Source organism: Epinephelus lanceolatus, chromosome 20 (genome assembly GCF_041903045.1).
Source record: "Epinephelus lanceolatus isolate andai-2023 chromosome 20, ASM4190304v1, whole genome shotgun sequence".
Classification (NCBI taxonomy): domain Eukaryota; kingdom Metazoa; phylum Chordata; class Actinopteri; order Perciformes; family Serranidae; genus Epinephelus; species Epinephelus lanceolatus.
This window is the reverse complement of record NC_135753.1, coordinates 37,827,285-37,899,373: the sequence shown is the minus strand read 5'-3', so window position 1 is coordinate 37,899,373 and position 72,089 is coordinate 37,827,285. Positions and strand designations below refer to the sequence as shown.

The 72,089-nt window shown below is 43.2% G+C and overlaps 1 pseudogene; it reads left to right on the top strand.

The window, feature by feature from the left end:
• The first annotated feature begins 27,378 nt into the window (after positions 1–27,378).
• LOC144458873 (uncharacterized) lies at positions 27,379–44,215 on the top strand (annotated as a pseudogene).
• Positions 44,216–72,089: the final 27,874 nt, after the last annotated feature.

Here is a 72,089-nt window from a genome sequence, read left to right as displayed (position 1 = left end):
CAAAGTAAAGCTGGACAAGACCTGTCAACGGAGAGAAAATCAATGGGATTGTATGCCAGTGTGAGTGAATTTTAATGAAGCAAAGAATACATTTTTGCTTAAACTAGGATCTGGAGACACACATGAGCTCACATCAAGGCCACGGCCAATCATTAACATATTAAATAGGCACAGTATTTGAATTTTGTTCACATCTTTTATTATAAGCTTTAAATGCATGCAGAATGCAGCCAGAAAATAAGCCTTCCTTCCAGTCCTGCTGAGTGTATTTGCTACTGTATATGGTTTCATAACATGATTAGTGTGCATGCTGTTTTCAATAGCACAGTAACATTCATAGGCAGAGCACTTTAGTCTCTTTCACTGTAGAAGACATTTAGAAGTCAATGTCATCTTGTCTTTTCATCTAAGGATGAAAAAAAGAAAACAAATGCAAAAAATTTGAATCTTACATCATAATCCTCGCCTCGGTTACTTTTGAAATATGACTCCAATCTCAAGGTCTTTTCTCCGAGTCGCTTGTGTCCTCCACCTTGTGTGGGCGTCCATTTTTCCTTTGACATCTCCCTTTGGAGTTAAGATAGAACTTTATTTATCCCGAGTTGTCTGTCTGTCTCTCTCTGACAGGGTTAATGAGATGGCAGCGCAGAGGCCATGCGCCGCTCTGCTGTTCCTTATTTATGCTAAATCTTAATGTACTCAGTGTGCCTGGGCATTATTTAACTCCGTGCCCTTGGGCTGCTGCTGCGTCTTTATTCAATTCACTGAGGTGGCAGGAGGTCAGGGACTGCTCTGAGCTTCTGAGTCACACAGCGAGCAGAGAGAAACACTCCTCCGTCACCTCCTCCTCCGTTCATTCCCGTCTTCAGTCCTCCTCCCTCCCCTCTCACTCCATTCTCAGCTCCTCTTCGTTCAGATAGCGGCTGATAAGGTGTGATTAATGAGGGCAGGCTCCTCGCCAAGAACGAGAACATCTGTCTATGATTTATTCTTTTGTGTTCTTTCATCCAGCTAGCTTGGTGTGTGTGTGTGTGTGTATGCCCGGTGTACTTGTGAGAGAAAGACCACCTGTACGCTTTCCCTGTAGACGTCGCTGGGGAGATCTCACAACGGGGCTCAGTCAGATGCAACATGTGAGAAATGGTGCCAACAGAGGAGAAGAAAGACGACGTGGTGTGGCTGCTACAAGGCTCAGGGCCTTTCCTAAACCAACCTCTCCCTGCCTACCTCCACTGTGTTCACGTGGAGCATCTACCACATGCCATCCCAAACTTTTGAGCAGGGAGTGGAAGTGGGTTATAAAACCCTTCAACAGTGAGTCGACATCGATGCTGACTTACAGACCTGGAACCTGGTCAATTCAAAGGGACACAGTCCGTTACTATCACGTGATACATTCATTCATTCATTTTCTGTAACTGATTATCCTGTTGAGGGTTGCGGGGGGGGCTGGAGCCTATCCCAGCTGACATTGACATTTTGACATTGACAAATATCTCTTTTATAATGGTGCCCACTGGGGAAGAAGCTTTTAAGGCCCTGACACACCAAGCCAACGGTCAGCTGTCGACCAAAGTCGGGCCGTCAGTGAGCGTCTGTCGCCCTAGTTTTTGCGGTGTGTCCCGCACCGTCGGCACTTTGGCGTCGGCAGCTTTTCGGCCGATTGAGCATGTTGAATCGGCGGCGGAGCTTGTTGGTGAGAGAGATCACTCTCACCGTTTTATTTCCTCGCCCCTGTAGCGAGTGAATCTGCCTGTAGTGAAACCGGGGCTAACCGGTGCTTCCTCCCACTTTAACCTGAATAACAAACCGGAGCTAGCTGGGAGCAGCTAGCGGAGCATTAGCCGCAGCATGACCGGAGGGAAGCACAGCCAGTTAGCCTCCGCTAGTCTCTGAGCTAGCCCCGGCTCTCCGTTTGGATCCAACCGGAGCACCGAGCCCTGGTTTGTTATTCAGGTTAAAGTGGGAAGAAGCAGCGGGTTTATCAGGCAGCTGAGTGAAGTGGAGCCTGAGGAGGAAACACCGGGACCGTCTGGATGTAATAGTCCGTGGAGGTGCTGCGGTGCTCGGCTGCACAGATAGGAAACCCCTCGGCTGACAGGATGTACCACTCTCTCACTCCGCTCTCTCTCACGCAGGCGCAGAACGTACGTGCTACTTGGCCGTCGGATGTAGTCCGTGTAGTGTGTTCAAATGCAACTGACACAGGGCGACGTGAGGCGACGTAGACGACGCAACAGTTGGCTTTCGTTGCCGCTAGTTCTTTGATGTCGGTTTGGTGCGTTCGCACCTTAAGGGCCACAGGGGATTTTTTCACTGCAATACTGCGAGTGGCCACTAGGAAAAATTAGCTGCAAGGCTGAGCAGTGTTCCTGGGGTCATGGCGCAGACTCTGGCTCTTAATGATGCACCAGCACAAGATTGCAGCGACTGTATCCAGGATATTTTGGCCTCATTTTTCTCATAGTAGAAAGAAGCAGAGACATGTTGTCTGTAGATAGAGTCTATGGTAGTAAAGTAAAGAATAAGACAAATTATAATTTGGACCTGATAATGATGCTAGAAGAAAAGTCAGAGGATGACAGCGTGGGTGTCTGTGTGGGCGCAAACTGGGACCTGAATGTCTATTAAATCTAAACCTGTCTGAGACTGATGTATACTGCCAAATCAGAGTTTCACATTTCAGTTATTACTTCTGAAGAAAATAAAGAAAAAGGGGGGCTGCTTTAACATACATGACATTTTTTTGTGTGGATTCATGAGGTATATGTGGAGATGGATGAAAAGTTAAGTCATCACCAAGTCAGTAGGATTCGTCTTCTGGGCACAAAGAATGCCTAGAAAACGCCATAATAATCCATCCTACAGTTGTCGAGATGTTTAAGACTGAACAGAGTGGTTGAGTGAAAGACTGAAACACACTGCCGTCCCTAAAGCCACACTGCGAGAGTGGCTAAAAGCTCGCTGTCATCATGGCTTGCTAAAGGTGATGAATGTGTGTTCCTTCCTCTCTCTGAGCTGATGTTGCGACGTCTTATTGGAGATAATAGACAACAGTTTGCTGTATCGCACTAACAACAAATTCCCTTCAGCTTCACACCCTTTATTGCTTTGTATATTCAGCCTATTCAGATGGTGATAACATAAATTCTCTTTTGTGTTTGCTGTTTTGTTTGTGTGGCAGTCAGCCTTGGATCATAGTCAGCGCGTGCCAATAGGTAATTTGTGAGCATGTTCTTGACAGATGCTGCATTCAGGCGCCTGTGCCGAGAATCTCTTCAAGTATACAACTGTTGTACTTTTTCCTCTGCAGTGCCTTGCTGTAAAATTGGCAAATTCCCTGTGCTTTCACTTAAAATGTCCCCTACTGGAAATGAGAGGCATAAATCACCGTGCATGTCTGGCACCAACGTGCCCGCTGTGTCACATCAGCTTGAATTTTTTACAACATGGAAGGAAAGCGGCAGGCCTGTTGACACTTTCCAGCCTGGGAGCTACTGTTAGTCAACCACTCATATCCATTTTTAATGAGCTCTCAGCCATGATATAGTGTAATTTCACCTCCAGGACCCAGTGACGCTATTTACTGTTAACGAGAAACAGCACAGCACCGGCCAAATTCTTCCCGATTGGAGCGTTTATGAAATTCACAGGTTTATGACTTGGACAGAGTGTATATGTGTGTGTGTGTGTGTGTGTGTGTATGTCTTACTATAGCATTGTGATCCTGGTATACCTCTAAAGCTAGTTTTTGTTTAAGCACACATAGATTTGTTTGAGCACAGATGAAAGTCCAGCAGGCCATAGCATGTCACTGAGAACAGTAGTGAGGAGAGAGGAAGTACGGAGTCTGCTTCAGTGAAGAATCCTTTTCAAACAACTTGAATATTGCTTTATGAGCTTAGCTGTGCACTGAAAAGGCACTTTTTTGCACCTTTTCTAACCTGATCTGATACAGAGAGCAACAAAAAGACAAAACTGAATCAAATAGATCATTTCCACTGCACACTTTTAAGGTTTTCAGGGGCAAATGTTCATATGTGCTTATGGACGGTAGGAAAATGCGAAACGCTGATTTATTTTAAAAAGTTTCTGAACAAGAGCCGGAACTAGTTTAATACGCACTATATTAAAAGGACACAGACGTACTTGGTTAGAAATTTGATTTTCCCTTCTGCATGTAAACTCAGACAAGACGAGAGGTCCGACTTGACTGATTAGCCGAGCTATGAGCTTAGCTCGACTACTGTGTGCATGTAAATGTGCTGAGTGTATTACACACAGTAGATGTCAATCTGCACAACCCCAGTTTGGAGAAGCAGGCTGGAGTACGACACTGAAGCTAAGCAACGTACTGTTGTGGAGGGGGCCGCAACAAAATGTATTCAAGCTGCCTAAAAAAAGTCCCACCTAAAACAATCAATGGTATTGTATTAGTAGTGTATTTGCACTGCTTTACCTTTCCATCAGACAGCTGCTTCTCCCCACAGGGAAGCTGTTAACGGCTTTAAATCCCTATTTATGACCTCAAAGCCAGACTACATAGACAAAAACATTAATTTTAGGTTGCTGAACACTGGAGCTGCCGGTGTACCACTGCTGTGATCACTTAGTCAATTTGTGTTCTTGTGTGACTTTGGTAAAACCAAACTAACTCTTTTAAATGCTAATGTCATACAATAACACAAAGAAGACAGCTGATCCAGGCAGTGACTGACCAGCAGCTCCATGGTGAAGCAGTGTTTAATCACTGTTTTTGTCAATAGAGTCTGGCTGTGAAGCTTCACTGGGAAATCTGGAAAAAGGGAACCCTATAATTTTGGCAGAGGTAGAGTTTAGGGTAAGGCTGTTATACTGGGTTGCATTAGAATGTATAGATGTGCCGATGTCCATTTTATTTGTAGCCTATTTTTATTTCACTGCTCCACTCTCTCTGCCTGGATTTCATTTATTTCCCATTTGACATCTCCTGCTTGAGGGGGGTGGCCACTGCACCTACCTTACAGTATAGGTCGGCTTTAAAAAAGTGGGGGCCATGTAACCTCTAACCAGATGGGCTGTATCAAAGTCAAGTGAGCTGCAGCGAGTAGGTCTCTCTTGCAACATTGCACAATGTAGGCCAGCCCATCTTGCATTCAAACAGCTGAGACAATGTCACAACGGCTGGTATTGTTTTCACCAGTGCTGGGCTCGTTACTCTTGATATCTCGTTACTTCCTGCAGCTTTATGTTGTGCTGTTGGTTGCAGTAGGTGTTTCAGACCGGAGGTTTGAGGATGTGTTTTTCACAGTGGAAAGAATTTCAGTTCCACCTCCTGCAGAAACAGAGTTCTTGTCATCTTTTCACGTGACAAAGTCAAAGTAAGCGTTAAGCGTTTCCTTTTTCCAAATTAGCTCGCTGCTTTGTGGGGTACCTGCACAGCGTGATGATTATGAAAATGAGTCTGCTGGGATGATTGTTGTATTTCAGGTCAGTAACATGATAACAAAAGTAACGCTGTGACGAAATTTTATTAGTAATTAGTTACACTACTCTTAACTGGAAAAAAATAATATTATTACTGTGACACGTTACTGCCCAACACTGGTTTTCACCTTGTGAGCCTCTGTGTGTGTGTCATCATGGTAAAATGTGGTCCAGGTGACATCTACTGTCGCAGGAAGTGCCACAAAACACTTTTGGAAGACTCTGCCAGGTCTTTATTTGTGTGTCTGTGCATGGACAGATTTTTCAGACGTGATAGCATCACAACTTTGCAAGACGCACTCACAAACCTAACAGGTGTGTCGCTGACATCAAAATGAAAGTTGAATTTGAAGATGGGTGTGGTCAAAGCAAGAGGGCCGAAAATAGGGGGGCAGGAAGTAGAGGAGGGTCCATTGGCCCCTGTACTTTACTATGGGGTGCCGTTTGTAAAGTGGCTCACGCTGAAAATAACATCAACATTTTGCCACATTTAGGTTCAAACAATGTTTAAAAAAGTGTTGTGTATTTTTTAACGTCACCTTTTACCACATTTACAGCAATATTTGTTAACTGAGAAATATATTAAATAGTTAAATCTAAATATTAAATGTGGCACCTAAATGTTAAATGTTCAGTCTAAATGTTAAATCTAAATGGTCAGACTGTGATTCTATAAACACAGTCTGACCATCTCAAGGTTTTATTTTGGTACTTCCGGTGACCGGCAGTGTGAATTTGCATCTTAGCTAAATATTTAATTTCACCCAGAACATATAAATTTAACATTTAGATTTAGCATTTAGATTTAACATTTAGATTTAGATTTAGCATTTAGATTTAGATTTAGCATTTAGATTTAGATTTAATATTTAGATTTAACATCAGTCACTGGTGTCACTGGAGTGTTCCCACAGCTAGTATTAAGACAGACTTGGAAACATCTGAACCTATGCTGTAACAGAATTGTTCCCTTTGAGTAAGTAAGTGATGGAACAGAAGACAGTCCAGGTTTGAACGTGAGCTTTGGAAGACAGACGCCTGTAAATGATGAACAGTCCTGTCAAACTGTGCGGTAACAGCGCTGTAGGTCAGGACTCTTTCTCATTACCTCTGTAACTTTAAACACAAGCTATTGGTGACTCTTTGGGAGCCTGATCCTCCCATGTAGCGGCAACATTGTTGTCTATTCAAAATCCACAGCAAGGAAAAACATGTTGTGTCTTTTTTAGTTTTTGCTGTTTGCGTTCATGCATGTTATAGGTGGCATTTTGTCACTGACACTAATAGCTCTACCTAAAAAAAAAAGAAGCACAAATCTCAAAAGAGCTAACAATGGAGCAGGGCTTTCATAGCTCCAAGGATTTCCTCTTTCTGGGAGCCAAGGCCAGCAGGTAAAACTCCTGTCAGGAAAGATGAGATGGACTGTGGAGCGGAGGGTGGAGGATGGACTGGGTGGAGGGGGGGTTATGTAAAGCTGAGGTTTGCATTCAACCTTTCAAAAGGATTAAAACTCGACACAAAGCATTCCTGAGCAACAACTTGCTGGCATTTACAAAGTAACTCTCTCTGTGGCTTTGTGTCAGCTGCTGAATAACCTTGTGCCACATGGATAGCTCAACCAAAGCAAACACATTTAGAGAGTGTGCAGGGGCGTGGGGTGAGCACTTAAAACACGGAGGGAGGAAAACTTTCAACTTTTTCTTTTTTGTTAGCATCTACATCACTGCTGTGATTTGGTAAGGGAAGACAAGTAAAGCTCTTATTTGCTTTCTAGAGGAAGACAGACTGACCTATTGGAGGAGTGGATGGAGGTGGGTGGAGTGTACGAGTTAATGTACATAATTGATTCTGAGTAATTTGCCAGTGTGTTCAGTACTGGGGAGATCTGAACAGACAGCAATGGTCAGCTTCAACCAAGACTACGAATCCGCAGCCATGCTGGCAACTCTGTGAGGTTGCACCAAAGCATAGCGGTGCTTCAAGCGAAATGTTAACATTAGCATGCTAAAATGCTAGCAACTACGGTGCTAATATCCAGATGCTAGGTAGCCTATTGTGTACCACAATCACTATCATAGTTTAGGGTGTTAGCGTGCTAAAATTAGCTAGCCTATTTGGCACTAAACCAGACATATTGGGGCATGATTTAAAGAATTAAAATTGAAATTTTGACCTAAATGAAAAGTCAGAGGATCACCATATTACATCTGACATATGTACAACAACAGAGAAACAGTTGTTGAGATATTTCAGTCCTCCAAGGTGGTGGAACAACAGACACCATCGTCCCTGGAGCCACACTGCTTGCTTAGCAAAAATTCTTCTCTGTGGAAGCACCCTAACCCTCTGGGGACTGAGGAGTAACCAGGGTACTGCAATGATTTTAGTGCACTTTGATGTTGACTTTGTTGTACATATTTATCCAAATCTTGTTTAGCTCCATTGAAGGAGTTCGTGACCCATAGGATTAAACTTCTTGCTAACAACCAGCATGGGGAGACTCCACTGGTTGCAAAAAGAGGTGAGATTGTTAGAAGAAATGATCCTAATTCCCACCTGATTTATTACCTCAGTGAACATATACTGAATGGGTTAATGGTCTCGCTAGCTTCAAGTCTCTTTTGATACAGTATGACATTCATTTTGTGAATTAGAGTCCCATTTAGCGTAAAACACACAATAAAGCCGGGTGTGCTTTAGGGCGTGGCTACCTTAAGATTGAAGAATTGCTTCCACTGCATCTTGTCAATCACAGGGTGTCCGCGGGGTCTTAAAAAGAATTAAAAGTTGATAAATCAAATGTCGGAAAATTAAGGCCATTAAAAAGTATTAATTGCGATTTTATGAAGTATTACATTTTCTTGGCATTCAAGCTTTGACAGAAAGTATCCATGAATGTATAATTTATTTTCCTCCTCGCGACTATTACAAACAACGATGTGTAGGTAGACACACTCGGACTGGTGTGGGGGGGCCTGAGCGAAAAAACAAGTCCGAAAAAGTAACTTAAAAATAACTAAAAAATTATGGCGAAAAGGTAGTTTCTTGCAACTCTAGAATTAAGATAAAAATATTCACAAACAAAAAAACACTTCTGGTTGCTGATAAGTAGTGTTTAACTTTTGATTTAACACTAAAAAAAACCCTAAAAAGCAGACAGATGCGCGACTCAGAGCAGCATGTGTCACTGACACCAGACTCAGAGTGTAGTGGACCGGTGGAAAATGTCACCATCAGCATATTATTTTACATCAGTAAAATCTATTTTGAGTTTACATATGGCTAAAGGGGAAAAAAACAACCGTAAACGGACGGCATGATTAGTGTTGCGTTCAAGGTCCCCCAAAAAATGGGAGAAAAAAAGGCAGAATATTCGATTTTTTTTTTTCACAATCGAATCCCGTGCCATCGAACGAAGCTTCGAAGCTTCGAAGCTTCGAATGTTTTGGGTCAGCCCTAAATACCACATGCAAGGGGCGAGCCATAAGGTTGTTGTTTTCAGCAAGTTGGCCTTGAATAGCTGATGTTGAGCTGTAGAGCTGTGTTACTTGTTATGACCTAAGGTGTATTTTAATAAACCTGCCTTTGGTTTAATTTATTCTTTCAAGCTTTATTCCTTCTCATCTTATCTGAGTTCTGTTGTATGTTTGTGCTCCATAGATTTAATTGCAAACTACAACTGTTAAGTAAGTGAAAGATGCGTTGCTGGTAACGACAGCTTGAAGTGGCGATGAGGTCTTAAGGTTTTTTTGAAAGGTCTTAAAAAAGTCTTAAAAAGGTATTGAAATTAACCTCAGGATTCCTGCATATACCCTGAATCAGGAAAACAAAATTTTGGTGTCACAAACCAACAAGTGGCATCACACTGACTATGTCCACTTTTGCATATGCACTACTGTCTTTTGTATCTGGTCCTCACCGTGTCCAATATGTACGTAGCTCTGCTCGTAAAAAAGTGGCAAACACAGCACCTCAATTTGGAATTATACGGTTTGATTTCGATCTGCAGTCTGAGCAGTTTGGAGATATTAAGCTTCAAAGTTTTCACATCCTTGACAGCAAAACTGACAAGCAGCAAGAAACTTCTCTTTTACTTGTCGAAATAACATCTGAGAGCCACTCTACATGTGTATCAACATCCTATCACATTTTTAAAGGGGGTTTATTAAAACGTGTCTTTTGCTGGTAGAATCCACAAATACTGAACTTAAATTTTTTGCCAGGACATGTAATATCTCCTCAGGAGGACCATTTAGACTTGTTGTTTAAATACACAAAATGAATGTATTAACTACTGAATGATTTGGGAACCGAACTTCTAGCAACATGCTTCAATTTAAATGCAAAAATATTGTGAAAAAAAATAAATAAATTTTTACCCGCACACTTGAAATGTCAATTAATTTTAAATTAATTATAACAAGTATTACAAACAACATAATTCAAAACAAAATAATTAATTAAAATATTTATTAAATAAATGAATGAATAAATAACAAATAAAATATAATTTGATATAATAATTTAATTTCTCTTTATTTTGGTTTACTTTCTATGGGATGCACAATAATATTGGTTTATGTTTCTATGTTTTGAAAAAAAAAAGGATCAATATGTTTTGCGTTTTTATTTTGTAAAATCTGGTAGAGAAAAAAACAATTTTTGTATTTTTTTAATGAAAAGTTTTGTATTTTTATTATTTATTATGGCTATTGACTACATTTTTTTTGTCTGGCATGCACAGCATTTTCTCTCCCTCTGTTGATATATATATAGCTCATTAACTCATTCAGCTCATTCTATAAGACAAAAATACACATTTTCACAAGTGATTAAGTTCACAGTGCTTACTTTAAATCTGGTATGTGTTTCTATGCTGTACACTAACGTTGTCATGATTACAGCACGTTGCTACGAGGATGCAGGAGAGTGAGGAAAAATCAGATATGAAAAGAATGGCTTGGAGCTTGAAGGGGAGATGGAAGCGGGGGGTTGACGGTGAAGGACAGAAGTGGAAGTGAAGAGACAGAGAGGCGAAGATCTAAATCAAAGGCAGCTGACAAAGGGGGGGGAGGGGGGGCTGACGGACGGGTGGAGAGAGACGGAGATGGACAAAGGGAGAGGGATGGTGGGGAGAGGAGGGAGCTGAGGGCTTTATTAAGATGTCTGCGAGTGTCCTTTCTCTGGCCTCACTGACTCCTCTGCTAAGCCTCCTTCCTTTCTCCTGTTTATTACAAAGACTGGGATAACGGTCGTACCCCCCTCCTTCTTTGTGTGGATGCTGTGTGTATGTGTGTGTGTGTGTGTGTGTGTGTGTGTGTGTGAGAGAGAGACAGCTTTCACCCTGTGCCTTTGGTGGGCAGAAAGAGAGAGCAGTAAGGCTGATGTGGACTATTTTCACTCCTTTCAAAGTTGACTCTGAGGGGAGGTTTTCACCGAGTGAACCTGCTCCTGCTGATACTCATCACATCTGATGCTGCTGTGAAGTTTCTCTTCCACTGCTCAGCCCTGTCATGTTTCTGACAACCTGCTTACAGACGACAGCGAATGCAGACAGGTTTGAGAGTATTGATGACAAATTATTGATGAAATCAACTGCAAAAAGTACTAAAATGACCAACACTGAGAGCTGTAGTCTGTAACTTTTCTAACAATTACTTTTTGTCACGGCATGGTGGTGCAGTGGTTAGCACTGTCGCCTTACAGCAAGTGGGTTCCTGGTTCAAACCTGGGGTGGAGAGTGTGAACCCCATTGTGGGAGAGTCCCCTCTGTGTGGAGTTTGCATGTTCTCCCTGTGTCAGCGTGGGTTTCCTCCAGGTGCTCTGACATGTTCTCCCTGTGTCAGCGTGGGTTTCCTCCAGGTACTCTGACATGTTCTCCCCGTGTCAGCGTGGGTTTCCTCCAGGTGCTCTGACATGTTCTCCCTGTGTCAGCGTGGGTTTCCTCCAGGTGCTCTGACATGTTCTCCCTGTGTCAGCGTGGGTTTCCTCCAGGTGCTCTGACATGTTCTCCCTGTGTCAGCGTGGGTTTCCTCCAGGTACTCTGACATGTTCTCCCTGTGTCAGCGTGGGTTTCCTCCTGGTGCTCTGACATGTTCTCCCTGTGTCAGCGTGGGTTTCCTCCAGGTGCTCTGACATGTTCTCCCTGTGTCAGCGTGGGTTTCCTCCAGGTGCTCTAAAATGTTCTCCCTGTGTCAGCGTGGGTTTCCTCCAGGTGCTCTGACATGTTCTCCCTGTGTCAGCGTGGGTTTCCTCCAGGTACTCTGACATGTTCTCCCTGTGTCAGCGTGGGTTTCCTCCTGGTGCTCTGACATGTTCTCCCTGTGTCAGCGTGGGTTTCCTCCAGGTACTCTGACATGTTCTCCCCGTGTCAGCGTGGGTTTCCTCCAGGTGCTCTGACATGTTCTCCCTGTGTCAGCGTGGGTTTCCTCCAGGTACTCTGACATGTTCTCCCTGTGTCAGCGTGGGTTTCCTCCAGGTGCTCTGACATGTTCTCCCTGTGTCAGCGTGGGTTTCCTCCAGGTGCTCTGACATGTTCTCCCTGTGTCAGCGTGGGTTTCCTCCAGGTGCTCCCACATGTTCTCCCTGTGTCAGCGTGGGTTTCCTCCAGGTGCTCTGACATGTTCTCCCTGTGTCAGCGTGGGTTTCCTCCAGGTGCTCCCACATGTTCTCCCTGATTCAGCGTGGGTTTCCTGCAGGTGCTCCAGCTTCCTCCCACAGTCCAAAGAAAAATTACACCATATATCATTGTCAGAAACTGCAAAAACAAAAATTATCATTGGATTGTCAAATTTTTGATGAACACATCATGTGCCACAAACACTTTCGTCAAAAAAAATAAAAATAAAAAATAAAAAAATCTTAAAATAGTGATATTTCTTCAAAACCACTTTATTCTTAATCTCATTTAAAAGTTGGCCAAAAGGAAACATTTTGCAGAAACTAACCAGCATGCACCACAAGACTGAAAAACTACATGACTCAGCCACTACACCTACACGTTGGTCCACGATCAGCCCCCTTCGCCACCTTGACTAGAAGTCAAAGCCCCAATGAAACTACTGACTGATCGATTTGCTAGCTATACAGTATTACGGCGGTTAAGGTTAAGGTAAGGGTAATGGGAATGCTACATCTTGTTAGTTATGCTAATGTTAAGTTAGTGATTAGCAAACATTGGCTATGAAGTATTACATTAAGACAGGGGGTTAAGGTTAAGATAAGGGAGATGGGAAGGGTTACATCATGTTACTGACACTGATCAGCCACAACTTTAAAACCACTGACAGTGCTCATCTTATACAATACAATGTTCTGCTGGCAAACCTTCGGTTCTTGCATTCATTTAAATACCACTCGACATACTCCACCCCCCAAAACTGCTGTTGAAGTGCACACTCTCAACAGTACTCCCCGATGGCAGTGGCCCCCCAGCAGCATAAAGCACCATGCTGCACTGCAAACATCGCTCAGGAATGGCCTGAGGAATGCAACCTCAAAGTGTCAACCTGACTTCCAAATTCCCCAGATCCCAATCTGATTGAGCATCTGTGGCACGTGCCATTACCCCACCTTACAACCCACTGGACTAAATGGATGTGCCGCCAACGCACTGGTGCCAGACACCACAGGACACCCCCAGAGATCCGGAGTCCATGCCTCGACAGGTCATAGCCAAGTCCGATCCAAGGAGGCCCCACCTTGGATTAGGGTACATCTGGGGTACCGGCACATCCCACGAATCCTTGAGCAAATTGGGACCTGGAAAATTTGGAAGCCAGGTTGACACCTTGATCTCTTTGTCATGCTCCACAGGCCATTTTGGAGCAATTTTTGTGGAGTGGCATGGTGCGTTTTTTTGCAGGGGGGCCACTGCCAATGGGGAGTGCTGTTGCCATGAGGGGGGGTACTTGGTCTGCAACAGTGTTTGAGTGGGTGGAGCATGTCAGGTGGTTTCCCATTGAATACTAGAGCCAAAGGTTTCCCAGCTGAACAATGCATTGTAACAAGATGATCGTTGTACTTCCCTTCACCTGTCAGTGGTTTTAATGTTTTGGCTGATCATTGTTCACTGATGCTCAATGAGTAAGTAAGTAATGAAGTATTACATCAAGAGAGGTGGCTATGATCAGGATAAGGGTCACTGAAAGTGTAACATCTCATCACCTGTAAAGCAAATCACGTCTACATTTTCTGCCAGTCACTCAGGAAGGCTCAGGGAAAGATATCTGGAGGTTGGAGGGAAGTCACCTCAGCTGCCCACCTCCTCTGACAAGTAAAGAACAGTCCCTTAGTTTTTGCTTAAAGGGTTGAATCCAAGATATATTGGAAGTCCGTTTCCATAAACTAAGACACTAAACTGCTGAACAAAGCCACAATGGATATTATAAGCAGAAGAGCTCTCCAGATAGGGTGGAATAGAAACAGTGGATTACAAAAGTACTAAAAATATTCAATTAAAAAGGGAACTGAAGAAACGCGCCGAAGTCAAATGGCTTCTCTCTCACACATCATAATTATTGTCATTACTGCTTATGATCCTCTCGAGATCCACTTAATGCTGCATTATGTCTGTATCATGTGGTTTCTCATTTATTCAAAAGTGTTGAATAATTTTTCCCAGCTATTAAATTTATAAATGCTGTAAAAGTTATTGGTTTAGGAATGCTTTCAGTTTTTATTTATGTAAATTACAAACATAAACTAAGTTGCTTATTAAAACCTGAATGTGTCCCGCTCTGTGATGAATATCTGGGGTTAACCCTCGTCATATGTTCAAACACCTGATCCAGAACACGAGCTGTATTGTCCCCGAACGTCTCCTTCTGCTGCTGTTGTTTCCCTCATGTCACAGCATTACAGCTCATAATAACAAAGTACAAAAAGAAAGCTACACAAGTCTGGACAAGTTTCTCTGCTACTTTTAATGACGATCTTGTGCTGAAGTTTAAATAGCATCAATTACCCATGCACACTGTCTCTGCTGCCGTGGTTAAGGGGTTGGCAGGCACTCCGCACATCGTCCATCAGCAACTTTTGTCACGCACCGTGTCATCCGCTTGCAACTGGCCGCCATGGCAACACTGAAAATAACTCCCTGTTAACCGGTCTGAAATGTAAGGTGATTATCAGCAGCTGTTTGCCTGCCGACTCCCGCACCCCCACCCCTCGGTGCATCTCACAGTTAAGCCCTGCGAACATCACTTCCCACTAATTAAGTTTGTTTATAAGGGATATTAAGTTTAGGAGGTGCGTAGGTGTAAGTAACCTTCACAAAGTACAGACGAGAGAAGGAGACAGAGGCATCCTGCTCACTATTGTGTGAAGCATGAACACCGATGTGGAATGAGACGATCTGTGTAAATATCTGAGAGCTATTTAAACACATATACACCTACCAACGACGCCTACAGCACGCATCATGAATCCACTGATTGAGAAAGCTGCTGTCATATAAATACACCTGCGTGATGAGAGGAACGAACATTTAATGAAGAAAGGCAGGCCAACTTTTTTCTCAGTTATCTCCCTTCTTCTATTGTTCCTGTAGAGCAGCAGTTTAACTCTTGTACTGCTAGCAAAAACGCCTAAAATGACATACCCAAATTAAAATGACTGTAGCTTCTGAACCGCTCTGACTACATGCATGCATGAGGTCTTGCCAGAAAGAAAACTCCCTGAAGTTTCTTGTGAAAGTGTCAGAAACACTCTAGGTGATACAGAGACAGAGTAATGGGCCTCTGAAGTCAGTAAAAAATTGAGGATTTTGCCTAAAATAAAATAAAAATGTATTTCAGGATGAATAACTGTCTGTGGCTTCATCTGAGCAGGTAAATGACACTGTGGGGCTGTAGGCACACTATCAATGAACACTTGTTTCAAATTTGAAGAAGACTGCTCAAAGTATGACCATTCTACAGTGTTTTTACCATGAAAAGATCCAGGTGGAGCTCCAAATGACAAGTCGGTCACTCGGCTTCAAAACAGTACTATCAGTGATCAAACAACACTCAGCCAGCTTCAAACATTGTACCTTATTGAAATCAGGTGTGATTATGATAGCTGATGTTGTTTATGACACAGAAACACCATAAAATATCACCAAATAAAGCCATATGAAACGTGAAAGTTATGATCCCACTTTCTAGACGGTGTATCTCAGCCAAAAATAGTGGTAGGAGTGAGACTCTTACCTTTTATAAAACAGATTGCTTATAAGTCTTTGCTAACGGCTCCACATAAGTGTAACTTCTCCCGTCGAAAAACTGCACAACATGACTTGTCACCACCACATCATGATTTTGGACTTTGTGTGTTTAGGCTGCTCTGGTGCGAAATACAGAATAAATAAATAAAAACAATGTTATTTTTGAAAAGTCGAGAGCTTCCTGAATCCAGCAACACCAAACATCACATGGTTTGATGACGCAGGGCGCCTGGGAGATACCATTTAACAGAGGAGGGGGGGAGCAAGGACGTCGGCGTCCTGGCGGCGTTAGAGAGGTTAACAAAGAGATGTCACGTTAAAAGGTTTCTTTTCACATTCACAGTTTTCTACTAATGACATCCTTAATGTGAAGTCAAGTCTCCTTGTTGATTCATCAAGATAGACAGACAGATGGATGGACAGTTGTGACTGGGGCTGAGATGGGGACCTGCCCAGGGCTCGCTGGGCTCCCCTGGGTGCTTGGGAATGGGCCTGGGGCAGCCTCCAGGTGTGGAGCCCGATAGAGGGCTTCTCAGGGTCAGTTTGACTCCCTGGGGCGCTATGGTTGAGCTTGGAGGCTTGACTATAGGACATGAGCTGAGCTGGGAGGTAGCAGTGGACTTTCAGCTGCTTCTGGAGCCCCTACTTCCATATGAGCGATGTCGGGGATGGATGGTGTTGGACTGGAGGAGGGGAAGCAGGCGGGGGGAGGTCGTGTCCATCCAAGACTTGAAGAACTCCAACTGTCAGTCACCTAAACATTGTTGCTGCACGACGAAATGAAACTTTAATTTCTAAGAAACCCAAACAATGAACATATCTCTTTTTGCTTTGCAACTCTTTAGACTTTGGCCGAGGTCGACATTATATATTTGACATTTTAAACTCATAAAAACATATTTCCCCAAAGCCCAACACCCAGTGCTTCACATGAAAAACTGCAATTCAAGTTCTTCAGTTAACTTTTGATTTGCAATTGATTTTATGATTCTTCAGCTATTCTGCATGTCCGAACTTTGTTGGTATTTACTCTTTCATTGTTAGCAGGCGACGTGGCTGAGGGGAGCACGGAGCTGGAGTCACAGCACTAAACAACAACACCTGCATCTTAAATGTTTCCAGAGGCCTCCCATCATGGCGGGGGAAGACAGCAGCATTCCCTTTAGTACCACGATCACGCCACTTGCTCACTCATCATCATTTAGACCACTTAGAGACTCACTTAGTCATCTTGCCCTCCCATCATCTCTGCATTAGAGAGAGCTCAAGACTGAGGGAAGTTATGTTCTCAGGCTGGATTGTAAATGAGTGTCACTGATGAGAAGTTGATGTACTGGTGCTGAGGTCTCTGCTGCAATTGCGTGTGTGTGTGTGTGTGTGTTCCTGTACGTGTTTCCAATGCTGCTGATTACGAGGGCCTTGAAATGATAGAAAAAATGTTTTGGTGCTTCTCTTTTTAGTACAGGCTTAAGTTGAACTGGGTTTAAAGCTAAAACTAGAATTATAATTGCAGCTTGTAACATCAAGCGTTTATGGGGTGAGAGGGGTGAAATGGAAGAAACAAAAACTTAATAAATGCCATGTTAGCTGCGAAACTGCAGCTCTGTGATGTGACTTCCAGGTGTGCTGGCAGACTGTGAGTGTGTGGGAATGAAAAAGATCATTATTAACTTCACGAAATAAGGTCTAATTGTTGTGTTCATATTTATATTATATTCTGCATTCTCTTCAGCAACAGGGACAGTGATTATAATTAATGAGTTTGAAGTGTACATTACACTAAAATAATCAAGACCGGTAAATGCGTAGACAGTGTTGAGTCGAGTGAGCGCGGTCTCACTCTTGAGCTGTCGAAATCCAGCGCTTGGGCAGTGACTCGTGGCGTCAGAAACCAACGAAAAACGTCTGCATGACATGCGAGCGGTTGCTGTTATAGTTTAACGGCACCTGGCGGCATCAGGGGGAGATGTGGCGGGACAATGTTAAGGTCGGGAAAGTCTGAGTTATGATGCGGGAGTGGTGGTCCATCAAACACCGACTTTCACCTGACATGGTGGTGTTCGCATCTACCTCCCAACACTTATTTTTATATGCTACAAAACGGTTAAATAAGAGTGAATGAGAGGAAATGTAATCACTGCCTGGCTTGTGGTTGGTGCCATGTCATTGCTCTGATGGCTCATAATGTCAAAGCCTCACTCGTCCATTAGAACAAAAGGTCATTTGTGCGACAGCCTTGTACTCCAAAACCCAACCTGCTTTGCTCCGGTGGGCTATTTCTCCAAAAATATAGACTACATGCAGATTGATGCTGCTATGACGAAAGCATGACCTGCCCTACTGTGACCTGAACCTGAACAACCTAACCAATGAGGGCAACGAGAGGTAGCCAGTCAGAGGCAGAGTAGAAAAATCCATTGACATCTTTCTGCAGAATAATTAGCCATGTGTTTTCAAGAAATGGGCCTTTGGAGCAATGCTTGATTCCTCTTGTGATACCATAAATTAGCTTTCCGTCCAGTCTAACTATATAATGAGGAAAACTCTGTGTGTGTGTGTGTGTTCCATGTTTTTCTCCTCACTGACTTGGTCAATCCATGTGAAATTTGGCACAGTGGTAGAGGGTCATGGGAGGATGCCAATGAAGCAATATTACATCAATCGGCCAAAGGGGGGCGCTATAGCAACCCATTGAAATGTCAAACTTTGAATGGGCATATCTCATGCCCCGTATGTCGTAGAGACATGAAACTTTGCACAGAGATGCCTCTCCTCATGAGGAACACATTTGCCTCAAGAACCCATAACTTCCGCTTATATAGATTTTCCGCCATTTTGAATGTTTTGAAAAACACTTCAAATGGATCTCTTCCTAGGAAGTTTGAGCGATCTGCATGAAACTGGGTGAACATAATCTAGGGACCAATATCTAAAGTTCTGTCTGTCCCACGTTTTTCTACTCACTAACGTGGTCAATCTACTGTACTTTCAATAAAGCAATCGTACTATCAAATTCACAAACACTCTGTCTGAATACATTGCTGTTCTTAATGAGTTCACTTGACTATTTAATCTGCCTGTATCCCAAACACACAACATGTGAAACTGTACATGGGCAACTGTGCACTCAGTAGGTATGGACTAGTGGTAAATATTTCAGAATACTGGGGCTTTGGAATTCAAATCGTTTTTTTGTTCACTGGCAGGGAGCTGAGCAGGTGGGCAAAGCTTTCGATTTACACTCGACCCTCACCCACGGTCATGAGCATTTTGTAGTGACCGAAAAATGAGACAGTTACAATCAGAATCAGAATCAGAAATACTTTATTGATCCCAGAGGGGAAATTATTTATGTTACAGGTGCTCCTTGCAAGAGAGGAAAGATACGTGAAAATATAAGAAGAACAAGTGGTCCCCTGATCCACCCCAGATAAGCAGGTGAAAGTGGATTGAGACTTAAATATAAATATAAATAAATTATACAGGCACTACTCTAAAACGTATTGTTTCTGTCTTGACCTTTCAGCCACACCTTGTTGTCCCCACTGGGGATGCTCAGTTGTCACGGTGATGGTTTAGTTGTGCTCACCAAGAGCAAGAATAAACCTTCAAACACAAAATATTGCTGACACATGAATATAAGACATTGAACAGTGTTGTGTCCCAGTACCACTTAATGACCATGTACCCCAGCATGCACAGCATCACATGCTAATGCCATGTGCACACCTTTGTGCTCCCATCTATCCCAGCCTATGGACAGTACATGGCCATGGAACATGCTGCTGCGAGCAGGCAATTAGATCCCCCACAGGAGGGAAACAGCAAGTATTATTCTCATTTAGACTGTGTGTTGAATAAACTAAAGGCAGTGTGTCAGGTCCAAGGTCAGCACCAGCCTGCTATGATTCACTAAGAACCAGAATCAGCTCCAGAGAGATGATGTCAATTAGGCAAAGAAGGATTTATGTCTCACAGCACCACTCAGGTATTTTAGACAAGCTGCTGGAGGAGCCATTTATCAGTCACAGTGGTAGAAGGAGAGTTTAGTCAAATGATAACTGGTGTCACTGTAATTCTTATTAGTCATCACAATGTTTTGCCGGTGCTGAGTATTGTTCTTATCTCTCTCAAGTTTTAAACACTTTTGAGACTTCTTAAAGGAATCCTGATTAAAACTTGGTGAGACACAGGTTTTCAAACTGTGAAGTGCCCTCCCAGGTGGGCTCTGAGGGCAAGATGTGAGGCTGAAGATACTGTGTGAGGAGCTGTTGTAAAAGCAACAAGAAGCTCGTTGTTGTAGTTTGGCTGCTGATTTGCCTTGTTGTCTAAATGTTGTCAGAGGAGGGGCCCACAGCGGCAGACTTTAAGAAGCCTAGAGTTAAACCTTTTTGGCTCAATTAAAGTGCAGCATAACTCATTACATCCATTTATCCGACAACTTTCATTCAGAGCCAGATATCGACAGCTTTCCAACCTGCTTTAGATCAAACCACGGCCACTTCCCCATGACGTAATGCCAGGCTCAGGCAACACCACATTTTCATCTGTTCCAACAGTCACTATGTCAGATTGTGGAGTCATAAAATCTTGCCATGACTTGGTCGACAGGCACGACAAACTACACATTGGTCCATGACCAATCATCCCTGGTCACCTCTCATGACGTGTGTGATGTCATCGGATTATTCTTGTCCTATTTTATTATTATCGTAACTATTATTTCCGTCACTGTGTCTGTTCATGTCCCAGCTGAAATGTCGTTGTAGTAGCGTAAAGAGCGTCACCACTTCATTTGAAGTACCGCATGCAAACTACATGAGTCACTGAATCCTCCACAACAAGTTCCTGCAAATGTTTCACAATAAAAGCCCTTTTAGAAAATGAAGGGATTCTCTCAACAATTATAAGAGGCTTTTGATTTTAAACAGAAACAGGAAGTGTTGAGTTTGAGCTGACGGCATGATGCATTGACATGATGCCTATCTTGAGGTCTTATCGTGCAGATCGTTAAGCATCAGTCTAGTTTGAACAACTTTTCTTCTGTCATAGGGGGCGATCACACCTACAACGGGCGCCAGAGACGAGACGCGCGTTCTTTTTCTGGCGCCTTTTTAGTCACACGTTTGTAGACGCTGTAAATTGAAATAATCTCAACTTTTGGGCGTCAGGCGCCAGTAGCACCATAGCTCCGTCTTGGGTCCATTTTCAATGTTTTGATCACCCGGTTGCGCACGCACCCCCGGTCTGCAGGGCATTTCAGGCATTTCAAGCGTCTTTGAAGCGTCCGCGTTTCTAGTGCCACCTGTAGGTGTGATTGGCCCCATATTTGTATTGAAACTAATCCAAGTTGAACAGTGGCACCTAGTGGTTCTTATGGATTCTGTTTTTGTTCTTGTTGAAAGCCAGAAGTGACCATATTTGAACAAAAGGGTGGAGCGGTGGAGGAGTGAGGGTGGTTGAATGAATTTATCTTCGGTGATGCCTATCAAACATCTCATCACTCAAAGCAGCCGCTCCCTTAATTACATGTAACTTAAGACTATAATAATGTAAACGTGTGAATTATATACTTTACGCCCTGCACAGTGCTCATGAAGGGGGAAATTTGTTGCAGAGACTAAAACTGTTTTTTGCACCAGGCTGTAAACGTGTTTATTTCTGCTGTTAAGCTGGGCACTTTAACATGAGGGTTTATGGGGATTGATTCGCTTTTGGCACCAGCCTCAAGTGGCCATTTGAGGAACTGCAATTTTTGCACTTCAATTGGCTTTATTTTCAGCCCCAGAGGTTACTGTTGGTCTAATGCTGGGTTCATTTTGTACTTGTAGGAATGACGTCACCTCCGACCTCCGACCAACCTCCCTTGCACTTTCGGAGTATGGACAGTTTTAAAACCATCATGCACTCCAACCGATAAACGCCGCAGATGAGGATAAAAGACGGACAAGGTAGCAATAAACAAATAAGATAAAACTGCTATAAACAGTACTTTAGCAGAGTGTTTACGCACTATGTTTGTGACCGGCAGCTAGGGCTATCAAAATTGCTCAAAAATGACGTTCAAATATTCCTTCTAAAAATAACTCATAGGTTCGAACCATTCGAATTTTTTTTTTTCGCATTATGTCCACAAGAGGGCAAACTAATACAAGGAAACATAACTACTTGTAGGTATTTTTATTTCAACATAAACTTCTTTGAAAACATTTACATACCTACACATTAAAACACATAAAACAATTATCTATAACATTACGTTAGAAACGACCACGTACCTCTCACTCGCCCCCCCCCCCTCTCTGACCCGTCAGGCTACACCGCCCGCGGAAGCGCTGCGCCCATGTTAACCAATTGTATCATCCACACTGGCTGCACCGCGCCGCGCAGCTCCGTGGCCACTCCCACCTCCCACTCGCAAAGAGGACAGCTGCGGTGGTGTTTTTTTCTTCTCCACAATCGAATATCAATTTTCACATTCGAAGGTCCATTTTTTTTTTCAAATTCAAATTTAAATTCGAATTAAGAATATTCGTTGACAGCCCTACCAGCAGCCATCTTGAATTCTTAAGGTGGGGTTGATGCGGTTGCTCAGAGTTGCCGAGTTGGAAATCCGATCTCAGGGTGCGTTCGAGTTTAAACTTCCGACTGGGAACTGGGAATTTCTGACCTCCGAGTACAAAACGAACGCACCATAAGTACCCGACAAACACTTACTTCCTTTAAGTATCACAGTATCACTGTCTAACCTTTTCAGCACATGCCACAGGAAGTATCTTCTTCTGGTGTTTCAGTTTATCTGTGTAAATCAGTGGCATCTTATGCCTTTGCATTGTCAGTATGTCATGGTGTCACATTCTAAGTGAGATATTTTGTAAAGCCATGTTTACTGATGTTTTATTTTTTTTTTCTTACGTTGGTTTGTGCTCCAGACTGGGGATCTAAACGAGATGAAGCCTTCCTCTCACTCCCTGCATGCTGAGATGTGCCTGCACATTAAGCATGTATGGAAAGTGGATGAAAATGTATGTTTACTCAAATTACCACAAATGATTTGGGACTTGGGACCAGGTTGTATTCTGTCATTGAAGCATCAGTTGCTCCTGAGGATTGAAGGAAAATATAACTATAAGGAATGAAAGCTACAGCTGTATGTTGACTGTACTTTAAGGGCACTGCGAGGCACGAGGACAATGCACAGAATGTAAGAGATTACAGTTCAAAAGTTATTAATTACACCAGAGTTACTGATCCCAGCAACACTCCATTACTCTGACATTCTGGTCCAGTGTTGTGCTGAAGTTCATTCCCTCCTAACTTAACCAGAACTCAAAATGATCCTAACCACAACCAGTTACATTTGCAATGCTTCATCATATCCAAACTAGGATCTAACCCCAAGCGAGGTGCAAATCGACTTGGTTGGCAGTGTTTGCTCCTGCCTCCCCAGCAGTGAAGGAGACGTGTGTCACATGCAGCGAAGAGCGGTGATCACCACCTGCGCTCTGCATCAGTATAGACCACCGTGCCCACAAAGGCGAGCAGCCTGCTCTGCTGAACCTGTCGTGCATGAGATGATAGAGAAAGAGAGGAAGGAGAAGTGGTGCAAGGAAACATGTCTGCCCTCATCTTGTAATAACTGTTTTAACATTAAAAAAATATACATTTTTGCTTCAGAGAATTCAGGTTTTCGATCAGGCTACAGCAAAAAACTGCTCCTATGGTTCAGACTTGGGTCGAGCTTGGACAGAAATAGCGCGGGTTGAGTCAGGCCTGATTTTTTGGGCCCTATCTAAACTCTATTGTACACACTGTATTTGAATGCACCGTAGCTTCACAGCTGAGGTATGGGGTCACAGAAGAAAGTGAGTTTAGGTGTAGAGCAGGCATGTCCAAAGTCTGGGCTCCGGAGTAAATGGTGACCTGTGGACTGATTGTTAATGGATTCACTTAACATTCATTTTTCTTTCACCTCATGATGGCAGGAATATCATACAGTGTGTAGACATGCGCCAACTGTTTAAACTATCGGTTACCTAGCAGGAGATATATTTTCTGATGGGTAAAAAAGATGGCCACAGCAAAGACGCATGAAGTTGACAGCTGTGGAAAGTTGAATACATTTTCACTGAAAGATTAAACAGATGCATTTGTCTCATTTGTATTATGATTTTTTAAATAACACATATGAGACAAGAAGCAGGTATTTTCAATAATCTGCCCCCCTTCAACCCCCCCTTGGTTTGCAGGAAATACCCCAGAAATGAAGGAGAAACACTCAATAAGCACAACAGGGGGAGCACGAAAAACAACAGCAGCGCTTACATCCACACACTGTCTGTCACACACACACACACACACACACACACACACACACCCACACACACACACACACACACATACACACCTAAAGGGCCTGCACATGAAAACATTCCACATCCACACACACACACACACACACACAAACACACATTGAAATATGCGGTTAAATCAGTTTAAGTAGAGTATCAGCCCACTGAGTTAGCGTGCTTTGATGTCAATTATTTTCCTTATTTCATTTACCCCTTATCAGGAACTTTGCGTGTTTTCATTAACCTTGTGCTCTAATTGCTAATTATAATCATATAGTCCTTCACTCTGACAGCACCTCTGGGACGCGGTGCATATGTCGAACTCTGATTTTTAACTACAGCCAACCTCCAGTGAGGCCATCTGAAATCTGAAATGAATCTATAATTAGGATTAATTGTTTGCCTGTTTATCCTCATAAAGAGCTTGATTGGGTAATCTTATTCACATAAAACCAGGAGACGAAGGTGCTGAGTGAATGTTGAAATAAGACAGAGGACTTTGAGGGGGTGACGCGGGGGCGTAGCGAGGGCAGGGATGAAATGCAGCAATAAAAAAGTGTCCTGTAAAATCCCATTTCAGTGCGACCGGGCTTGAGCGGGAGCGGCCACAGTGAATCAGTGGAGCAGATGAGGATAACAATCAGTCAATCAAGCCATGGCCATGCTCTATAAAATCAATAAGTCACAGGCAGATAGGCAGGCGTGAGGAAACAGGCCCCTCGTCCTCCGTCCTCATTACGTGCATGAGTAAGTGTGCATTTCTCGCACGATGCTGCCTGATTATCAACAAGCAAAAAGAAACAAAAATCATGCTCACTTCACATCTGCCTATTGCCAGAACTGGCTTTGCATACGAGTGCGTGACTTCAAATGTGTTTGTGTAACAGTAGAGCACTGTACCTAAATTAAAAACATGTTTTCTCACTCACCTGTCAGTTGAAATAACTTTCTTCCGACCATGCTTTTACAAATAGCTGGATGCTGACACTTCCAGTGTCATTTCTTAAGCTTTGAAGACTACAAAAACTCCAAAGGCAGAAATTTTAGAGACAAATATCTTAAAACCTCATCAAATTAAACTCAAAATCAGTTTGCTAGGCAACATTCCCCAAATAGTGAGGTTCAAAATATGTTTTGTTTTTAATTCAGGTTAATTAAGCTTTTAATTTGACAGCAGTCATTAAAAGTTTAGCTTTTAGTGTTGTAATATTTGTTTTCCGCATTTTCTTAACACTTGACATTTTTTTATCATGTATCATTTCATCTGTGTAGAGTCATGACTGTGTGCTCAGACAGAACACAAATTTTAGAAGGTGCACCAGGAATGAGTCCAAAAGCCTGGAAATGAGTTAGCGTTTTTCCTCTCCTGGTTCCCTCGTACTAACCCCTTTGCTTGAGGCTCAGTGCCAATGCCATGGGGCCCAAAAATACTTTTTCCTGCAGATTTACGCTGGAATTCCACTGGATGCGTGTCCGTTGCAGAACGACTGCGCTGGTTATCCGCTGCGTGCTCCGCCGTCCGTCAACACCCACCAACTGCGTTTGCTGTGTGGAGCGGTGCAGCTCCGCTGGACAGCAGGAGTCACGAGGACCCACGAGATCTCGTGAATTCACACATAATCACGCAATATAACAAGATGTAGTTTCTATAAACAGAACCACAAAACCAGAGGAGTAGTAGGAAGACATCTGGGTGCACCTCCATGATTAACATCTCCTCGTCCATGGTGTCAACGGGGTGAAATGACATCTGAAAACCTCTGACCTGTTGACTTCAGGCCTGCCTCCGCCCATTATGACGTTTTCAAGGTGTAGTGCAGGGAAATATGATCTGCCGTGAACACTGTGTATTTTATTTTGAAAATTAACCGTATGTTTTATTTTGTTTCTGTGCACGACTTCCTGCCCCGCACGTTCTGCTCTGTGCTGAATTGCTGCATTGTGCTCCGGCGTCCGGCAAAAATAAAAGTCCTGCATATCTGTTGCAGAGGGCTCCGGAGCGCCGCAGCCGGTGGAAGTTCACACATTGACTCGAGTTGAAACGGATCAGGTCCGCTGCCGTTCCGGAGCGCAGACACAACCAACACGCATCTGGTGGAATTTGGGGGTTACATTGACACATTGACTCAGTCCCTGATTGGTTGGCTGACCAATTTCACAATACATGACATGTTTCCTGCCGTAAAGCAGGTTTTTTCCATGAAATTACAGCACCGGTGGCAGAAGCTTATTGCACAGCCACTAAGTAACCTATGTAAATGCTGATTGTCTGATTTTACTGTGGCCACTACCCTGTGCAACCCACATTATTTTCATAATGATATATTTAGGAAAAGATGCTGTCTGTTGCCTCTTTAAAATTGTCACCCCTGATCAAACAACACATTTTGAGTTCTGTGTATAAGAAGTTCCACAAAATAACATCCAGATCAATATCCAGATTCAGTGCGATATAAATAAAGTTGACTTGACTTATATCATTATCAATTAAAATGACCCTTAAAGGAATGAAGATGAAAGGGTTATTGTAGGTTTAACAAATGCTTTATTACCGTAAATGAAACTTGAAACCATTTTGCTGATGGAAGTAGAAATCAAATTTTGATTAAGGGGAGATTCAATGTCCAGTTGCATTTTTTTGTAATATCATAGATAAGCAAATGTACACGGTATGATCACCATTAACTTTTATACCACTGTATACATTGAAACAAGTATAGTGACACAGCGCTGCCGTTGAGAGCAGGGCATCTGAACTTTGGTGAGACGCCCTGTTCCGTTTATTCCTGTCGCTTGATTTGAAAGCCTCGCAACTGTCGAAGAATGACTGATTCATGAAGTCGAAATGACTTCATGGCTCCTCATTTTACTGCAAAAACTTAATAAGGTGTCAGCTGGCTGGAGGGCGATCACCAGGGAGCTTGAAGTTTCCGGTAAATGACCATCGCCAATAACCACCTACTTGCTGTTGTCATTTCCAGTAAATATCACAACATAAAACATGTTTTCTATTTAAAAACTACAAAGGTAGAGAGAGAGGAAGGACTCACACATGGTCGCAGGAGCAGGACTGGGTGAGGAGGTTGCTGTCGAAAGTGACTCTGAGGTTGTGTAGATGTGGAGATGGAGAAAGTGTAGAATTTGTAACATTAAGGCTGAAATAATGGATGGTTGTAGTAAGGGAAGTGGGGCCGATTAGGATCATGTCTGATTTGTCACAGTTGAGTTGTAGAAAGTTAGTTTGCATCCAGGATTTTATTTCAGTGAGGCAATTTTCAAGTGTGGAGCAGATTGCTGTAGTGATGGATTTGGTGGCGATGTAGAGCTAGACGTCGTCGGGATAACAGTGAGAAAATGGAGGCCATATCGGCGGATGATGTTACCAAGCGAGAGGATGTAAAGGATGAAAAGGAGAGGACCAAGCACAGAACCCTGGGGGATGCCTTGGGACAGCAGATTGGTGGAGGAGGTGCAGTTACTGATATGGATGAATTGCTGTCTGTTGGAGAGATATGAGCTGAACCAAGAGATAGCCAGGCCAGTGATGTTGTAACAGGTTTTTTGGCATGAAAATATAAGCTCCAGACAAATGAGCTCAGCAAGATGATTTTGAAGTATTCCAAAAGTAATCGAAAGTATTTACAGTATGTCACCCAGTGCGAGTAATCTAATGGGATATGTTGAAATTTTAGGGCATGTATTCAGTGATCTGTCGTCGAACCCTCCCAACGCTGCACCACCCCACCCTCATTGACTCCTCCATTCCTACCTAGCGAGATCTCTCCATCTACATCTAAGGCTTTCTTTCCTCCATCTGCGAGGGCCGAGAATTCTGGCTGCTGCAGGAAAAGCAGTGAGTGCGCCACCCCCCTTTGTGCACCAATCCCGGATATTCACCACTCATGGTGCTCCCATGTCATCGCATCAGCCTTCAGTCTCCAACGAGCTCTATGAGGGAAAAGCATTCTCTTCGACCACCACAATAGAGCAAGGTTATTCCAACTTCACTCAAATTCCATCAAGTCGGTGTTTATTTCTTTGACGAAAACTATTATGAAAGATTTTCTTCAACGACCTTTTTTTTCACAACGAAAATTAGCATTTGACAAGGTAAAAATTGATCTTGACAAAGAGACAAAATCTATGTTTCATTTTCAGACGAGACGAGACATGACGAAAATGTTCATGGTGGACTAGTGGACATTAAAGCCGAAATAGTAGGACCTAAAGCATAGGTGCTGTAGTGATGGCCAAATGAAGCCTCATGAAGCATTTTCTTTATTTTCTGAGCCCACTAGATGGCGCTTATGGTTTAAAGAGAGAGGCTCAAAGAATGGCAATTCAGTGTTTTGCCATTTTGTTGAACAAAAAGCGCCATTTAGTGGGCTCAGAAAATAAAGTAAGTCCTTCATGAGGCTTCATTTGGCCATCACTAGGTGCTGGAGCCATTGCAGCGATTTTTGATTTCCAACCTTGCTCACTGTTTAACAGATTTAAAACTGTACATACATATGTATACACCTGTTCAATACAGTGTCCATTAATGGTTATATTTATATTTGGATGAAAAACACATTGACAAGGTTTTCTTGGCATCAAGGATGAATCATTCATCTTTTCATGTGATTCTATGTAACTGATGACCCAAATGTTCTTTGAGGGGCAGCAGAGGCACTTCTAGGTTGACAGTTGGCTCTCACTGAGACACAGTTGAGTACCACACCTTGCCATAGCCCACATGGCCTGTGGCTACAAAAAAACCCTGTAATAAAAGCAACACCAGAAGAAAAAGAAATGGCCTGAAGCCGCAGAGTAAAAACAAATTCCTCTTGCTGCTCGGGTTCTCCTCGTAGCCAGAATTAAAAAGGATAATTTTTCATCCAGCTTACAGTATGTAGGCTCAGGGTTGTCAGAGTCATCAGAGACGCCTGATGGGCCGGTGCAGGGAGGAGGAGGAGGCGGAGGCTGACTCAGCAGCAGTGTCTTGGCTGTGGTTAGTCTGGTGGGCTGGACTGGAGGATGGGAAAGGAAAGCTATTCCATGGCAGACTGTCTTTGACTGATGGACCCATTCTGCTGACTCCCCAAAGGGGAGGAGATCACAGGAAGCCACATACAGTATATAATACATATGGGCTTGTCTTCCAAATGTAAAGATCCATACACGCACGCATATTGTCATCAAATCCCATGTGCAGGAAGTGATTGTACTAACATGTATTGAGCGTGTATCTAAAGCCTGATATGTCTTCTTCCTCTGTGCCTTACAGCTCTATTGTTGTCTACAAACGATTAAAAACACATCAGTGAGCCACAGTGTTCACCGGGTGACATGTTCCTTCACTATAATGAACACACACACTGTAGTTTATTCTGACTCCATGCCTCATATACCGTCCGACGATGATTTTTTACCCGTAATAACGGGGATTTTAGAAACAGGAACATGCAGGCAGACAGAGGGAAGGGACAATGCCAGCTGACATGGCCAGCCAATGTCAGGGTTATAGCCACAGTCTACATCCAGTTTGTCACGACTGTGGTCAGAATGAATTTAGTCCAGAAAATAGAGTAACATCAATGTCCCCCAGTTTGTCTGTGTAAAGGAACATTTCCACCACTCCGATTCAAAATCCTTCTCCTAACTTACAAAGCTCTAAATGGTCAGGCTCTGTCATATCTTAGAGAGCTCATAGAGTCATATTATCCCACCAGAACACTGCACTCTGAGAACGCAGGGTTACTCGTGGTCCTTAAAGTCTCCAAAAGTAGAACAGATCACAGATCATCAACATTAAACATGTTGACCTGTTCTGTACGACATCCATTGCACGTCTGTCCGTCCTGGAAGAGGGATCCCTCCTCAGTGTCTCGTCCTGAGGTTTCTACCATTTCATTTCCCCGTTAAAGGGTTTTCTGGGGAGTTCTTCCTGATCAGCTGTGAGGGTCCTAAGGACAGAGTTGTGTCATGTGCTGTAAAGCCTCTGAGGCAAATTGTGATTTGTGATATTGAACTGAAGAATGATGGTCACAACTACTAAAATAAAACCCAGTATAAAAATGTTTCAGATGCAGTTTGTGGGTTTAAATTCAGATGCGTTGATTTGAAACATGAAGGCCTTCAGCATGTTCCAGTTATGATTAGTCTGTGCAGTCTCAGCAGTCATTTACATCTCTGTCAATAGAATCACTGAGGAAATTATATTTGGATTAATTGAAAAACAGACATCATGCTGACATGAACATATTGCATTTGGATAATGTTACGCACAAGCTGCTCTGACTCTCTGGCATGGTGTCATACAGCGATGGTGTCTATAAAATCACTCCCTCACCCTCCTGACAGAGTGTGTGTGTCACAGACCCACAGCAAACTGTTTGAGTGTATTTATCTGCGATGTGTTGTAGGAAGGCTCAGCAGCAGGTTTCCAATGAAACAAAGCAGGGTGATGAATTAGGACTCTGTGGGATAGAGTGAACACAGCTGACGGAGGGGTGATGAATGGCCTGCTGATGTTTGAATATTACACACACATGATGGAGTCCACACACGCATAAATACACACAATGTAGCAGTGAGACACCAGATAACTACACACACACACACACACACACACACACACACACACACATGCAAACACATCAGAAAGGCATCTTCCATGTGACCAGTACTCAACGTTACAGTAATCTATATGTGCGTTCTTATTAAAATCTGTTTTAATGCTTAAACAATCTCATGTTTTCTTTAACGTTTCACAGTAATGACTCATATTTAGCAACAAATCAACATGCTGTAGGTATCAGCAGGTAAAGCCCCACACACAGGCCTCTTCAGGTTCACACTGAATTTTTCACGTTCAAATGATCAGCTGTGTGTCAACAGTGTAGTGGTGTGTATTCACAGGTACGCAGTGTTTATCCACCTCGATAGACCGGGGGGGGGGGGGGGGGGTTACCACAGACCTAGCGTAACAAACATATTGCCATCCTCAAAATAAATAAATAAATGAAAATAAAATTAAAATATTGCAAAGCTGAAATGCAAGTTTAACTTTAGATATACTGTACCGAGGAAACCTGCTGTGCAGCGGTTACAGCATGAAGTAGGAATGAATACAAGTATGGAGTGCAAATAAAACAACTTGAATGGAGTCCACCTGTGGTAAATTCAGTTGATTGAACATGATTTGCAATGGCACACACCTGTCTAAATAAGGTCTCACAGTTGACAGTGCATATCAGAGCAGAAACCAAGCAATGAAGTCCAAGGAACTGTCTGCAGACCTCCGAGACCGGATTGTGTCAAGGCACAAATCTGGGGAAGGATACAAAAGAAATTTCAGCAGCATTGAAGGTCCCGAAAAGCACTGTGGTCTCGATTATTTGGAAATGGAAGAAGTTTGGAACCAGCAGGTCCCTTCCTAGATCTGGCCGTCCAACCAAGCTGAGTAACCGGGGAAGAAGGGCCTTGGTCAGAGAGGTGAACAAGAACCCAATGGTCACTAAGGTGGAGCTCCATTGTTCCCTTGCAGAGATAGGAGAACCATCCAGAAGGTCAACCATTGCTAACGCAATCCACCAATCAGGCCTTTATGGTAGAGTGGCCAGACGGAAGCCACTTCTCACTAAAAGGCACATGGCAGCCCACTTGGAGTTTGCCAAAGGGCACCTTAAGGATTCTCAGACCTGGAGAAACAAAATTCTCTGGTCTGATGAAACCAAAATAGAACTTTTCGGCCTGAACTGCAAGCGTCATATCTGGAGAAGAAGAGGCACTGCTCATCACCTGGCTAACACCATCCCTACTGTGAAGCATGGTGGTGACAGCATTATGCTGTGGGGATGTTTTTCTGCTGCAGGAACTGGGCGACTAGTCTGCATAGAGGGTCAGATGACAGCCGCCAAATATAGAGATTCTTCAAGAGAACTTGCTCCAGAGTGCTCTGGAACTCAGACTAGGGCGTAGATTCACCTTCCAACACGACAATGACCCGAAGCACACAGCCAAGATAACAAAGGAGTAGCTTCAGGAGCAGCCTGTGAATGTCCTTGAGTGGCCCAGCCAGAGCCTGGACTTGAATCCAATCGAACATTTCTGGAAAGACCTAAAAATGGCTGTCTACTGACGCTGCCCATCCAACCTGACTGAGCTTGAGAGGATCTGCAGAGAAGAATTGGAGAAAATGCCCCAAAACAGGCGTGCCAAGCTCGTAGAGACATACCCAAGAAGACTTGAGGCTGTGATTGCTGCCAAAGGTGCTTCGACAAAATATTAAGCCAAAGGTGTGAATACTTATGTACCTATGTATTATGTTTAAATGTTTACATTTTCAATAAATTTACACAGATGTCTGAAAATATGTTTTTACTTTGTCATTATGGGATATTTTATGTAGATTTTTTAAAAGAAAAAAAAGTGGATAAAGTGAAGGGGTGTGAATACTTTCTGGTGGCACTGTATGCAACGTATCAAGACCACGCCCCTTTCCAGGGGGAGATGTCACACACTTGAATGTGCTTTGACCTGTTCTGCAAAACACTTTCGCTCAAACTAACGTTAGCTATACATCAGTAGCAACTGTCATGAGCATCATTTAGTGATGTATCACACTTTTACAGTGAACATTAACGTAAATTATGAGCCTCAAATCTCAGTATGAAAGTCTTGCTGAATCTGTGACATAACACCTTTTACTGTTTCTCTTCCGATGTGACAGCTCGTTACCTTTCCCCAAAAGGGGGCGTGGCCTTATCGAAGACACAATGCAGGTGTTGTCTAAATTTCAAGCAGCCCAGCACTAGTTTATAAATCAGTAATACTCGGCAAGTTAGACATGTTTTGGAATTTTCTGAACATATTTTAAACAATAGCCAAACAGTGTATAGTCAAAACTTTTCTAAAACATTCTGTTAATTCCAAAGCTTTTCTAATTTCATAACTTCTCCAGAAATGTTTCAAAACCATAGGAAGTCCTATATTCACGATTTGTTTTACACCTTGAAAATTTCAAGCTCAAACGCTTTCAAACTCAGTAACTTCAGCAGGATCAGTGAAGCATCACTCCAAAGTGGATGGCAAACAAAAGAGTAACTTCATGAAAGTAAAGTATATTCTATGCATTTATTTAGTCGTCCCTGATGAACAGTGCCTTTGACTGTATTGTTAGAAAATAAATTAAACTTAGGCTCCAACAAGCATCTTTTGCCCCACACTACACTGAAGAAACATAAAGCAAAAATAATCCTGTTATTCATTCTGAAAATATTAATATGAGCTTTCTAAAAGACAGAAAACTGAAGAGTGTCTATGCTTTTTCATACTGATGGAACCACCACCAACTCAATACCAGCGACACAAACGTAATGTAAGGTAATCTCTATAAAGCTGCAATTCATGGCACCACATATCAGCTGTTTTTTCAGCCAACTGCAGTTAAAGTTTAAACATTTTGATTGTTAAACTGGCATTCAAACTTTCTTCTCTCTGACAGTGCAACTCGTTTCAACTCTTCAACTATTAATTCAACTATTTTTAGCAAGAACTTACTGTACCCAGTGACAACTTGACTTCCTTGTGCTTCGGTGGCACCTGAGCAATTTCAGCCTGTTCTTACTCCTAAATGATTACGGCAGCAGCGAATGGCACCCTTTGTGTTGGTATGATATGCACTGGGTGTGTTTTAGAGGCAGTGGGCAACAGTCCAAATTATTAAATATTGCTGCTATGTCAGAGAGACACCCTTCGCGCCACTGGCAACTAACCTAATATAAAAAGCGTCAAAATCCAGACTTTCAGCTCGTGGTCTCCGTGTGTGAATTTCAAGCCCAACAATCAGGTTTTATCCTAAACTTGCAAAGGATGGCAGAGGACATACCTGTACACCAGTGTAACTGGGCTGGAAGGCCCCGAAAACGTCCACAAGCTGAGATAGATGCAAAAACAGTCTATTTATTTAAGACAAAAAAAGGTGCTCAAAGTGCAAAAAAAGCCTTAAGACTTATCCTAAACCTCACCGCGTGCATGTAACTGGAAATTCCCTGGGAAAATAGAGGTGTATTTTGAAACACAAACTGACACACTGTCTGTGAACATCCAAAACAGATGCAGGAGGGTGCCTAGTGTGTCCTGTTTTAACGTGTATGTTCCATAGCAAAATGGCCACGTTTGACGAGTTGGATGAAAATGTGTTTTTCAATCCTTACACTTTAACTTCAACTCTTTCTACTACTTCAGTTCAAACTGCAACTCATAGATGATTTCACATGCAAAATATAACAATTTGAGACATTTCAACCTGTTCACAGAGAAGTGATTACATTATCCAGTATCAGCAATAAGGGAATAAAATACGGTACTTGTACCTTTGTATTCGGTTACTGTTGGTCAGTCTCACGTAGCCAGATCATTCTCCACAGCGCTAGCTCTTACAGCTGTGTGTGTTCTCTGCTGCTGTCCCTTCTCCCTCCCTTGCAGGTCTGCCCAGGTGTGCTGCATTAGTTAACGAGGTGCAGCACACCTGGCATGGAGGAGGTGGTTCAGAGCTCCTGTGGCAGCAGCAGAGGAGAGAGGCCTCTGGTGTGTGGACTGCTGGTCCTGCTGCCTCTCAGCCTGGAAGTGTTGTCTTGTTTGCTTGTTTTACTTGTAACACATCCCATGGATTTGAGTGTTTTAAAGGTGTTTATGTGGTTATTTTGGTCAGTGTTGGAGTTTTGTTTGCCCCATAGAGCCGTCTTAGGGTGGGGCGTAACACTTACGAAAGGTCTCACATGCTGTGTCTCAAATCGTGTGCTTCTGTACACTTGCACTTAATATTTTGAATGCATAAGCGCGGTCACACTGAGAAGTATGGAAAATGCAGTGCACTGTGAGTACCCGGATGGTGCACTCAAAACGGTCAAGAAGTTGAGTGTGGAACTATGGACACTTCTCGCCCTCAATGGTCGCCATCTTGGCTACGTAGCGGAAGGGGAGGGACCACTTTTCAAACGGGAAATGGCGGCCGAGGACTGTGCGACCGTGAACGTTGCTGCATTGTACAAATACATACAACACATACTGTTGTCGGTTATAATCCAGTAATGATTTGGTACCGCGAACAATAACGCAAATGCTAATGCTAGTTTGCTAACTAGCTAATTTGTGGTTGGCATTTCCGGTGAGTGCACAGTGGCCGTGTAGAATTTCACGCACTACGCCAGTGAGTTCATAGTGCACATAGTATACTACATGGAAGTGTACTAACGGAAGTATGTGATTTGAGACACAGCAACAGATTCCCTTTCTGGCTTGTTTGCATTTCTTTTAACCAGTCACAGCTGACTTGGGCAGGACTAAGGATCGAACAGATTGGTACATCTGTAATGTCAGTGTCACTGGTGCATGCTGCTGCCAGGGTATAAAAAGATGTGGCAAATCATCTCCAACTGGCTGTGTCAGAAAACAGGTCAACATCAAGCATGAGAGTCCTGTGAGACGGAGTCTGGGCTTTTCCAGGGTGCGTTCGCAAGTTGTTTTATTTGTTGGAGGTCTTTGCAACAATTCACCATGAGAACAAAGCCGGTATGCTTTACTGAACAGTCCAGATCTTTGTCAAAATGTAGCATTTTCAGTGTGTAAGTTGTTTGCTCAGACGATGTTTTTTACCCATAACAACGGGGATTTTAAAAACAGTAACACACAGGCAGACAGAGGGAAGGGACAGTGCCAGCTGACATGGCCAGCCAATGTCAGGGTTATAGCGACACTCTACATCCGGTTTGTCATGACTGTGGTCAGAGTAAATTTAGTCCAGAAAACAGAATAACATCAGTGTCACTCAGTTTGCGTGTCCACCACTCTGATTCAATGTGCAGTGAGAAAAGTCAGCTTTACAAAACCAGAGATGAAGCTTTGCTCTTGCTCTTGACAATGTAAGTCCTTGTTTCTATCACTCTATCCTTAACATTAAATCTGCCGTCTTTGTTTCACCTCATCAGAAATATGTTCATCATATCCTTCACACAGACTAAGTGCGGGTGTCACAGTGGAAAAACTTTTCCCCCATTGACTGAAGTCAGAAGGTGATCATTCCCCTCCGAGCCACTCTAAATAGGATGTGATAAATCTGCTCTTTTCCCAGAGATATGTACTTAAATGTCCTTGCTGATAAATGTAGGCCTTCATCCATGCCCAAATGCATTCTGTTAGAAAGATGAATACTTGCAAGTGGTAGGGAAAGAGTTGGCGAGGGAGGGAGGGAGGAATGGATGGCGAGGAGAGGGAAGAAAAGGCCATTTTCTAATGTAGATGGGTTTGACAGAGTGTTTTCTGGCTGGAACAGCTAGCGGTGAATGAAATGCCTCAAGAAATGTTGCATTAACCCAAGAGGTGGAAATTGAAGAGAGGAGGAGGAATAAAAAAGAAAGAGAGAAGTCCATTTCAGTGTCATTTGTCGTGTCTTGTCTTCATATGTCACCTCTTATCCAGGCGAGCTCACTCTCACCTTTCCCCTCTGTTTTTCTTGCCTTTCTCCATCTCCCATTCTCCTGATTCCTTTACTCTTACAACCTTTCCTTTATTTTACACCCACTCTTACCTCCCCATCTGCTCCCCACTCAAACACCTGCTCTCTGGTTTGCTGCTCCGCCATATTCCCATCTCTTTTTCTCAGGCTTCCTGTCATCTTCTTCTGTCTTCTGATTTTCTCTCACCACACGTTACATTTTCTCTGCGTTTCTCTACTTTATACTCTTTTACCGTTTACTTTTTTAACAATCTTTGAACTAATATCACAGACACAAAGAGGCCTACTGATTTTAAACGCGTTCAACTCAAACATTTTCTCATTTGTTTTGTGATAGTAATAATTTTTATGTCCACCTAAAGCACCTGTGATTCATCACATCTAGATACCTGATCCAGGATCTGACAGAAAATGATACCGATCCGTTTGTAATGATACAATACACTAACGGCCTGTCCCAGTATCCACTCTTCCCCTAGAAATACCCACTTGCACTTGGTTGTGCGCGTTCACGTTTAGGCTAGTGGTGTCCCAAAACAGAACTGAGGTAGTGGAAGTGGTTTCCAACACTTAAAACCCGCCCTAGATTCCAAGGGAGCGCCGACCCACACTTTCAACAAAGTGGAAGATGAAATTTCCCAGAAAACCTTGCGAAGTCAGCAACATCAGCAAGTTTTGAAAAACATTTTGTTACTGTACGATCTGAATGTAGGCTATACAAACAACAGATGGTTGGACTAGCGTAAACTCATCAGTGACTCGGTTGAACACAGCGTCAAAATATTTAAACAAATCGACTTACCCGAACAAAATCGATCAGAACTAGAAGACGTTGTAGGCGCCTCCTGTTTTCAGCATTTCTTCTCCGTTGATTCATCAGACGGAGAAGAATAAACATAGCACGCGCCACAACACGAGCGCTGGAGCCGGCATTTTTCATTGCGTCGCTACTACGTGTGCACGTCGGCCACGTCGATTTGCATGAAGTGGTGTCTCATTTCTTAGGGAAAGATCTCTACCCTAATATTTCTCACTTCCCTCATCAAGGGTTATCTCGCAAATGAGGGCACTCAATACCAAGTGGAAGATTTAAGGGGTAGAAGTGGGATTTGGCCTGTATCTCAAAGCTCATTATGACTCCAATCAGCTGTGATGAAATGTTTTTGGCAATACTGGACACAGTATGATGTGACATTTCTTATAGTTTGGGAATATTTTCAGGAGCTGGATGTTCAACTTCGGCCTGTACTTGGACGCCCCGTTCTCGACTCGTCATCAAATAATGTCTACTCACGCCCTCGGAGTGGGACACAGATTCCAAAGGCACGCGCACCGGGCTTTCAACTACCATGACTCCATTAAATCCATCCATGGAGTTATTTGATGCTCAAAGCCGCTGACGCGATATAAAGAGAGAGAAACTTTGTGTAGGTTTGTACGAGAGGTGGATGGGTCAAACAAAACAGGCTATTCAGTCAAATTTTTCGTAAGTTACGAAGAGCAATGTGACTGCCAATCAAATTATTTGCTGATTTTTTTTCTGTGTCTCAAAATCAGACTCTGATTCTTCCCAGTGCACACAGAGGAGGATGTGGATCGACTCTTCCAGGCTGTGGTGCGTTTATGTGAGATCTTGGTCACCTTCTGACACAAAACACACCCTGCTACTTCCCCTGAGGTGGTTCTTACAGACAGCACAGGCCTCCATTTGCTGTTAATTCCAGCCAGCTCTACCCATGATGCATTAAGGTAAGAGGTGTTCCCTGCAGCTCCTTGATTAGATTGTGTGGCCAACCAGTTTACTTTCAGTACAAATCTGTTATTGTTGTGGATAAGCAAAGACAGAACCTGAAAGTATAAAGGTCTAAAAGGTGTGTAGTGAGAGTTTTAAAGTATTTTTAAAAAAGTGTAAAGCACTCAGCGTTTAGTTTACAGCTCAGTAGATCATTACACTCTGTTTTTATTTACATGGATTAAGATTTATTATAAAATTTGAACCACAAATCACTTTAAAGTGTTATATATCATAATATTCTTACTTGCTTTCTTTCCAAAAGGCAGACGGTCAGATGGATATTAATCCCAAGGCTCCCAATCTACTTTGTTTAATGCGTACACAAAGAGAAATGTCACACTGACAGTTTCGTGTTTGTCAAGAAGTAGTTCCAGCATGTTGCGGCGTCTCCAGTTACAGCACAGGTCGCCAGATACAGTCAGTGAGCACGAGGCAGGTTTTTCGTCTTTGCACCTCGGCATGATGGTACCAAACCTGACAACCTCATGTTGATTCTCAGACCTCAGGAAGCTGCACATGAGTCGCGGGAAGAAATGAGGAAAAAAAGAAAAAAGAATTTCAGATAGTGGAGATAAAGGCCACTATAGTGAGGTATATGGAAAGCTGAGGATTAAATTACTGTTGTGATCAGTAAAATTATTTTTAATTGAAAAGTGGGAAGACTAAAAAAAAAGAAGCTGATTTAGTGCAATAATTTTTGAGACATTTCCCCCCTTCCTCTGTAGAGTCCCACACAGACTCACAGAAAAAGAAGACTCACCAAAAAGGCCCCAGGTAACGCACACTAGAGTTTTTACTGCACACATCCCAAACAAACATGGCAGATTCAAACAGCTGAAATCACCAAGCGTAGCAGTTTGCTGTGGACATCTTCAGGTGGTGTCGCTCCCATGAGAACAGAGCTGTGGATACTGTGCTTCAGAAAACAACAAACTTAAGTCCTGCAGCAGTGAAGCCTGATATGAATTCACATTCCTGCAGAAATAAAAACAAAGCAGAGCAGAATAGATAAAAGGTGTGAACGAGTGAAAGAAGAGACAGAAAAGAAAAGCAGACAGTGTTCATCAGTACATAATGGTTCAATCTGTCACCGGCAGTCAAGGGACAGAAAATACACTGATTCACTCATGATTGGACCGAGCGTCTCGCCCACCTCGACCTACCGCCAGCAGCTGTGTGGAGCTGTGTGTGTGTGTGATTCTGTTTGTGAGTGTGTGTGTGTGTTCGTTCGCGTCGGTGAGCCCACATGAGTAAATTTAACTGGAACACCTAATGGAGAGAGAAGTGTGCAACGCCGGACTGGGCCTGTTTAGATGAAAGTCACAGGCTTCCACTGCTTGTTTTATAGACTGGCTCCCTGTCATTTTGAAAAGGTCAGGCTTCTGTTTTTTTTTTTTCAAGAGCAGTAAAATGGAGGGGAGGGAGAGAGAGAGAGAGAGAGAGATGGAAAAAAAATTCTCTTTCATTCTTCCTGACTGCCAGAGATGGTATGAAATACCTGGATATGCATCGCTTGCATTTGCAGGAGGTCGAGACATAATACCAACAAAGTCAAGCAAGCAACCTGCTAATGGGGCCTGTTAACCCGCAGGGATGGGTTGAAGAGTGGGGATGACTGGAGATGACCGAGGGGCAAGGTGGGATGGAGAGCGGCTGGGCAGCCTGGCCGGCACAGGAAGCAGTGAAAAGATTAAACAAGCATTGACGTCAGAAAACAGGAACCCAAAGAAACAGTCTCAACAATACTTAAACTAGAGGCCTGAGTGTAGCGACCACTGTGACTGGAACAGCAATCCGTGAAGAGTGGGAAGAATGCTGGGGCTGATATACAGGAGGGCTGGCAGGTGTGTGTAGAGCAGGGAGCAGTGATGAGCTGACTGAAGGCAGGTGCAGCAGTAGGCAGGGCCCAGGGTGAGGCAAAGTTTCTCCTGTCAAGTCTTTTTTCTATACATCACAGCTCTTGCATGGTAAGTGGCATATGCCTCTTTCAGACCTCTTTTGTGTGTATGCAGTGTTTTTACATGAGACGCCAGGTGAGTAGCAAGACAGGGATGAGACATACACACTGGTGCACACGCAGAGAGGCAAACCAGACGAGCCTACGAAAGTCTACAAATCCAGTGCTTGGGCAGTGACGTGGGGCATTAGAATCCAACAAAACAAAGGTGTCCATGCTGTTATGGTGTAATGGTGCTCGATGGCATTGGGTGGAAATGTGGCGGGACAAAGACTAAAGCTAAAGGTGCGGACACACCACACTGACATCAACGAACTAGCAACGACGAAAGCCAACTGTTGCGTCGTCTACGTCACCTCACGTCACCCTGTGTCAGTTGCATTTGAACACACTACACGGACTACATCCGACGGCCAAGTAGCACGTACATTCTGCGCCTGCGTGAGAGAGAGCGGAGTGAGAGAGTGGTACATCCTGTCAGCCGAGGGGTTTCCTATCTGTGCAGCCGAGCACCGCAGCACCTCCACGGACTATTACATCCAGACGGTCCCGGTGTTTCCTCCTCAGGCTCCACTTCACTCAGCTGCTGATAAACCCGCTGCTTCTTCCCACTTTAACCTGAATAACAAACCAGGGCTCGGTGCTCCGGTTGGATCCAAACGGAGAGCCGGGGCTAGCTCAGAGACTAGCGGAGGCTAACTGGCTGTGCTTCCCTCCGGTCATGCTGCGGCTAACGCTTCGCTAGCCGCTCCCAGCTAGCTCCGGTTTGTTATTCAGGTTAAAGTGGGAAGAAGCAGCGGGTCTGTGGAGCAGCTGAGTGAAGTGGAGCCTGAGGAGGAAGCACCGGTTAGCCCCGGTTTCACTACAGGCAGATTCACTCGCTACAGGGGCGAGGAAATAAAACCTGAACAGCCAATCAGAGTGATCTCTCTCACCGACAAGCTCCGCCAACGATTCAACATGCCCAATCAGCCAAATAACCGCTGACGCCCAAGTGCCGACGGTGCGGGACACACTGCAAAAACTAGGGCGACAGACGCTCACTGACGGCCTGACTTTGGTCGACGGCTGACCGTCATCTTGGTGTGTCAGGGCCTTAAGGCAGCCAAAGTCCGACTGGGGCGGGTGGGAGGGGTGGTGAATGGGTCCAACAAACACCGACTTTCACCCGAGAGAGCGGTGTTCGCATCTTCTAAAGAAGTGTATTTTGAAAACAGACAATGCATGTAACAGGCTGAAGTTGACACGGCGTCCCAGAATGTCAACAACCAACACACCCAGGGTACCTTGGACGTCATATGTGGACGTGCAAGTGCATGACCAAACGTGGACATGTGATGAGGTCAGTGTGAGGATGTGTTGACCAGGGACACAGAAGATTCAAGAGGAGTGGACAGGAGCAATTCAATTTTCTTCAAAGGGCAGACGTTCAAAGGTGACCACAGTTACTGTCTTGTTACAAAGACACATTAAATTCTGACGACTAAAAAAGGCAGTTCTTTCAGCCACTGACCTTAAACTGTAGAGTAATGATTATTAATAGCAGCAAATATTTCCAACTCAGTTCTACTACAACTACACTTTTTCTCTGATGTCAGCAGATGGACATTTGTCACATGCAGCAAATGACCCGTCGCCTGTACACCACTGACTGGTGAACTGATCTCAGTGTGTAAAAACGGTGAGGTGCCCGTGTAATATGAGCTGATATAAGTTCTGGAAGTCTTTGGTCCATTACACCATCAAAGAAAAGGGCCGGAGCGGTGTGTGTGTGTGTGTGTGTGTGTCCTTTCTCTGCTGCTTCTCAACTGGTAATTTAATCTGCAAATAAACTCCTCTCCTCACACCGCCCAGTGCTTCACCACCCACAATTAACCTGACTGTGAACTGGGCTGCTGCTCCGGGGAAACTGCAGCCCCGCTCTGAGCTATACTGCTCTCAACCGAACCGTGTGTGTGTGTGTGTGTGTGTGTGTGTGTGTGTGTGTGTGTGTTTGGGTATGTTATATCGGCACCACCTGATGCTGATACAATGCACAAACTCACATACAGTTTAAGTACGTTACGTTTCACAAAATTCTACATTCACAGTTCTGTTGGCTACAACACATTGCTGTCACATTTCAGAGTGTTTTCAATACGGCAAAAAAGTAGAATACCAGAGAAATTTCCTTGACTTTAAATTTAAATGTATAGAAACTAATATAATTTGGGTTTTTGGGTTTTTTGTACAAAGCATACATTACGGTCTGGCTGAAATGGGCTCTTTGAAGTGAAGCAAAATCAGTGATTTCTCTCTAAACACATTAAACATGTTAGAAAATATGCAGTAAAAATGTGAAAAGACTGGGAACTAGGCTACAGTCACGCAGCAGCTCATGTTCCCTGGTTCGGGAAATTTGCACAGTGCAACCGTGTGTGTGCTGCTGGCTCAGCTGATAAAGAGTTTGTTGCTGCGCAGCGGCTCGCGCTTCGGCTTGGTGTGTTTTTATCCTTCGCTCTCTCATCAGCGTCCTCATAGTTCACAGCAAAACCAAAGTAGCAGCAGACCTGGAGTTTATAGGACGATCTTCTGTTTCTGGTCTGCTGACTGTGTTACTAACCATTGTACAACCAGCTAGCTTAGCGTAGCTCCCTCCCAGTACGTCTCACTGGAGTCCTGTTGGCTGCCTTGTTGAGCGCAGTGACACTGCGGACATTATATTAAACACAGTTTGAGCTGTATAAGTGTAACAGGATAGTTCAATGCATTGCTGCGTTTGTAACGTGTACTGAACCAAAGCCGAGTATACATATACGTTACCTACGATTAGCTTTACTTAAGCTGATATAAATCTTTTACATCATAATATTGTTGTTGTACATGCATCATTACTAAATAGAATACTGGCCATTTACTGCCTTAGCTTGATGTTTAGCTCTTGTCTTCTTAGGACATTTTTCCCCCGTGAGGCAGCAGCGTCCTGCAGGTGTCCATTTTTAAAAACCAACACCTGCCCATACCTGTAGAGCTCAGTGCCAGAACCGACCCCTTAAAGTCCATTCTCACTGAGGCTGAATATCTGCACGGATTATTCTAGCGGAAAAATATAAAAGCTGATTTCATGGGTTCTTACGGAAGTTTGCACACTGGGGCGGAACTTTCGTGCAATGACCCCCGCGGAATTCGCCGGCGTAACTACACAGCTGGGCCAATGAAATTGTTTGTTAGTGACGTTGTGCAGACCCAGGAGAGTCCAAAATCCAGTCAGGCAGGACAGTATGGGAGAAAGGTTGATAAACCTCATTTCACAGCACCCCGTCCTTTTTGATAAAAGACGGGATGATTTTATGAACAATGAATTAAAGGACAACGTCTGGCGGTTCATTGTCCAGCTTGGTGGCTGCAGTGAGAGTGGTAAGTGCTAAAGAAAGTTGATGTTGACGCTTGTTAAACGTTAGTGCTAGCTAAGTTAATGTTAGCTAGGCATCAGGGTAGCTAACATTACTGTCATGAGTCTGTGTTCCCAGTGTGTCTCCCCTCCCCTGTGTCTGTGTCTCCCTCTCTCCTAGGGGCGGGTCCAGCGAGCCAGCAGGTGTGCAGGCTACGCACCTGTTCCTCATTCTCATCAGTCTCAGTTAATGCCCGGTCTCTCCAGCCACTCGTCGTCAGATCGTCCAGTTTCCCACGCGGTATACTGTGTTTAGACTCTCGACTCCTTCAGTGATCTTGTTGCCAGTGTTTCCTGTTGCTGTTTCGTTGTGACTGACCTTGTTTCTCCTGTGATCAGGAATCCTCCTCGCTCACCTGCATTCTGCCTGCGCCTGCTGGATCCGCCCCCGTCCTTCACCGTGCCTCACCGTTGTGCCCCACCACCTCGTCTCTCCACCCTGCCTTCACCCTGCCTCACCGCACTGCCTCGCCATCCAGCCACAACATTCAATTAAAGCACCTTTAACTGATTCCTGTCTCCGAGTCTCGCATTTGGGTCCCACTCTCAGCTGTTTAACGTGACAATTACTGACCCACACCGTTCACACTGCGTGGACTTGGAACGCAACAACGTGAAATTCTGCGCCGCGTCAGTACCGCGCCTGTGTGTATGGTTTTAAAGCGGAAAAGCGCTACGTGAATATTCCGCAAATACGTCAATACTACATTTCCGCATCGCGGCAGTGAGAACGAACCTTTACCCGGCATTATGTCTAAGTCAAAGCCAGTGAAAACATTCAATCACTGCCAGGTTAGGAAACATGTTAGCATGCTCCTTCCACCACCATCAAACCTCCAAAGGATCCCAACTCCATGTAGGCTGCCACCTCATCCTCGGGCTGCAAAGTGTCATGGCTGGAGTCCTCCACGTCGGTGACCAATGTGACCATGGGGTCAAAGGTTACACTTGTGTCACTGACTTTCAAAATAAAAGACACTGCAGCTTGATAATAGTGATTTAGATGTTAGAATATTACACATATACACATACTGCACAGCTTTTTACTTTGGTTTAGTCTGAAAAACAAAACTTGTACTTTCTACTCAGTCGCTGCCCGCCTGCATGTAGTTAATTTTTACCCGTGCCCGTACCCATGGATTTATATAGATATATATACGCATGTTTTTACCCATTACGTAGCTTTTTGTAGGGTTGCCCACTGGGCACCTGAGGGTACCTGACCCAGTGCAGTAAAGCATCCAGCCCTGAGTAGTGTCTGCACTGCCTTCTCTCAGGGTCTGTATGGCTCCAAGAACCACCAGCGTCTGGGCAGCTTGTAGCCTGAGAGGTAAAACCCAGGGCAACACCACAGTTATATTTCATACTTTATTCATTTATGTTTATTTTATTCTGCTTAAAATATATATTAAACTGTATTCTTGTATTTTATTTTGTGATCTTTGGATTCTCATTTTTATTTTGCACCTTTTGTAGGAGCCTTGCTGGAGGGAGCCTGAGACCAGACATTTAATTGCTAACTACTGTTCCACTGAAATTCTGCATTTGACAAACAACTTGAAACAAAACAGTCAACAAAAGATGCGCTGCTGCTTGCAAAGCTCCATAATACAAAGTAAAGTAGACACAGATAGACTTGTAAAAAATATTATCATCCTCTTCTCTCGGCTGGATAATACCGTAACAGTGGGTAAAAAACTGAAGCAATAAAGTGACGGGGGAGAAAAATAGTGTTTTTGAAGCGTCACCAGTCCAAATGTCTTCCATGTGGGAGTCAAAGTGGAAAACTTTATAATCTTGCTGAGAAACATCTCTAAATAAATTCAAATTAAATGTCTCTCACCTAAAATGGATCAGTAATTAAATACACCTCCTCACCAACTCGCGCTCAGCTACAATAAACTTCTCTTGTAAAGTTACTGAGTGTCAGTGCTCTAAATTATGATAAATGTTTTGAAATTAAAATAGTTGAAGATACAATCTCATTTATTTGCATCAGTTTATAGAGAAAAAGAAAATAAATGCATTTCAACTAAGGAGCACAGACTGCATGGCTTCTCTACAGTTCCCTCTTCATGCACGAGACTGTGAAGGTATGTTTGTGCTCGTGTGCACAGGATCTATTCATGATTGACATAAAGACTCTGGTCAGTCCACGTCAGGTGATGGAAGGTGTCATGTTGTGTTGACTGCTGGTTGTGTTAGTGTGCGCAATGCTGGGTAACCTTGGGGGAGAGGTGTATGGGAGGCTGCTAGATGAGGTGGACTGGAGGCGGGGGAGGATGTATACTGTCCGCTGCTGTCATGGCATCAGATTTGTTCAGGAAAAGAAAACATTATTTATATATGGTATTGATTTTAGTTGCACACATTTATCAATCAATCAATTTCCGTGGGGTTGCTGGAGCCTATCCCAGCTGACAGGGGTGAGAGGCAGGGTTCACCCTGGACAGGTCACCAGACTATCACAGGACTGACACATAGAGACAAACAACCATTCACACTCACATTCACACCTACGGACAATTTATAGTCACCAGTTAACCTGCATGTCTTTGGACTGTGGGAGGAAGCTGGAGCACCTGGAGGAAACCCACGCTGACACGGGGAGAACATGTGGGAGCACCTGGAGGAAACCCACGCTGACACAGGGAGAACATGTGGGAGCACCTGGAGGAAACCCACGCTGACACAGGGAGAACATGTCAGAGCACCTGGAGGAAACCCACACTGACACGGGGAGAACATGTCAGAGCACCTGGAGGAAACCCACGCTGACACGGGGAGAACATGTGGGAGCACCTGGAGGAAACCCACGCTGACACAGGGAGAACATGTCAGAGCACCTGGAGGAAACCCACGCTGACACAGGGAGAACATGTCAGAGCACCTGGAGGAAACCCACGCTGACACGGGGAGAACATGTGGGAGCACCTGGAGGAAACCCACGCTGACACGGGGAGAACATGTGGGAGCACCTGGAGGAAACCCACGCTGACACGGGGAGAACATGTGGGAGCACCTGGAGGAAACCCACGCTGACACAGGGAGAACATGTCAGAGCACCTGGAGGAAACCCACGCTGACACAGGGAGAACATGTCAGAGCACCTGGAGGAAACCCACGCTGACACACCATAGTTTTGTGCCCCCCCACCATACAGAAAAGGCCCTATCTGTGGACAGGAGACATTCACCTTATTCACACCTGGCTTACATTTTATTGATGTAAAACCACAAGGATGAAAAAACAGGGAGGTTTAAGCAACATAAAAATGTAGACTTTGGGAAGACTGTGGTAATATCTTTAAAAATGCTTTTCTCTGTATTTTGGACCGGCTCAGGCTAAAACTCCCCTCGCTGGATTTGTTCTGCATAAATGAGCGCTGTGAGCAGGTGAAACACAAATAGTCTGCTTCTCCACTCGAGTCGTATACCCTTCCTCCAAGGTATTTTTCAAATTAAGCTCGGCAAATATATTTCCAAAGCCTCAGAGGCAGGCTGTAGTGGTTAGCACAGTTTAATGCTGCATATTTCTGCTGTGTTAAAATGCAGAAGAATTTAAATATGGAGCCGAACAATTGCTCCAAATTACGACAAATGTAAACTAGGAGATTCATACTCTCCTACTTTGCCACTAAATTCATGATGATAAGCATTAGTGTAATTACTGGTACTAATGAGGCTGGTGCAGGTAAACTGCTGTGGTTGGCTGAATTGTCAAATACTGTCAGAATATACATTTTGTGAGGAGATAAAAGAACGTGAAGAATTCTCTCTCTGAGTTTGAATATTTCAGCCACAGACCCAGATGATGAATGTCGTCTTTCACCCTGGAACGGTGCATCATTATAAAAACACTTGTATTTCTACACAAAAAGCCCTATTTGGTCCCAGCCCACACTTTTCAGAAACATTGCTTTCCACATCTGTGCTGATGCTGTGGGTTTGCAGCATGCTCGCACACTCTTTCCTTCATCCTAATTAATTGGCACTTCAGATCCCTGCTGTATCACTGAGCCTCCTGGTTTTATCTCGCACGCTAACACACTGACAGCTGCTGCAGTCTCGGAGGCAACAACACAACAACAAGCATGCCCTGTGTGTGTGTGTGTGTGTGTGTGTGTGTGTGTGTGTGGTGTGGGGGGTGGACATGTGTTTGAGTAGGTGCTGGTTTTTGCCTTTTTTTTTAAAAATCTATATTTGTATCCTTTGGTCTTTTGTTTCTTCCCAAACTTCTATACAAACTGGAAACCCCATTTTTTCCTTGAATTTATAATTTGAACCAGACAAATATTAATAATCTGCAACTTTCCTGTTTAATATGCGTCCATTTTTCTACCCTGCGTTACCTAACGATAGTGATTCAACCTATGCAAGAATCTTTTTTTCACATTTGCTGTCGGATACTCAGGCCTCTAGTTTCGCAGACTGGGCGAGGCAGGGGCGCAGCGCACCGGCGCTTCGCCAACTGGGTGTGGTCAGGTGGATTTTGCAAGTTTGGCACACCGTGCGCCTGGCGCAGCTACTCCTCTTTCCCACCTCCATCCCTCCTACCTGCGCAAGTCAGAAAGAGGGAGGAGAGAAGGCGTGGAGTGGGTTTTACACACATCACACCAATCAAATGAGCCCCTCTCCTCGCCCTTAAATGCGCCGCGCGAAGGCGTAATGAGAGTTTATTCAATTCGCCATGGCAGAAGAGAGCAGCAGCGTCAGACGGCCAAACTTCTCCCAGGAGGAAACTGATGTTTTGGTCCGGGAGGTCCAAGCTCGCAGTGTCCAAATATACGGAGCTGCGAGCAGACCTCCACGGGCTGATGATGCAAAGGTAGCCTGGGAGGAGGTCACCACAATTGTAAATCAATGTTGCGTTTCTCTCGTGTGCGCGCTCTCTCTTTCTCTCTCGCAGTCTCACTCTGTTTCTTTTCTTTTGACTTTTCTAAGATGACAGATGCTGAATATATACTCCCTATCTGATGCTGTGGCTGTTTGTGGTTGGCTGAGAGGAATGTGAACTCATTAGTTTGCAGCTGTGTTAATCAAATCAGGTTGGGTTTCCATTACGCGTGCCAAACGTGCCAAACGTGCCAAACGGTGCCAATCCCCTTTGATCTGACATCAGATGTGACGGGACAGTCGATATAGAGACACATTTATGTGCTGATTGCAGATAGCTGCATTGAATAGTGGTTTTGTGGCTATTTATTGCATCGTTAATGTGCCTGATATTCTGGAAACCTGCCTGTGAGGTTTTGGTGACGTGTGCGCACTGTCCACCGGTCAGCCAAACTTCCACATACACCAGCTGCGCTCTGCCTGCGCTGACAGTAGACCTGGTTTCAGCTGGAGAGCTTTTAGCGCACCTTCGGCGAAGCCTTTTGGCACAAAACTGTCACTGCGCCAAGCTGGATCTGTCGACACCTCCCCCTGCTGCGCCGCCACACCCATCTCAGCGCACCTCGGTCTGCCAAACTACCAAACTGAGCGCGCCTCAGGTTGCGTTGCTTGAAACTAGCTCTGCTCGGGGTTCGCCACCCTGCGCTGCGCTGGGAAACTAGAGCCCACAGAATGTAAGTGGACTGCATTTGTTTAGTGCCTTTCTCGCCCAAGGATACTTTGACACGTGGACTTAAGGAGGAAAGGATCAAACCGCCGATCTTCTGATTAGAGGAAGACCCGCTCTACCTCTGAGCCAAAGACAGTGTGAACAGGAACTACACCAAATCTAAAATGCTACAAGTCCGGACCACATGAACCAAACTACAGGTTTGAAAGCACCCTATTAATATCAAATTAGAGTCTGGACAATAATGAATTTTTGGTTGGTTCCAAGGGCCACTGACCAGGCTGCTGTATCTGGCACCCTGGGAATAAGTATTGTATGTACTAATTATGGCATTTGCAGTTGTCCCACTAATACAGCACTGGTTACAAGACTGGATTTCCACCTGGGAAATGGTCTGGGACAGGCAAGACCCTCAGGGGCCTGGAGGGCTGCAGGTTGGCTGTGAGGCAAGTATTTTGTATTAAACTGATTAATTACAAATGCATTAAGTGCATGTGCTTTATTAGTGAGTACCACCAAATTTTGGTGATACTCACTAATAAAAACTAAATATATGCAATGACTCTGTCCCTGATGTTGTGTCTGGGGACCTGGAGAGCCCAGGTGATGAGAAATGCGTGTCACTTATTGTAAAATTAAAAGAAAAAAAATCTCTGTGTATGCACATGAACAAAATTTGTCACAATTACAAATCTGTGCTTACACATGGTTTTATTTCATAGATCTCTGTCATCATGGAAGTGGGTGCATGTGGATGAGCCTCAGGCTCCGTCTACATGTAGGACTACACAGATGTTTTTGTAAACAGATATTTTTTTATGTCTAGGCCTCCCATCCACACGCAAACAGAGTTTCAGGTCACAAAAATACTACTTTCATACTAAGACCATGCAGGGTGCAGGGAACTTAAATATTCACAGGAAACAGAATTTTCCGCAGGTGTGTCCAAACTCCCACTGAATGTATCCAGATACAAAACACATGCAATAATGAGATGCAGTCACTGTAGAGCTGTAAGAATGGATTTCATTATTAAGTAGGACTAATTTGAAAAATTGTGGTTCTGTATTTCAACACATTTATACATGCTCTGGGAAGGCTTCTGAAATACTGTAATATCCACAGGACGGTAACGACATTAAAGGAATATTTCACCTTAAAAAATAATTGCACATAGTACCAACTTCCCAGGGCTCATGATCCCAGGAAAAGTTTTCTATCAAATGGTACTCAGGAGAGCAGAGTGCCAAGAAAGTAACATTGTAAACAATGTCAACAAAGGCCAAATGAAACAAAGCATTATGCCCGCAACAGTTGTTTTGCAGCAGTTTAGCAAAAATAGCCGAGGACGACAAGTTCAGACCAAAGATTCGCGATGAGATAAAACCATTTTGGAACGTTGTAGAAAAAAGTTGCAGCAGTGTGAACTGGCCGGTCTGGATGGTGTCACCTGCAACTCATCTGGTCAGATCACTGGCAGCTGGTTTTAAAGTCAGCTGTTTCAACAGCCAATCAGCTTGTAGTGAAGTCTGCTGGACAAGTCAAAATGGCCGCAGACGGCGTGTTGGGTAACTGCAGCAGGTGCTCCGTCCCCGCCGAGCCCTCTGTTTCCGTATGCTGGCTGTATGTGCTTATGCCCCGCCCACACACGCACATTCTCATTGACTGATGAATTGGCGCTGGTTATTTATATTATTGTGGCGTATTGATTATGAATACAGTCCATCTGATGCTGGTTTTGTTTCATCACTGTAGCCAGTATCTCACTATCACTATCTTCATTCAGATTTTAAGAAGCTACAAATTATATTCAGCCACAAAATAAGTCTGAAAAGCTGCAAATCTGAACGGAAGCACAGAGAGTTGTTGACTAGAGATGATACGCCGTCTCATGGCGGTCACTTCCTGTCGACGTTACAGATCAGAAGCACAGAGAGTTGTTGACAAGAGATGATACGCCGTCTCATGGCGGTCACTTCCTGTCAACGTTACAGATCAGAAGCACAGAGAGTTGTTGACAAGAGATGATACGCCGTCTCATGGCGGTCACTTCCTGTCGACGTTACGGATCAGAAGCACAGAGAGTTGTTGACTAGAGATGATACGCCGTCTCATGGCGGTCACTTCCTGTCAACGTTACAGATCAGAAGCACAGAGAGTTGTTGACTAGAGATGATACGCCGTCTCATCTAGTTGCACTGGTGCGAAGCAGCAGGTTTGTAGAACTCTGCAGAACATCACACTGCAAGTAATTGAATGTTTCAACTTGTCTCATTGCAAATCTTTGGTCTGAATTGGATTTTAAAAAAAACTTTTTTGTGTGTTTGTTTTCAAATCCAACAGAATGTGACATATTGATCACTTCAACAGTACAACAAGTCTCAAAGGCAATTGCACTGTACAAAGCTTTAAGAATCAGTTTGGTATTTGTCTTCTGGGCCTTGAAACAAAGCTACATTATTCAGATGAGCATTTCTGAAGCACTGAATCAGAACTAACGAGCACCATAAGCGAGCGGAGAGAGACAACGCCCAGAGCCGATCATAAGAATATTTAAAGGTGCTTTTTTCACCTTCAGCGGCACCTCCTCTCTCCAGTCAGTTGATTAAAGGGATGCCCTTTGCAGAAACCTAAAGAGGGTGTATATATAGTCCCACACCTCATATTGCAGCCTCCCACACCTCAGGAACTCCTCTCTCTGATTCACACTGATTAGATTTGACAAGCTATCCCTCAGTGATCCTTTAATTCCCTCACACCCAAAGACAACAGCAGCAACGTGTGCTGAAAAGGTCAAAAGACTCAGGGCCTTATGGTACCTAAAACCTCCCAAGCTTTAATATCCTCACTCTCCCAACCAATGAAAATACAGATAAAATACAAATAAAGCCTCCATAGATGGAACTGTGAACAATGAGCAACAGACAAGATTCAGTCCGTACGTGCTCTTCTTCAAAACACTCTTCTGATGGTCCTGAATCTCAACATACTGATGTTGTGACAGCTGTCTTCAATTAGCACTCTGCAACATTATTACTGCAACATACTGGACAAATTGTGTAGTGGCACTGGGCTGTTTGAGGGCACAGGCTTAAAGGATGCCAAAATAAAGGAATTACTTCCTGTCATTTGTTTGCTTTAAAAGTCTGACAGCTGTTTTAGATTTAGTCTTGTGGATTTTTATCCTCCATAGTTTGGATTGACAAAAAGCCATGGCATTTTTTTTTTTCAACTTTTAGACATCATGTTTTCCATGTTTGTTTTTATTTATTTATTATTATTTCATCTTTAAACAGCAGTGATTCTAATTACAATTGAAAATAACTGAATTTCTCCAGCAGTGTGTGACAGGTTTAAGGGCTGGTTTACGAGCACACACTTACTGATCATCATCTGAAAAGCTCAACATCTCTCTATTTATGCTCTCAACAAATAACTAATGTGAGCCAACTAGGATTTGTCCCCAGGTTCATTGTAAACTCTGACTTATCCATGTGACTGTTAAGAAGCAGAAACATAACTTGTTTCTTCATGTGCAACATGTTAGTCTGGAGGTTTAAACACCTTCTGCTGAGTCCTGCGTGGATCAGCTGTGAAGTCAAGCGGCCAGTGGCTGCTAGCTCCACTTCATTGGCTAACAAGCGGAGCTAGCTGCTAACAGCCACCACTGCAACTAACAAACTCCACAGATCCATTCAGCAGCTCCACCATCCACAGTCAGACACACACGGCTGATTATTTACTGCTGAGTTACAGCTCACAACTCGCACCAACCCAAACATCCTGGTGCAGACTATTTACTGGAGTTTACCAGTCCAAGCACGGCCATTCTCAGCTTTCAGTGTTCGACAGTCCATCACTAACATTTTCATCAAGTCTCGTTTCGTAAGCGAAAATGAAACATAAAGATTTCATCGTAGGTTTTATTATCAGGATCTATTTTTTACTCATCACCATCTCGTTTTCATCATGGAAAAAGGTCATTTTCTTCAACGAAGTGAACACTGGTCACACTGATGTCCGATCAGTGCCTTACATTCATATTGTTCACAGTATAGCATACGACTTATGTATGTAGATTTAAAAATAACCAGGTGACTCATGTGATCTGATTTTAGCATGAAACATGTCTGATCAAACAAAGGACATGACTCATACCCAGGATATTGCACATGTATGTGCACAACCAAGTCAATGAAATGAGTCCATAAAAGATAAAATGATAAGTGAACATCAAATTTAGCAGAAGACGTCAGTATCAGTGATATAAAGTGGTTTTTGATGAGCAGGAGAGTGTGCCAGTCTCTTAAGTAAAGGGGTGAGTGCCACAGCGCAGTAGTGGTTCCCAAACGTTGGGTCGTGGTCCAAAAGTGGGTTGCAGGTCTATTCTGAATGGACCTGACTCGCGAACGTGTCAAGTTTGTATAAAAAAACACACTGTATGTTGAAGTACACTGATTTTCCAGCACAAGCTTTTACTTTAAATTGACGATTTGTGCTAACGTGAGTGAATAACAGACAGCTACTTCACCGAGACAGCAAACTGGACCTCGTGGTTGGACCAGTAGAGAACCGCTGCCTCAGATGTTTTAGGCACAGGGACGATGGTGAATTACTGCAGCAGCATTTCACATCTTGTGACTGAATGAAATCTGCACCGAGACTGAGCTGTTATATTACACTGCACTTCACTGCTGCACAGACATAGCATGCTGTCTGCATCTTCCATCCATCTGCAGCTCCACCTTTTTTCTTCCTTTCTTCCTACTTTCTGTAAATAGTAGAATTACACAAAGTAAAACTGCCTTTCTATCTTTATGTAAACCTTGATGAGGATGGGAACGTGTTGTTGAAGTTTGGACAAAACTAACCGGACCTTCTCTGCTTATATTCAGTGTGAGCGGCCACGTCGTGGTCCTGTTGATCCGCACTGTGTGAGCAGAGGATGCACGTTTGCAGAAAGTCTGATGTGAGTCAGGGAAACATTTAAGATTAATAAAAATGTGTCTGCTGAGCTTCGTATTTAACAGACTGTGTGTTGATGATGACATGACTCAGACCTCGAAGTAAAACTTAATCAAACTAAGAAATATATGTGTATTATTACTGGATATAATAAAGATCAATCCACTCCATGGTGTCGAGTCCAGGGCACCAAGATAGCAATACACAGCCGTGTGCTACGGGCAGACATGGACTACTAACACAGAACAGTTTGTTTTCCAAGAAGGACTCCATGCAGATGTACAATATGTCAAAAACAAAACCAAAATGAAAAAAGCAGCACAGTTTGCTGTTATATTTCTGTGTGTGTGCAGATGTGAGCGCTGCACGGGATCAGCGTACACATTTGTTAGTTAGTTCGTCAGCCTGTCTTTTTAATTAGCCTGGCGTTTATCACAGCCCTGTGATTGCTTTTGTAATGATGTCACTGGTGCATAATGAGTAAGGAGGCGTTACGCTGCGAATATGACAGGCGCTCGGCTTCTCTCTCTGCGGACACGTTTGACGGGCGGAGGATGGAGGGAGGGAGAGAGGGAGGGGAAGGAAATAAAACACCAGCAGGAAAAAAATGTAAATAGAACAGAGGGGCATTATTTGAAATGCCAGGGGGGCTGCAGTTGCCAATATTCAGCTGTCACAAGTTGAAATGTTTTGGGAGCGACGTCTCTGTTCACCTCCTCTCGCACCTCTCTGTTGTCTGGCATGGGAGCAGCTTTTTGTCTGTTCGGAACACGCGGCTAACCTTGTCGAGGTGCTCATGAATAACACCGCTGCGTGGAAATGTAACCTTGTTCACGTTCTAGGAATTAGGTATGACAGTGCTTGTTGATTCACTGCCAAGAAATTATACAAAGGTTCCTCAGCATTTTAATGACAATGTCTATATCCGAGCACGCATGATCGCACAAGCAAAATGCACACGGGGTGCAGCCGCTGAAACAGAGCCTGAAAACGACACCTTCGCCGGCACAGTGTGTGTGTGGAGAGCTGTGTGTGTCAAAACACACTGCTGCCCGCGTCAATTAATGAATCTGAGAGCCAGAGTTAGACTCAGGGCTGACAGAGGATCTTCTAAGGAAACTAGTTGCGTGCAGTTCCTGCAGCTAATAAAAAGATGCATAAGAGAACCAGTGAGCCCTGCACGACACTAAAACCTATCAAGAGGTGACCTTACAGCGTCCACTGTTTTAATGCGTATAGACTGTGAAGATCTGAGATCCTCTGCTTCCTCCTGCCTCCTCTGATGCTCTGCTGCTACACTGATGTTCATATTAACATGTTCTGTAATGATGAGCAACAAATAAGCCCCGTGCCTCTCTGGCCTTCACGTGGTGATGTCCACAACAAGACAAGTAGTTACTGCACCTTATTCCTAGCTTCTATGATTCCTCGTGTGGACTGTAGGGCACAACTAATGGTGCGTCCCACCATAGCCACCATGACGTCACCCATCGGTGTATGGGCCACGATTTTGAAGCCTTGAGTTCAGCATTTCAGCCGTCACCATCTCAGCATGTTGGCGCCAGAACTGACCATATTTTGATGAGAGAAATTAGCTATAGGCCTAGAGACCAAAACCGTTTGTTGTACCAGGCTGTAAACACAAACATGTAAACATTATTTCTGCTGTAACGTTGGACATTTGAACATGGGGGTCTGTGGGGATTGACTCCGCTTTGGAGCCGGCCTCAAGTGGCCACACCACCTGTTACACCACAAACGAGATGATCAGATGACAGCCATCTTAAAGCACTGGTGGTTTACCTTTTTAACTAAGCACATGAGGGATTAGCTAAAACGGGAGTCCACAAACCAATGGGTGACCAGCTGATATCCACCTGAACATGTCATCCTCAGACAGTGAATAAGTGTAGTTTGCAAAATGTTCGACTATTTTTGAAGGTGCTGATTATTGAAAGTGTAAAGTTTCTCAATTGGAAAGTGTCTTCGGAACGGCTGTAATCTGACTTTATAAAATAATGGACGTAGCCATCATCACCTGTTGGTTTGCAGACCCCTGTTTTGAAGTCAAGAATTTGGCATTTCTGCCATCACCATCTTTGATTTTTGGAAACATAAGTGGCCATATTTGGTGGAGCTGTGAAGGAGCAGGGTCTGACTCAAAGGCTGAGGTGACACCTTGCAATAAGTAAGCTAGTCTGGCACAAAACTGCACCGTCTGCCTCCAACTCTCTGACAGATTCAGGTTCACCAACTGCCTGGTGTGAACAGAGACAAACACCAAATCACTTTCCCACTTCCACTTGTCTTTAACCTTAACTTGAAATCAAGTTTAGGTCACCCTGTGGCTCTGATAAGTCATTTAATCAAACCTGACATGTTGTTTAAGGCTGCACACGCTGTGCGCAAAGAGCGCAGAGGAGAAGAGGAGGGACACCGAGGTGCAGCTGCTTTTCTGGGAATCTTAAAGTTTATCTAGAAGATTATTAAAATAATTTGTACCTGACTATTTATTGAAATCACAGCGGCCTTATACACAAACTTCACCGTTTACAAATGAGGCAGCGGATTGAATTTTAAAAATATAAATTGCATTTAAGACATGTAGAAAAGAAACATGTCCGTAGGAGGCTGATTTAATTATAATGAACTAAACTTTCCCCAAAAATCCTCTTCTCTTCAGCACTCTGCTGACGTCACATCCAACTGAAGAACTTTGAGGAAGAGGTCATCTTCAGTGTGTCGGTGTGTCAGAGCAGCTTCTACTCTGTTCATCCATAGAACCATTTAAACCTCACTACAGAACACAGGCCCTCATTTATAGACAGTAAAAGAGCTAACAGTCAATGTTAAAAACCCTTTTTAGACAGGAGTTGTGCAAATTTGCAGGAAAGCCCAATCAGTCTTTTTCAGCATTGGCAGTATAAAACAAAATCGGGGAGTGCAGCAAAATGCCGCCTACCTACTTTTGTTTATACAGAATGTGCCTTTTTCAGGGCAATGGGGGGCGTGAGCAAGTAACAAAACGTGTAGCTCAGCGTGTGACGTAAACAGTGACGTGGGAGGGAAGCCGCGGCTGGTCAGTCCTTCGGTGATTCTCTCATAAGTCGGCCCGTTCTTCACCGTCCCCGTCATCTGACGGTTAATGGCCTCTACGTTTGCGAGGACAAGGAGGGCGCACAATTCCTTGTCTCCCCAGTTGCTCATCTTTACAGTGTCTGTCAGGTTTGTGTTTCCCTCTTGCTACTAGCTGCTCACTAATTCCTGCTATCAGCTGTTTCCTGTATTACATACATTGAAAAGTGTTGTATTTCATGTCTCCATCTGCTGGTGGGCCGTCATGATAAGAGTATGCATGTTTAAAATGATGTTAATTCCACTACAGAAGAGACTTGATCACTAAAATTAGGTGGAGAAAAGTGGATATATCAATATCAATATCAGTCATCGGTCAAATGAGTTGTTACATATCAGTGTAACTGACGTGTAATTGTAATAAGTTTATATTTCACCAAATCCGTCTTTCGTATTTGTTCATATTTTGTTGTTGCTTTTTTTAATGTGTTCATACTTGTATCTGTATTTTTGGGGGGAAATTCAGTTTTTGTTGTGTGACGTCATTTCCTGTAGATTTGCGCTATCGTCCTCACTCGTTTAAGATTTACGTGTGTTCCTGCCTGTAAAGTGTTAACTGTGATAACAACACTAAACAGAGGTGTAAACTTCTGCAGCACTTTTAAGTAGCATGCTAAGTTAGCGATGTCAAGTTAAGCTAAAGGAGCATGATGTCAGTTGTTGTGTCGTCCTTTTGTCTTTAAAGCTGTGTTTGTGGAAAGCTGGTCATGAGAAGTTCCTGTACGGATTTTAATTTGTTTTGCACAAGTATTTATATTGTTTATTATGTGAATTTGTTCTCATGAAATATGGAAAGTTGCCGCTGATGGGGTGGAAAATATCTGTGGTCATGAGAAGTTGCCCTACTGATTCTAATGTGTTATCCACAGAGCATAAATCCCTCTGGACAGCAACGCAGAGGTCGTCTTCGTCTCCTTCCTCATCATCCACAAACACAACGCAGAGCTTGTAGCAAAACGTGTGTGTGTCAAGTGTCAGGCCAGACCGGTTACATCGGCATATTGGATACTGGCAAAAAATCCAACACCGTGTTTCTCAAATTTCTGTTGTAAAGTTGGGCATTTTGTCTCCGCTCAGTCGTCTCAGGTGTTTGTAATCTGACTCCTTTTTTTCCGTTTGGTTGTCTCAGTCTGTGACACGAGGACAGACACGTTGCTTTGTCAATAAACTTAGTGCTGTCTTTGTGCATTAGTGTTTCTGCCGTGTTTAAGATGCCACTGTTGGCATGAGAAAAAACTGGCACATGACTGGATTTGCACACACACATACACACACACACACACACACACACACACACACAGTCACAATATACTCTGGCTCTTCTCTACCAAATGTATCAAGACTGACAGCTGCTCGCTCAAGCCTTCAACGCCGCCGCCCCTCAGTATTGTCTAAGTAAACTTTGCTTGTCGAGCTGAGAAATTTGTGCATACAGCCTGCCGAGTGCCACCCTCGCCCCTCCCCCTCCCCCCTCACTCCCCACCTTCCCAGCAGCCAGCCGCTCTCTTCCTCTTGACATTTGTAGATGCCAGATAGCTGTCTAATATAGTGTTGCAGCTATTGGCTTATGGAGTGGGGGATGGTGTGTGGAGTGGGGGGTAGAGCTGTGAGATAGCAGCTGATATCTGAGTAAACAGGAATCATATTATTCTTTATTGTGCGCTGGGAGCTAAGCTGCCTCAGATTGTAGCAGGGCCTCTTTTCTAGGTGGAAGGGGAGATAAAGGAAAGTTCTTAATGTCAATATGAATGAGGCAGCGCGTCCCGACACCAAGGACACACACACACACACACACACACACACACACACACACTACTCCCACTCCCTCCCTGAACTCTTCTGGCTTCTTTTTTAATATCCTGTGTGTGCACACTGTAAAAAATCTCCACCTTATCTTGTAATTTGTGTCTATTATTGAGCCAAACACCTTTTTTAAACAAAAGTAAAATCTTTTAGTGTGCGGCATCATTTTGTGTTTCAAGTGAAAATCAAGAATTTTCTTCTAATGAGACAAAAAAAAAAGAACAGCTCAGTCTATTCGGACATCAACAGAAGCACATGGTTACGTTTAGGCAACGAAAGCATGAGGTTAGCTTCAGGGAAAAAGTGTCATGCTTTGGCTCTAGATTCATACAGAAAGCAAACACTGGGCTCCTGGTGTAAGTCTACCTGGCGCTGTATCGTACCACCTTTTGCTGAATGACAACAAAATTCTCAAGCAACTTTCAGGTTACTGTATTGATACCCAAGGGTAAACTAGTTTTGCAGCCGAGAGTCAAAACATCCATCAAAACAATCAAAACAAAACATAGAACATAGAATACAAGAAAGAAATTTAAAAAATGCTGCAATCCATGAAATAAAAGCAAATAATTAAAAACGCCAAGAGCAAAATTCCCTACAAGACGTAGGTTACAGGAACAAAAACAGTTCAGTAGAACTTTACCAGTGTGAGTGCAGCTGGAACAAAGCTGCTTTTGTATCGCTTAGTTCTACAACTTGAGACTAAAAACCTCGTCCAGAGGGAAGAAGCTGGAACTTGTCACTTAAAATGGTCGTGGCTATCTGCTGTAACTGTTTGGTATCCAGGGAAGAGGGGTTCAGCTGGGACTCCCCAATCAGCTTCACAATTTGATTTAAAGAGTTCTTATTCTTAATGAGAACGGGCTCTAAAAACCCTGCACTGAAAATGTTACTTAAGTAAAATAAAATCAGAGAGATGCATTGCAGTAGCAAAAGTAAAAGTACTCCTGAAAAGTTTAAATACATTTATTAAATCAGAATAATTAAAATAACTAAAAGGAAACATCCTCATACATGCACACGAGGAGCTGGAGCCATGAAATGTTTTTTTTTTTTACCTGAAAAATGACAATCAATCATCAGAAGAGTTTCAAGTTAAATCTCTCATAAATCAACAGATCATTTCAGCTAAACTTGAAGATTTTCACATGGTTTGTGCACAAAAATCTTAATTTGTAAAGTTATTAGTGACCAAAGTAACAAAATAATTGTAATGGAAATACAATACAATAATAGGACAATAATTCCCTCTGAAAGTGGAGTGGCAGTAGAAAGTGGCACGAGATTAAAACAGTCAAGTAAAAGTTCATCAAATCTGTATTTAAATGAAGTACTTGAGTATTTGTAATCAGTTACATTCCAGCACTGGTCAGCAGAGGGACGCACAGAACTGGAATTACAGTAGTAAGTATAGTAGTATTTTATCAGCCCTGAAATTTAATAATCCAATCATTACAATTACTCTTAATCATAATCTGAATTTGATAATATGATATTATCACAGTACAGTATTATTGTGATTTTTAACATTTTGCAATAACATATATCGCAGCATTTGCAATTTATTTCCTTTTAATCAACTATAAATTATGTCCCTCAAAGAAAAATTGTTCACAGAAAAATCTGTTTATCTTAATAAGATGGAGTTTCTCACTTTAATAATTTTATTGTAGCAAGATGTTTCTTGTGAAAGGCAAATTTATTTGTATCATTCTAGCGCGCTATCAAAAATGTAGCATTATTAGCAATAATAATTATTGATGTACAAGAAGAATCAGTACTTTGTGTCTGAGTATCGCCACACAAAATATTGCGATATTTCACTGTAATGATTTTTCCCCGCACCTAATATTCATGCGTTTAAAATTCCTTTCTTAAAATTCTTAAATGTAAAACATGCAGTGTGTCTTAAATCACATACTTCTGTACTGAACGCTTAATATTCTGAGTGCGTTCACACTGTAAAACACAGTCAAATGCAGTGTGTTCTCACCCTCAACGGTCAGCATCTTTGTGAAGCTACGTCACAAACATCTCAACTTCTGACATGGCGGCTGGAGACAACGAGGAGCCTGAGTGGGCCACAGTGAACACTGCGTCACACAGATGTAAGTCAGACATGTTTTTTTGCACTAAGCACTGATACAGTTGTCGACGGCGGCACATTTTAATCGGCGTTGACGTTGCAGCATAAGTTTGGTTAATGTGTGGGCGGAGAGAGCGGTCACATGTTGGCGATAACGCTCCACCGTCTGTTTGCAATGTGAGGTTAAAAAAAAGAAGACAAAGATGAAGAAGAGGTGGTTAAAAATAAAAAAGGCATCATCACTGCCAGTAAGTGCAAAATGGCAGCACGTCATTTGAGACAACACTTCCCTGTTGACATTAGTGCACCATGGAAGAAGTAGGTAGTGTATTATTTTGTTGGACAAACATTTTAGTCTCGACCGCTTGAAAAAATTTCTCTTACCTAAGAGAAGAGTGTTGGTGGATGTTTCTCTACTGCATGTGTGAATCCAACAGCTACTAACAAACTAAGAACAAATCATGCATACGTAAAAAAAAAAAAAAGAGATACTTTAATATATTTCTTCTTGCACATTTAGTAAAATGAGTACAAGTGATCTACTGCAGGATTATTTGGTTCCTTCACCCACAGGACTCAATGACAGAAAAAAAGAACTTGATACGGTGGGTATTTTAGCGGCGCATGTGTGTGTGTGCCGTGTTTATGACCATGCAACCCCCCCCAAGTGCAGCGTGTGGCCTGAGTGGGATTACTGAGGTGGATATGAAAATCTCAGCGAGGTTTCTGGGGGGATTGTCGCCGGCTGCAAGAGAAATAATGGATAAATAACTGTTAATTAGCTTACAGAGAGCGAGCACGGAGAGAGAGATAACAAAAGATGAGGGGGTGGGGGGAGGGCTGGTTGGTGGGCTGCAGTGTTAATTAGAACTAATGTACTGTTTAGTGAAGGAAAACTACAGGCTTGTGTCATGCACTTACACACCGCCCCCCCCCCCCCCCCCCCCAGAAAAGAAAAATGTCCGCACAAAGTCTCAGTTTCACTCAGTATCTTTCAGAGGTTCAATGTATCTTCACTCCTCCACCTCCTCTCCTTCCTCTTTACCACTGACAAGTACATTTTTCCTCACGTTGTTCCAATTACCCAACTGTTAGATGCCTTGATTGATACATGGTAGCAGATCTGTGTGTGTGTGTGTGTGTGTGTGTGTGTGTGTGTGTGCGGTGTGTCAGTGCAGGCTAATTACCAAATCTCCAGATGAATGTCAGCGTGCGGCACAGTCGGGGCGAAGCATCGCATCAGCCACATCAGCAGCAGCAAGTGTACCTGGGATAGATCAAGGTGCCGACAGGCCTCGTTAACCTCCACTCACTGCTCGGGGGTTGTGTGTGTGTGTGTGTGTGTGTGTGTGTGGCGACGCGAGGAGACTTCACACGTGTAATTGGAGACCAAGCCACTTACACAGCGACAGGGACTTGAGTCGCCGCAGGTGTGATTTTCATAGGGAGTTTTCATACTGCTCGCAGCAACATAACAACAAACAGGTGTGTTTCTGGTGATTGGTGTTGGAGAGGAGTGGTGTTTGAAATGAGATGAGCTCTGCCTTCAGTCACACCACTTCCTTAAGAGTTCCGTGTCACACACCTCCAGACGGACTCATCTTAGACCTCGCATGCACATCAGCTTTTTCCCATGTGGGAGGATCTTAGAGCTGTTTATGCCGTGGGTGCAGATGGCAGTATAATAACCTGAGTTAGATAAACAAGTTATTGCAGATCAAATTAGGGAATCTAATTTAAAACCAGCTACAACTGATTTAAGACTTAGGTTTAGGGTTAACCCCGTCTTACTCTAAGGATCTGGTGCTTGGGCAGTGACTTCCTGCAACAAAAACAGCCGTCCTTTAACGTCAGCACGATACGCAGCAGGTCGCCGCTGACAGGACAGGACGTGGATCGACAAACGTAAAACTCAGACCTTCTTTGGGGTTAAACATCCCTTGAGACTGAGAAGGAGACCCAGACAGGATGTTGAATATCTATGGAGAGTAAAAATAAAGGTGTGTCGTTGACTTTTTTATGTTGTGGTGATAGATGCCAAATGATAAAAATCTTTCTCCCACAAAAAACAAACAAACTAAAACCTAGCTGGTCCTATTTACTGGTCTTCCTGGGTCAAAACTGGGAACAGCCACCATCCAACTCCTCTCTAATCCACCAACCAGTGGAAAGAGGACAACCCTTGACCTCTTGACCCCTTGACCTCTTGACCTTGGGTCCTCATAAGGCCAGCTGGCCTCCCTATAGCAACAGAATATGGGAAGAGTTATACTTGTATTTTATGGTCATGTCTTTGTACCTTGATCCTGTTTTTTTGTGGACGGCCCCAGTTATAACACCATTAGGTCAACAAGGCACTTGTTATTACACTGATGAATTCTCCCAGTTATTTATGCAATTCTTTACTTATATATTGCATTTTTATTTATTTATTTTACTATTCAAGACTGATTTCCCCCTGCACGTGGGGTGACTATGATTTGAACATTATTTTTCATGCATTTTGTGTTTTGACTTTAATGTATGAATTGCCTACATGAACTCTTTGCATTATACAAATTATTTTATTGCATATATTATTATATTTGATTATTATGAATTTACTTTAAGCACTTATTTTATTTTAAGCACTTAAAAGCATTCTTGTGGACAAATCCTGGATCATATAGCTCAACGGTTCTTCTTCTTTAGAATGTTGCTCTGGGACCTTAGAGTTATAAGTCGTTATAAGTTGAAATTCCCTTTTCAAAAAAAATAAAATAAAACAAAACACCGGCGGCATCAGGGGGCAAATGTGGTGGGACAAGAACAAAAGTTAAGGTGGTGAAAGTCCAAGTAGGGTGAGCAGGAGCAGTGGTGAATGGGTTCAACAAACACCAGACAGGAAACGATGTGCAGCAAAGTTACTCTGCTGGAACTGAACAGGAGACGCTGCAGATTTGACCACTATTTTCTTTTCTTTACATTTAAGTGGTTAAATCCACAGTGCATCTACATATTAATTACCAGTGTCATGATATATCCGACCTCACACAATTAACAGCACAGAGGACACTTGCCTGTTACACAGATACACAGTGGAATTTGACTTCTGTCAGATCATTACACATCAGATGTTTTTGTTTTTTGTCCAAGCTTGTTACGCCCCACCCTTAGGCGGCCCTATGAGGCGAACAAAACTCCAAACACTGACCCAGAATAATCACATGAACACATTTAAAACAATCAAATCCATGGGATGTGTTAGAAAGAAAACAAGCAGACAAGACAACAAAAATCCCTCGATGAGAGGCAGCAGGACCAGCAGTCCACACACCAGAGGCGACATTTTGGTCGCCTAAAATAGTTTAATTCAGGATTCAGTTGTACTAAAAGATCCTCTAAAGCTCCGAACACACAGAAAGTGTTTCAGCAGCTGGAGGCAGCATTTTTTAATTGGTTTTAATGAGAATGAAGCTTTTTACTCGCTGTTTTTGTGTCGCTACGCACCTCACGTTTTTGTGTTCCAGGCACCTGGAAGAAGCGCTCTCAACTCGAGTTAAAAAAAACTTCAGCTCAGAGCAGAGAAGCCCCATGCCATCTCTGCTTTTTCTCCCATTGTCCAATGGGATGATTTGAGAGGCGGGGCTTCTGTGGTGGTCACAACAACAAGTTTACAGTTGGTAAACAATGGAGGAGAAACTGGTGGTAGTGGTTGCTGGATACCCAGAGCTATACGACTTTACAAAGCACAGTTAGCACCATGTCAATAGAAAACAGCAGATAAGTGCAGTACTGTAAACATCCATGATGGAGGAGAAGCTCCTGGACCAACTGGTGGTACTCCCCATGATCCAGCCTCTTTTTTAGGGTCTCATGTACCCACACAGATCTCTGTTTATCTGCTGACAGCCTCTCACCCTCAACCAGAGCTACAGACAGCACCCTCTGCCTCAACATGGCAGCAGCTACACACTGATTACTGCAGGATAAATAAATAGAACATAAATAATTGGTAGATTGACTGGACAGGAAGGTTAGGTTATGGTGGTGATGGGTTGGTTGCCTGGCAACAAAAAAAGGTGCAGCAAGTGATTCTTTTCAACAACAACAAAAAAAGGCAGTGTGGTGCGCCTCACATTTTGCAACCTGTAAAACACTTTGTGTGACAGAAGTATAGTTTTGTTGAAATACATTTGTGTTTTAATGGTTTTAAGTCTGTTTATTGCTAGTAAAAGTTAAAGTCATTAGCATCATCACAGTTAGCCATAGCTGCAAATGCACTTTGCTAACCAAGCTAGCAGCTAGCATTAGGGTTAGCTCAACCTTTTGTCCAAATATGGTCACTTCTGGCTCCACAAAATCCAAGATGGCGACAACCAGAATGCCAAACTTGAGGCTTCAAACCTGCAGTCCACAAAATGTTGAATCAACGTCATACACCATGGTTGAATCACTGATGAATTATGTTTTGATTTTGCAAAATTTAAATGTCGTTTAAAATTTGTTTCAATGTTGAAACAGATCTTTCTGAAATTTCTGTGTAGATTTATGAGAATATTAATAACAAACATCAGAATTAAACATTGTTTCAGTGTTTTAATGTTAGAAAACAACAACTGACATCATTTCAACCACATTTAAATGTTGAACATTTAGTCTATTATAGGACGATATTTAAGAAAATGAGTTTTGGTTTCACTTCCACTCTGTTATTTGTCACCATCGCCTTTCATTGGTGTGTAGAGAGGAAATATCTTATAAAGGCTTTACAAAGGGCGTCGGTCAAATTTAACATTTAATTTCACTGTTTTTCTTCAATGTTTTTGTATCTCAAAATATACATGAATAAAAATGACGCATAATTTGGACTCCTGAACAGCATCCACATATCTTCATACATATCATCTAAACACACAGCACACATGTGTTGGTGGCAAACACACAAAGAGCCCTGTTAACCTTTGAGGTGCACTCGTACTGCAGAGTTGTGTTCTGCTATTTATTCCTGTGTGTGTGCTCTGCTACGTTATGATAAACGGCAGGATTGTACTTTGACAACTTATCAAGTGTGGAGGAGTGCCCAACAAACACAAATCAAGCACAATCAGTGTGAGTTAGTGAGTGGGGCTCAGAACAATGTGTGCCTTTGGCTTGTCAGGCAGGGGTAATTAACGAGAAATCACATGGAGTCTCACAATGCGGCTCTGATTACATGACAAGCCAACACTCTGTCACCATAGGAAAAGTATCGACGCACATACAGAACATCACACATGAACAAATACCATATAGGTACTATTTATATGTATGCAGAGCGTGCCCACAAACACACACACACACACACACACACGTACAGTCATTATCATAAACCTCCCTTTCAGCTGTGTAATAGTAGAAGTACTAATTAACAATGTTGTTAATTAACTGACAGGATCAGCAGTTTCTCTCAAGAGCTGCAGGTCAAAGGTCACATCCTCTGACAGTTTATATCATTAAACAACATATGGGACATTTCACAACAGCCATATCTATAATTACATGGCGCTATTTACATAAATAGAACCATAATAATAACAATAATATTAATAATAATAAACTTTATTTGTAAAGCATTTTTCAGAAAGTGCTTTACAGACATAAAAACAGAATAAAGTGCAATAACAAGATTGGAGTGAGTTCAACATGGCTTGAAACGGAAACAAATAAAACAGACAATGAATAAAAATTAGAGGATAAGCAAATTGATGAATGCATAAAACGACACACACACACACACACACAGAAACCCTCCATTCAAAAGCTTATGCTTAACAGTTTATGAAAAGAGTTTTTAAAAGAGTTTTGAAGGAGGACAATGAGGTGGCCTCTTAGATTCCCAATGGAAGGTTGTTCCACAGTTGTGGTGCTCTCATGGTTAATGCCCCGCTACCTTCTGTCTTAGGCCCTGTTTTGACGACAACGGTTTCTCTAAAAACGGACAAGTCTGTCCTTTGCGTTTTAGAAAACTTCCGCGTTTATATAACGACGTTATTGAAACGATCTCTGTTCACACAGAGCCGCAAAATCGAGTAAGGTATAGCTGCAGTACTGGAGGCTGCAGTTTCAGGACCATCTCTCTTCTGGCTCTCAACGAAGGCGGACGCTTTTTCTCTCGCTCCCTGCCTGCCCCTATCTGCCCTGCTTGCTGCTCTTTGTCTGTGCTGTCTCTGTCTGATCTATTGGAGCCTCTCTCTGCATTTCTATCCGAAACCTAATACCATGGATTTGATTAGTTGGTTTCTCAACGCAACCGACCAAATTTTCTCGACAAGGAGACTGGGCAAAGGAGAGCCCGCCTGCCCTGATGGAACGTTTGCAGCTGGATACATGATGGACTCCTGGGAGAAGTGGAGCATCGTGTGCCTGTCGATCCTTTCCGTTGAGGATGTTGAAGATGTCTACATAATTGGAATTATGATAAAAGGCATTCTGCTGTTTGGAGTTAGCAGCTTCCTGATCTATCGCAAAGTTCAGAAGACGTTGGCAGCACTTTTGGCAATCGAGAAGCTGCCCGTCATGACTGAGGGAATGTGCAGGGCTGTCAACACTCAGACTCAAGCGATATGTGAGTTCAGTCGCAAGCTGGATGCGATTCCTGAACTCCTTCGCAAGATGGATGCCAACTTGGAGAAGTTGTCAGCTCGGCTCGGCTGAAACTGGCCACCAATTCGGACATATTGGAAGCAAGCCACCGGGAGACTCAGAGAGACTCAAAGGCAGACGACAAATTGCAGTGTCGGCCTGACCCAAAACAATTGTTATCTTCACTGGCTCCCCGAGATAACCAGCTCTCCCAAGGCCGGTTACCTCTCCACTCTCCTGGATGTTATGCAGACAAGATGCTCCGGCCCCATCTCCCCCCCACCACCCCCTCCTCCTGTGAACTTTGGTTCTGGATCAGAACTCTCTGAAGTCGTCTCCACGGCAACGGCCGTGTCTTCGTCATCAGTTATCAGACAGCAGAGACAATGGGTTGGGACTGAGTAGAGATGAAGTACATGGACTTACACATACACACACATGAAGACACATATAACACGCACACCCCCTCCAACTCAACGCCTTCTTGGCTCCCTCCCCCCCTCCCTCCCTTCGTCGCAATGTAGCATAGGAGGGTGATGCGCCAAATGTGGCTGCGTGCGCCCCCCCCCCCAGTGTCTGTGCTGCAACACCTCCCCTCCCCAACATAAAATCGACAGGGTGAGCAGCACAAACAGAGCTCAGCATTGTTGTGATGGTCGACTTTCTCGCGCATGCCTAGTGACTGGAAGCCGAAATGCAAATGTGCAAAAAGTCTCTGTTTTCAGAGGAACTGCATATTGCAAGTTTACATGACAATGGAGATGGTGCCGTTTCCACGAAATTGCACTCTGGAACCCGTTTTCAAAACGTTGTGTTTTCAGGCACCCAAAATGCCGCTGTCGTGTAAATGATCAGCCAATACGCAACTAAAGTTTACTGTTTTCAGTTGAAATCGTTGTATAAACGGGACCTTAAGTCTTACCCCAGGGACTGATAACAATAGCTGGTCTGCAGATCTGAGAGTGTGAGCAGAGGTGTAAGGGGTGAGACAGTCATTCATGTACGATGGGGCAAGACCACGCAGTGAGTTGATAACAAGCAGTACAATTTTAAAATCAATTCTGAACACCAGGTAACCACTGCAGTGAGGCAAGAAAAAGACAAATGTGTTCATATGTGATTTTATATGATGAAACACTGTTCGACTAATAATCATAGCAGTACAGTGGACATCAGCGCAGCCGCGACCATGGGTGTCGTGTGGATGGATAAAATCAGATCCAAAAACAATACAACACCATTTACACTACAAAAAATTGACGTTTGTTATTTCAGTGACTATGGGGCGAAGGAGACCACCGTTATCTGTACTCATGTGCACCTTTCCCATCGGAATAGTCTACTGAGGAGCGGGGCAGTCACGAAACCCACATGACACATGTACAGAAAATAATTCCAAAGTGCATCAAGTTATATTATGATGCACTTAAGCTCTATTCAGTAAAAATAAATGTTGGGTAAAGTTAAATTACAACGTTGTCATGATGTGTTCAAAGTTATCTAGTTTTAGATGTTTGCCATAACAAAGGTCATATTAATCCTTTAAAACCTTTTGGAAACATGGGAAGAAGGCAATGAGCAATGGGAGAAGAAATTACCCAAAAGAATAGCAAGAAATAATAATAATACAAATACAATACAAGTACAAATAATACAAGGAAATTAAAAACAAAAAAAAAAAGAGGAATAAAAAGACAGAAAGAAAGTTAAAGAGACAAGAACAAGAAAATGATCTGTGTGCTTAAAAATTACAATAATTCTGACATAATTTGAAAAATGTAGTAATAATTATTACTAGTCCATAGCCATTGGTAGCTTTGTCACCTTCTACCTATGCCAATCCTCAATGCCTATGTGCAGTTTCACATAGATTGACCACGTCAGTGAGTAGAAAAACGTGGGACAGACAGAATGACTGACTGACAGAATGACACACTGACAGTTTCCATGATTATGTACAGCATACCATACCATGACTTAGTCATACCAAACATTAGAAAACAACACCAACATTGGTCCACAGGGGGAGCCACAGCGATCGGTCGCATTTTAGCCATTTTGAAGCATTTTTCTGTTGTTATAGCGCCACCCAGTTGCCAATTAGAGTTAAATTTCTCCAGTCACCTTGAGGCGTCCTGTTCTACATATCTACCAAGTTTAGTAAAAATCCATATGGCGGTTAGGCCTAGATAAGAAATGAGCTCTCTAGCGCCCCCATTTTGTTTGATGGGGTCAATAATGGAGGGGTCCCCTCAGATTATGTGTGGTCATATGCCTACAAAGTTGCGTGGTGATGGGTGAAACCCTTGAGATGTTATACACCTTTATGTGATGAGCCACGCCCTCCGCAATATTCATTGCCTTATAGAAGCTCAGTTTTAGTAAGTTTTCCAACTTTTGCCAAGAGGGAACTTTAGATATTGGTCCCTAGATTATGTTCACCCAGTTTCATGCAGATCGCTCAAACTTCCTAGGAAGAGATCCATTTGAAGTGTTTTTCAAAAAATTCAAAATGGCGGAAAATCTATATAAGCGGAAGTTATGGGTTCTTGAGGCAAATGTGTTCCTCATGAGGAGAGGCATCTCTGTGCAAAGTTTCATGTCTCTACCACATACGGGGCATGAGATATGCCCATTCAAAGTTTGACATTTCACTGGGTTGCTATAGCGCCCCCCTTTGGCCAATTGATGTAATATTGCTTCACTGGCATCCTCCCATGACCCTCTACCACTGTGCCAAATTTCACATGGATTGACCAAGTCAGTGAGGAGAAAAACATGGAACAGACACACACACAGAGTTTTCATCATTATATAATAAGATTATAAATTCTGGGGGGAATTTATGGGACATTTCTTACCAAGTTGCTCATTGCCTTTTTTCCCATGTTTTTGAAAGAAACTGCACCAATTTGCTCAAAGTTCAAAGATTGAAATACTTGCGAAAGACGTCTAAAAGCAGCCTAAGAAAAGTGATGGTTTTAAAAGGTTAAAGGTTGTTTCATAAATTTCTACGATAGTGCTCATTCATAGGTAGTGTAATAAAGGGCTTAATAACTTCAATAAAGTTTACAAAAAAGTAATTTTTTTTAGTGTAGATTTCAAATAGTGGAGTTTTATTGGAGTTACATTTAATATCCTCACATACTGTCTTGCTGTATGTTTCATTCTTTATCATTGCATCTGTTTTGTGCTGCAGTGAGCCAGTTCCTACATGAGGATCGTTACTATTTGCCATTTTATATTTTAACTTCTGCACCAATTTTTGTCCCAGTGGGTGAAACCTTTTTTCTTCACAATTACTCAGAGTAGATCTCATGCGGTGAGCAGAAATATAGTGTTACAGGGAGGTCTTTTCGCTGCACTATAATCATGGTTACAGGGACTGACTCCTGTACAGGGGAGCACTTTACATTGGCTCCACTGTGTATGTAGCATTGCTAGTTTTCAATTTATCAAACCTTTTCAGCATCACAATGTTTCCCACTGGGCCAAATGGCTGTAGGTGGTGACAAGGGGTTACTCAACAGGATGACGGTAATTTATTCAGGCGACTTTGTAATATTAATTTTGAACAAGCTCAACCAACCAGTGAGATGTACAGAAATGTTATATTGCTAACATGTTTTTTTCAGCCTCAAATCTGTATATTGCCATGGCATATAACTGTGGTCAGTTTGATCAATTTTATCCATTGTATAATTGTTAGTATTATTATATTGAAATGATTTTGGACTACGTTAATTAACCAAAACAAACAGTTAGAACTCAACAATTTCGCCTTAAATCCACAGATTGGTAATACCGCAACACTCCCAACAGCCCAATGATCTAAATCCGGAAAACTATTTAGTCCAAACATATTTTTACATCCATAAATATCCACAAACTGCTCCTGCATCATTTCATATGTTCATGTTTCTCTTCTTACGATATGCACTAACTCCCATTTGCATAAAAATGTGCCGACTCATCGCTGTCAAAACCGTGGCTCGCTCTGACCTTTTCATTGACACCTCACTTGAGCCAATGGGAGCTTAGAGCCTGTGTTGAAAGGAAGGAAGTTCCCTCAACACAGTTCTTTTGCTATTTACAGCTAAGGAGTTATATTCAATCCATTACCATCCATATAAAAGTGGTTTGAACATTAGTCAACCTGAAAAGATGTGACTCCTTTAAAGAGGGAAATTCTAAGTTATATTTATGATCAACTGTTTGTGAAAA